Raw genomic sequence first — 71,206 nt, 5'->3', positions numbered from 1 at the left:
CGAATCTGGGTTTGGCAGATGCCAGGAGAACGCTACCTGCCCCAATGCATAGCTGTCACGACTTCGGCCGAGGCTGCCTTCCCTCCTTGTTCGGGCAGGCTTCGGCGTTCGTCGTCACCAGCTTACTAACCACTACCGCCCCAATCATCATCACCTTTGTCTTGTCTTGTCAATCACACACACCTGGTTCTAATCCTCTCATTAGTCCGTGTATAAGTGTTCCCTCTGCCCCCTTGTCCTTGTGGGTGATTGTTATTTGTGAGAGTAGTGTAGCTACGCGTACATTTTGTTGCCAGGGTAGATGTTCCCCTGTGCCTATGTATTATTGGATTCTACCGTTACCGTGTATTTGCCAGGGATGAGAGTTTCCCCTGTGCCTGTTTCGTTGATCGCTATTTGAGCGCATTTGTGTGTCCACGAAGGAATAAACTCTGTATTCGGTGATTACCCTCCTGCACCTGACTCCTTCCATCACACTCACCACAATAGCGCCAACTGTAAAGTTTGGTGGAGGAGGAATAATGGTCTGGGGCTGTTTTTCATGGTTCGGGCTAGGCCCCATAGTTCCAGTGAAGGGAAATCTTAATGCTACAGCATACAATGACATTCTAGACGATTCTGTGCTTCCAACGTTGAGGCAACAGTTTGGCAAAGGCCCTTTCCTGTTTCAGCATGACAATGCCCCAGTGCACAAAGCGAGGTCCATACAGAAATGGTTTGTCGAGATCGGTGTGAAAGAACTTGACTGGCCTGCACAGAGCCCTGACCTCAACCCCATCGAACACCTTTGGGATGAATTGGAACACCGACTGCAAGCCAGGCCTAATTGCCCAACATCAGTGCCCGACCTCACTAATGCTCTTGTGGCTGAATGGAAGAAAGTCCCCGCAGCAATGTTCCAACATCTAGTGGAAAGCTTTCCCAGAGGAGTGGAGGCTGTTATAATAGTAAAGGGGGGACCAACTCCATATTAATGCCCATGATTTTGGAATGAGACGTTCACCGAGCAGGTGTCCACATACTTTTGGTCATGTAGTGTGTATATGGTGATAGACATAGTTCAGAGGGAGAACTGCACATACTGCAAGTCGAGTGGTATGATCTCCCTCCCTCTCTCTTTCTCTCTCTCTCTCTCTCTCTCTCCTATAAAAGTGTAAAGTATGAGGCGGCAAACAGAGGAAATGTGTTGTGGAGGGCTAACAATACTCCTGAGGTGGGGTGTTGTGTGGAGAAACGGTCTGGAGACATTATGGTTAGTACACACAGACAAGAGGAAACATTAGAGAGTTTTTTCCCTCCACAGATGTTGGAAAATAAATATATACTGTTTTAGTCGATGACAGTCTTTCAGTGAGAGAGAGATTCTTGAATAAAAAGGTGTATTCACAAACTGAGAGATAAACAATACTGGATTTTTTTTTTGTGGTTTTATTTACATTCATTTCAGTCATCATTTATATGTCTGAAATCTGAATTATAAAAGCTTTTTTCTAAATTGTTAAGCTCTATTTATTGCTGAGGTGTCTTTACCAGTTTATTTTAAACTGCCTCACTTCTCTTCAAATTATGTAAGCTATCTAGGTACCTGATAAATTAATTTCAGTCCATTTCAATGGTTATAGTTTTATCTTTTGAAATTCTCACCTATTTCCTCTGAGCTCAGAAGCACAGTGACTGCTCCTCTTCAGCAGGAGAGGAGAGGAGCTGTCATAACATTTTCTGATGTCCTCTTGGCTCACAGCCCAGGTTTATTCAGGCTGGTACTGCACTTTAGACAGACACATTCATGCTCACAGACAGACAGCCAGACAGATTGGCAGACCTACACATCATCAAGCACATAGACAGACAGACACACAAAAAATATATACCTACATACCAACACACACACACACACACACACACGCATGCATGTGCCCTGGATATATTCTCAACATGGGAGTAGAGCACAATGCACTCGTAATAACTGTTTTTACAGAGAACTATTCTATACTCATATGTACACTGAGTGTATAAACAATTAGGAACACCTGCTCATTCCATGACATAGACTGACCAGGTGAATCCAGGTGAAAGCTATGATCCCTAATTGATGTCACCTTTTAAATCCACTTCATTCCGTGTAGATGAAGGGGAGGAGACAGGTTAAAGAAGGATTTTTAAGACAATTGAGACATGGATTGTGTATGTGTGCCTTTCAGAGGGTGAATGCGCAAGACAAAATATTTAAGTGCCTTTGAACGGGGGATGGTAGTAGGTGCCAGGTTAACCGGTTTGAGTGTGTCAAGAACTGCAACGCTGCTGGGTTTTTCACACTCAACAGTTTCCCGTGTGTATCAAGAATGGTCCACCACCCAAAGGACATTCAGCCATCTTGACACAACCGTGGGAAGCATTGGAGTCAACATGGGCCAGCATCCCTGTTGAACGCTTTCGACACCTTGCAGAGTCCATGCCCCGACGAATTGAGGCTGTTCTGAAGGCAAAAGGGGGTGCAACTCAATAATAGGAAGGTGTTCCTAATGTTTTGTACACTCAGTGTATCTCCATGTCACTTTCCAAATATACTTTGGCTATATTCCCACAGCTTTAAAATGCTTTAATTTTTTTATTATGCGCTCACAGAGTTGACTAACTAAAACATCTACTTTTTAATTATTTGTAAAATAACTAGAGGGCACAAGGCAGAACTATTTATGAGCTAATCAAAAGGAAGCCCAGTGTTTTCTCAGATGCTTACAGGAAGTCCCTGGCTTCCACATTCCCACACTACCGTCCATGCCTATGTTTAGACAGGTACAGAGCAGGGGTATGGGCCCTTTGAGGTGAAAGTAACCATGATACACTTTCATTTAGTTGGCTATCCCCCTCCTCTCACATTGCACTCTCAACAGGCTCAGCCCATGACCTTTAACCTCTGAATCCTGGGGGTCAGCCCCATTCCAGGGGCCATTCCAAATTCCAAAGGCTGTACAATGGGCTGGTATGGGGAGGACAGAGACCAGTGACACTGACAGAGTGCAGGATCCCGCCCACAGGGGTCCCCAAGCTGTGCCTGAGTGGCGTTCTGGTTGTGTGCCGAGTGCTAATGTTACATCCCCTTCTGGAATCTGAGGCGTGAGGGTGTGTTCCCAACTACACTGCACCCCTTTGTGTTCTCTCATCAGCCCCACAGGGCAGATGCAACAGCTGAGGAGAAAGGAGGACCACCACCAGCTAGGTCTAGGGGCGTAGCCCTTTCCTTCAGTCAAATGACCAAATTGTTATATTTCAGTGTTCTGTGATGTATATAAAGTGTAATATTGGGATGCAAACTCAAAATTGAATACATTTCAACTCCACTGAAAACACTGCTACTGCTCTCTCCTCGTCTGACCATGTGTTCTCGCATACCCCGAGAGCATCTGGTCAGCGGGGTGGTGGCACAGGAATCCTCATCTCTCCCAGGTGGACATTCTTTATTTTTCCCCTGACCCATTTGTCTATCTCCTCATTTGAATTCCATGCTGTCACAGTCACTAGCCCATTTAAGCTTAACATCCTTGTCATTTATCGCCCTCCAGGTTCCCTTGGAGAGTTCATCAATGAGCTTGATGCCTTGATACGTTCCTTTCCTGAGGATGGCTCACCCCTCACAGTTCTAGGGGACTTCAACCTCCCTACGTCTACCTTTGACTCATTTCTCTCTGCCTCCTTCTTTCCACTCCTCTCCTCTTTTGACCTCACCCTCTCACCGTCCCCCCCCCTACTCACAAGGCAGGCAATACGCTTGACCTCATCTTTACTAGATGATGTTCTTCTACTAATCTCACTGCAACTCCCCTCCATGTCTCCGACCACTACTTTGTATCCTTTTCTCTCTCGCTCTCCTCCAACACTACTCACTCTGCCCCTACTCAGATGGTAATGCGCCGTCGCAACCTTCGCTCTCTCTCTCCCGCTACTCTCTCCTCTTCCATCCTATCATCTCTTCCCTCTGCTCAATCCTTCTCCCTCCAATCTCCTGATTCTGCCTCCTCAACCCTCCTCTCCTCCCTTTCTGCATCCTTTGACTCTCTATGTCCCCTATCCTCCCGGCCGGCTCGGTCCTCCCCTCCAGCTCCAAGGCTTGATGACTCATTGCGAGCTCACAGAACAGGGCTCCGGGCAGCCGAGCGGAAATGGAGGAAAACTAGACTCCCTGCGGACCTGGCATCTTTTCACTCCCTCCTCTCTACATTTTCTTCATCTGTTTCTGCTGCTAAGGCCACTTTCTACCACTCTAAATTCCAAGCATCTGCCTCTAACCCTAGGAAGCTCTTTGCCACCTTCTCCTCCCTGCTGAATCCTCCTCCCTCTCTGTGAATGACTTCGTCAACCATTTTGAAAAGAAGGTTGACGACATCCGATCCTCGTTTGTTAAGTCAAATGACACTGCTGGTCCTGCTCACACTGCCCTACCCTATGCTTTGACTTCTTTCTCCCCTCTCTCTCCAGATAAATTCTTGCGACTTGTGACGGCCGGCCGCCCAACAACCTGCCCGCTTGACCCTATCCCCTCCTCTCTTCTCCAGACCATCTCCGGTGACCTTCTCCCTTACCTCACCTCGCTGATCAACTCATCCTTGACCGCTGGCTATGTCCCTTCCGTCTTCAAGAGAGCGAGAGTTGCACCCCTTCTCAAAAAACCAACACTCGATCCCTCTGATGTCAACAACTACAGACCAGTATCCTTTCTTTCTTTTCTCTCCAAAACTCTTGAGCGTGCCGTCTTTAGCCAACTCTCTTGCTATCTCTCTCAGAATGACCTTCTTGATCTAAACCAGTCAGGTTTCAAGACTGGTCATTCAACTGAGACTGCTCTTCTCTCTGTCACGGAGGCTCTCCGCACTGCTAAAGCTAACTCTCTCTCCTCTGCTCTTGTCCTTCTAGACCTGTCTGCTGCCTTTGATACTGTGAACCATCAGATCCTCCTCTCCACCTTCTCCGAGCTGGGCATCTCCGGCACGGCTCACTCTTGGATTGCATCCTACCTGACCGGTCGCTCCTACCAAGTGGCGTGGCGAGAAGCTGTCTCCGCACCACGTGCTCTCACCACTGGTGTCCCCCAGGGCTCAGTTCTAGGCCCTCTACTATTCTCGCTATACACCAAGTCACTTGGCTCTGTCATATCCTCACATGGCCTCTCCTATCATTGCTACGCAGACGACACACAACTAATCTTCTCCTTTCCCCCTTCTGATAACCAGGTGGCGAATCGCATCTCTGCATGTCTGGCAGACATATCAGTGTGGATGACGGATCACCACCTCAAGCTGAAGCTTGGCAAGACGGAGCTGCTCTTCCTCCCGGGGAAGGACTGCCCGTTCCATGATCTCGCCATCACGGTTGACAACTCCGTTGTGTCCTCCTCCCAGAGTGCGAAGAGCCTTGGCATGACCCTGGACAACACCCTGTCGTTCTCCGCTAACATCAAGGCGGTGACCCGATCCTGTAGGTTCATGCTCTACAACATTCGGAGAGTACGACCCTGCCTTATACAGGAAGCGGCACAGGTCCTAATCCAGGCACTTGTCATCTCCCGTCTGGATTACTGCAACTCGCTGTTGGCTGGGCTCCCTGCCTGTGCCATTAAATCCCCTACAACTCATCCAGAATGCCGCAGCCCATCTGGTGTTCAACCTTCCCAAGTTCTCTCACGTCACCCCGCTCCTCCGCACACTCCACTGGTTTCCAGTTGAAGCTCGCATCTGCTACAAGACCATGGTGCTTGCCTACGGAGCTGTGAGGGGAACGGCACCTCCGTACCTTCAGGCTCTGATCAGTCCCTACACCCAAACGAGGGCATTGCGTTCATCCACCTCTGGCCTGCTGGCTCCCCTACCTCTGCGGAAGCACAGTTCCCGCTCAGCCCAGTCAAAACTGTTCGCTGCTCTGGCACCCCAATGGTGGAACAAGCTCCCTCACGACGCCAGGACAGCGGAGTCACTCACCACCTTCCGGAGACATTTGAAACCCCACCTCTTTAAGGAATACCTGGGATAGGATAAAGTAATCATTCTACGCCCCCCCCCCCCTTATAGCCACCCCACCCCCCAAAAAAATATAAAATAAAAATAAAAAAACATTGTAAAGTGGTTATCCCACTGGCTATAAGGTGAATGCACCAATTTGTAAGTCACTCTGGATAAGAGCGTCTGCTAAATGACGTAAATGTAAATGTAAACTCTATATCTGACATGGTACATGTGTCTTCTTTTTTGTAAGCCCATAACCATGTGTGTGAGGTGTATACTTTTGTTTGAAAGTAGATTTGTTTAAGACTACCAAGAAACACTCTGATTTAGCCCACTGCAGTAATTGAAGGGCTCACTCTTTCTATTAATTAAATTATATCCATGCACTATTTATATTCACTAATTCACAACTGACTATGGAAAAACATTGATCCAATAAATACATACTAAGAAAAAGTGCTTTATGATTGCTGCCTGGGGTGGACTGGTATGGTGAAAAATGTATGCACTCACTAACTGTAAGTCGCTCTGGATAAGAGCGTCTGCTAAATGACTAAAATTTAAAAATGTAAATGTTTTGCATGGTCATCATTACACCATTGGCACATCCAGACGAGCAGTGTTTCTCGGTATGGGAGACCAACAGATCCACTGCTAACAAGTTGACTTGACTAGAGTTACTTGACAAGAGATGAGGATCTCAATAGCAATCATTAAACCACAACAAAACCCATGACAATGCTTTCAATCTATTTTATGCTTCACTATTGACCTGAAATACTGTATGACTCCTCACAAATATGCCACAATGTCATGGCATGCGACCACTCTCCCCTCCCAGCCGTGCCTGCTTGACCTGGTATGCAGCTAGCTGTCCTACGATGACAGTGCACATTCAGGCCTCACTGTGACCTTGCCTCGCTGGGGGACATCTAAACTTTAAAGGGCTCAGGACAGCTGTGTGTGAGTGTGTGTGGTGTTTGTTGTACATTTCCCTGCCCACTTACTAGCTCTCTCATTTCTCTGGGACTAAGGGACTTGAGGACGTCTTCCCATCCAGCACTGCCAGATAGCCACAGCGCACTACTAGCCTGTATCACTATTTTACCCTTAGCCACCATGGGGGCCTACATTGCCAAGATGCTGCCTCCCACTGTCAGTAGCCTGGTCTTCCTGACTGCAGCCAGTGTAGCCACCAAGAGAGGCTTCCACATTGAGGACATGGTCTACTTCTTCACCGTGGTAAGAACCATGACAAGACACTGAGATGTTGACGACGCGCATTAGTGTATTACTGACACTGCTTGTGAGTGGGACTGAGTGTGTGTAACATACTTGTAAGTGATTGTGCAGACAAATTCAAAGAAGTTATGATTATCATTTTAATACTGAAGAAAATGCATTGTACAGTCATTTGTGTCATTTATTAGGGGCGCATGTTTACAACCTAAAGTGTGGGTCTACCTTTACGTTGTGTACAACCTGAGCCCTAGGACCATACGTCAGGACTACCGGGCATGATGACACCCTGCTGCCCCCAGTCCGCCTGGCCTTGCTGCTATTCCAGTTTCAACTGTTCTGCCTGCGGCTACGAAACCCCTACCTGTCCCAGACCTGCTGTTTTCAACTCTAAATGATCGGCTATGAAAAGCCAACTGAGAGACCTGAGCCCTAGGACCATACGTCGGGACTACCGGCCGTGGTGACTCCTTGCTATCCCCAGTCCGCCTGGCCTTGCTGCTATTCCAGTTTAAACTGTTCTGCCTGCGGTTATGGAACCCCTACCTGTCCCAGACCTGCTGTTTTAAACTCTAATGATCAGCTATGAAAAGCCAACTGAGATTTATTCCTGATTATTATTTGACCATGCTTGTCACTTATGAACATTTTTGAACATCTTGGCATGGTTCTGTTATAATCTCCACCCGGCACAGCCAGAAGAGGACTGGCCACCCCTCATAGCCTGGTTCCTCTCTAGGTTTCTTCCTAGGTTTTGCCTTTCTAGGGAGTTTTTCCTAGCCACCGTGCTTCTACACCTGCATTACTAGCTGTTTGGGGTTTTAGGCTGGGTTTCTGTACAGCACTTCGAGATATTAGCTGATGTAAGAAGGGCTATATAAAATAAAATTGATTGATTGATTGATTGTTTCTATCACTGCTAACCTACCTACCTATTTGTTGATGGCACTGTGTCCTGTCAGAACTGAAATTAACAGAAATGAAGTTACTGTGTATCTGTTTAACCCTAGATTGACCATGACGTACCTAGATTTACCATGACGTACCTAGATTTACCATGACGTACCTAGATTTACCATGACGTACCTAGATTTACCATGACGTACCTAGATTTACCATGATATACCTAGATTTACCATGACGTACCTAGATTTACCATGATATACCTAGATTTACCATGATGTACCTAGATTTACCATGATATACCTAGATTTACCATGACGTACCTAGATTTACCATGACGTACCTAGATTTACCATGATATACCTAGATTTACCATGCGTGTGACGGGCCAGGCCTCTCCATCATATGTTTCATGAAGTATGAGATCCTGGAGTACTTCAGCGTGTACGGAACAGCCATCTCTATCTGGGTCACACTGATAACTGAGTGTAAACAGCATTGTATCGTGACACTGTAATGGCCCATCCTCAGGGTGTGTTGTTAAGTGGGCTAAAACTATTTTCAGAGAACAAGTGAGCTCTGCATGCAGTATCACTGAACAGTTATTTGGAAGCATGTGCTGTGTCTGTCTCTCATGCTCTCCTGTACACACATGCACATTTTAATCTCTGTCTTACACACACACATGAACACTTGCATGCATGTGCGGACACACACACATTCACACCCTCTCTCTCTATATTTTTATATTAGCTTTAGGGGATTTTGATGAGCCAAAGTTCTACTCTGACCATGTTTGGAGTGTTGACCTGTGCTCTGAGGATCTACCAGGACCGCTGGGGCTATGGGATCTACTCTGGACCAATAGGATCAGCAGTATTCATAATCACTGTCAAATGGGTGTGTGAGGACAACTTACAATATGGCTATGACAAACACTGATAACAATATGCCCTAAAATTGTCATGTTTACAGTAATTTGATAGATATCTCATAATCTTGTTAATGTGAAATATATACCAAAGTTCATGCTTGGTTTTTTAGGTATTGCCTAGCAGAATTGCATTGATTATCTCATCTCTTCGACTGAACCTATGTTGTTCTAAACGGATCCTGTGGACTGTATCATATTTCAGTTACAGAAAATGAGAAAAGAGCATATACACCCAACAGGTGGGACCTGGATGCTGCTTCGGTGCCCTGGCTCTGATGCTCCGCTTCTTCTTTCAGGTATCATCACAACGCAATCTCCCTAATTCCCCTTGCCATTCACAATGAAGGCAATACTAAATGTCAAACCTTGTTGAGATGTGTTCGGCTTGCACAAGTGGTAACACATTGACATCAAAAAGTATATATTTTTTTGAATGATTGATTTCAATTCGTTTTGCAGGAGTGGTAACATGCCTATGTCCACAGTTTCTACCACCTGTCTATGGCTGTGTCCTTCATGCTGCTGCTACCCAAGAAGAACCGCTATGCAGGGACAGACAGCAACCCTGACGAGCTCGGCTGCTACACCCTCCTCTGCTGTGTATGACACCCTTTTTATCTCAACAATGCACAGGGTTTCAGTGCTGTAAACATGTTGCAGGAAGCACAGAACAAGTTAATTTCAGCTTGTTCAATGAGTAGTTTAATTGTGCCTATACTGTAACTTAGATCGGGTCTCTCCAACCCTGTTCCTGGAGAGCTACCGTCCTGTAGGTTTTTGCTCCAACCCTAATCTAGCGCATCTGACTCTAATAATTAGCTGGTTGATAAGCTGAATCAGGTGAATTACAACTGAGGTTGGATTTAAAACCTACAGGAGTGTAGCTCTCCAGGAACAGGGTTGGACAGCCCTGACTTAGATAATCATTCACAGTGACTTCAATAGTGCTTTTACCGAAGCTGCCATGTCTACAGTTGAACAAACATACTTGCTAAATTGCTAGTCAGATAGAATGTGCTGTAAGCTCCTATAGTCACATTTGCTTCTAAACTCAGCACTAAAAAATATTACTTGTCTCTCCAACACTTCTCTAACTCAAGTGATTTACAAACTGGGCCCCAGGAACCCCAAGAGGTGCACGTCTTGGTTTTTGCTCTAGCACTACACAGCTGATTCAAATAACTGATCATTAAGCTTTGATTATTTGAAACAGCTGTGTAGTGCTAGGGCAAAAACTAAAATGTTCACCTCTTGGGGTCCCCAGGACCAAGTTTGGGAAACACTTCTCTAACTTTTCTCACTCTGTCATTTACTATCAGACGCCCTTTCCTGCTTCTACGAAGGAGAAGAAGGACAAGAAGAAGACCCCGTCTCAGACAATTTGGACCATTCCCACTGAACGGCCTTGGACACTGGCCTGCAGCTCACCGACTCTTCCTCTGTACAACCCACCAAGTACACCTGTTAAGAAAGCACTGGACATCAACACTACACCTGTTAAGAAAGGACTGGACAACAGCACAGAGACTGTTAAGAGGGCACTGGATTTCAGCAGCACTAAACCTGTTCACAAAGGACTGGACATCAGCAAGCTCAAAGAACAGAATGGCTGGAAGTGGCCCCACAAGACAGATAAACTTTTATAAGTCAATTGGTCTTGGTGATGTCCAGAGAGAGAGAGCAAATAGAGAAATATGTCATACAATTAAGGGTTACAGGGACACAGACATCATCCGAAAAGGTCAAGCCCTGTGCTGTGCCCTCAAGGACCTGAAGAGTATGGCTGTCTCTTCTGCCTTTACAGAAAACAGGAGATCAGCCCTCTACTTCAAAACACGGGGAGACTGACAGGGAGAGGGTTCCTGAGGCAAGCCAGTAAAACTGACTGGAAAATGTGTGAGTAGCACAAACAGACAGACATTTTATCTCTCCAAGATGAATAAATTGTCTTTCAAACATTTCTCAGGAGGACATTTTGTCTGCTCCTCTCTCTCTGAGAAAAGAGCTATGCAGTTAAATTCGGTTATGAAAATTACAAGATTGTAAAAGCACATTTTACTCGCTTTATATATCCCCTAGGTGCCAAACATGTCATCTGGTGCATCAGACTTTTGAGTGCAGCGGAATCCGGTCCAGTCACTAGGCTGTAAACCAACTGCAGTGCTTTGGAATGTTTAGAATGTTTTTGAGGCAGCAGGTATTTATTCCAGTAAAGTGAGTGACCAAGCAACTTTGACTTTATTTATTAATTTGCAGCCTCATTCTCTTTAACCATTTAGATTATGAACTATACTTTATACAATGCTTATTTATTTCAATGGGAAGGTTTTTATTTAACCGTGATGTTTCACTATCATGTATGTAAATATTTTTTAAATAAATATTTGAAAATAAAATGTTGATGCTTCATTTGATCTGATTCTGCATCCTTGTTTTAGCTATGGATTTGAGCAGAGACACCTCATGTGAATGGAAAATAACTACCTGAATCAGTAATTTTGTATCACCATTGAGACAAACCATGACTGGCACATAATTGAAGCAGCACTAATCCACTTAAAGCCCTACACATCATAAAACTGCAAGACTCCTACATTTCCCTTTCATCACGACATAGTGGCGTGCGTTAGCTGCACGTCACCTGCTCCGAACACTAACCAAAGATTACAAACGTGTTCTGCATGTCTTAGACAAAACAGTCTCCAGCCAAACGTGAATGAAACTCCTCCGGTTCACCATTAATTTTTTGACAGGGGGCCAAGCCACCAGCTCCTGCGCCTAGAGAAAGGTGTTTTTGTCTGGGGTAGAACCTGGCGGCCACTGGGATCTCCTGGCTGCATTTCCCATTCCTGACAGGACAGTAACCTGAAACTTTTATTACACGGGTGTGAAACCCTTTTCAGCTCCTTTACGACCACCGTCTGTCCCAGACCACATTGTTCAGGGGCTGCAGCCCACACACACTGTCTGAGGGAGCTGAACCAAGCACCATCCCCACTGAGACAATACGCTGTAAGGCGGCGGCCGACCACGCTCTCCAAATGGAGCGACTGAATGTCAACACCACATCTGATGATTGACATCAGTCTGGGCATGGGCCCCCGTGGTCGTCTGCACCAACATTGGACAGACACCATTGAGAGGATTTGGGTGGTACCCGGCGTACTGTGTATGAACTTACTTTTATACTACTTTCTCCGCTATTCCACACTGCTTGTGACTATGCCACTGCTCTCAATAAATTATTATACCGGCAAGGGGAGCTTGAGTAGACTTGGTACTGTACACTCATTCTGGTCACAAATGAATCCAAATGAAGTATTGTATGTTCAGTAATTGAAATAGCTGGTATGGATGGAGTGCATGTGTTCAGCTACTGCTGGGGGGTTTTCTACAGGGTTGAGTGTCACAACTCCTTTCTCCTCATCAGATGTTACTACAGTGCAGGGAGGGTCAGCTGCTTCTCTCTCTCCTGTCTCCACCATGTACAGTATGCTACAATCCCTGCTAAAATACCCAACTATTACACACTGTAAACCACTTTATTGCCACGCATCAAATATTTTAACTCTCGATCTATTTACAGTATCAGTATGAATTCAATCTATACACTTGTCTGGATAAATATTTTTTAATTTGGCAAAACATCCTTTTCAGACAAATTTCCAACACTAAACAATCTGTTAAAAATAAAGATTTACTGTATACTGTTTAAAAAATTGCCCATCAGACAATGGCATTACCATTCAACTATATTCTCAAGCTTTTAGAACCGACACAATAGAGCTACAGTACAGTATCTCCATCCTTTCTATCTGTCATATCATTGAACTGCCTTCATCTAACTGGCCCACCTATTTCCTTTTGTCACACGCCCTTCACGTCTCCATATGCCTGTTCATCATATCTATGGACATAAACAATACAACAAAAATCCCATATCAAAATCGTTGTGCCCTGACAATCTAGATTAATGGATCAATTAAATCCAAACAGGTGAGGTGGAAATAAGGAAAACTGTGCCTCTACTGACACCTGTTGGATTACGAACAATATGGTACCATGACAACCTCTACATTACAATGGCCACACTCAAGCCCAGAGTGCTGAAGAGCAACAGTGGACCAACAGTTCCACCATGTCAACCTAACAGTAGTAAACGCCATAGTGTTGCTGCTCATTTGGAATTCACTCCAAACCCCCCAAACTTCCTCCAGTGGTACGGTCTGTTCTTAGAGCCCAGTGCAGACTGCTCCTGTTCCACTGTGCGGGCGGGGGCCAGATGGGGCCCGTCATACTGCAGAGGCTGCCGCCATTCGAGGGCCAATCGCACTGCTCGCTTCACCTGGCACAGCCAACACAGGAAGTGCACCTTTGATCAGTATGAGAGATGCTCTCAACGGGTGGAAGATCCAACTAAAATAAATACTGATCAATGGTGAATGTGAGTGGAAAGCATGAGCTGAGTGTTTTATATGATTTGGTGAATAAGAGGTGTGGAAAAGAGAGTTTGAAGGGCTTTATTGAGTGGTCTCATTAGATGAGGGTAGATTAGTTTGTCTGTCCCAGTGTCTGGATGTCTTCCTGGTCTCGTACCTGCTGGCTGATGCTGACAATCTGCTGGTACACGTCCTGCGGGGCCACACAGGCTTTAGGAGGCTCCGCCCCCTGGTCAAACTGGTCCTCTGAGGATTGGCAGTCATACTGGCTGTCTGCATCATGTGACAGGGTTATCTTGTCAAGCCCACTGCACATTCTGGGGAAACAGGTTATGGAAATCTGTAATTAGCTTCCACCACAGTTAGTTTGTACACTTTGGGACTGGTGAACACACCCATATTTAGCCTATGAAAGGACTACAAAGCACTTCCAATTGAGACTCTCCATTGAACAAGCTTCTTTGTAGTCCATGAGAAGGCTTCATCTGGACCTGTGCAACTGCCCTTTAAACCAAATATGTCAAAAACATTAAAGTACTTGAGGTGTGCTTAATTTAGCTTGGATTCTGCACTTTGGGAACTATTCCACTGGTTCTATTGTACCTGGCACACTAAACCAAGTGAAGATTAAATATTTGACATATATCTTTCTGACTCAGGTCTGACCAGTTTTAGCAGTAACAGGGAGGGGTTGCAGACACACAGTGCTAGCCTAACCTTAGCACGGAGGATGCAGATTGTTTGCAGGCCTGGATGCTGTCCATCAGCTGGGCTTTGACCGTCCTGGCCGTTTCACTGGACAGAACCTCTGACACGGAGCAGCCTGGGAACAGACTCAGCAGCAGAGGGACCACCTACACACACACACAGACAGACAGACAGAGGGACAGATTTACTACAGCAGTCAGTTCTGCACCGTGGGAGTTCCGCACCACTTTATGAAACATTTATTACATAAAATGAAACGTGGGTTAAAAGAAAGAATCAAGCGTTCATGTATTTATAAAAAAACATGTTTGGTTTTCCCCCCAATCTGCATAGGAAACAAGTGGTGAGAGCTTTGTACTTGCATAACTCAGGCCCTTTGGTATTCCTGACAAAGTCACATTAAGCCCTAGCCATAAAAGCTCAGAAAATCTGGTCCATAGTTTTTGTACAGACCGAGGTTAGTTTTATGGATAGAGTGGATGAGACATATAGGCGTTGAGGGTCTTGCCTGATCATTAGTGGGGTCCAGGACGAGGGTACTGATGGCATCCTGCTTGGCCCCCTCCACGTTGGGCAGTTTACTGTGGGCTTTGGCTCGGTTCTCATAGTACCGGCTAACGCCAGGGTTGTAATTGATGGCCTCAGAGAACTTGTCAGCTGCCTCCTGGTACTTCCTGTGGTGAAGACAAGAAACAGTGCTGTGGATGACAGACTGAGACTCACCGGTCCTGGTAGCAGTTTGTTCCCAGGGTGTTGTGGATGAGACTCACCGGTCCTGGTAGCAGTTTGTTCCCAGGGTGTTGTGGATGACAGCGAGGCGGATCCAGATGAACTGGTCATCAGGAGTAATCTCCTCCGCCTGCTGGTAGTCAGCCAGGGCAAACTCCCACTCGTCCTGCTTGAAGAAACAGTCTGCACAAACCACAACAACCTTTATAATATCAGAGGTGATGTCTACTGTCTACTCAGATGCACTCATTCCTAAAACTGGATGTAATGGATGTAGGAATAGCCGCGGGAAGTAGGGGTGCTGATAAATCTGAAAAAAAGAAAAAAATCCACAAAATTTGTGTACTGGCCCTTTATTACTCCTGTATGAGTGGACAAAAATTGTCGTCAGCAGCGTGGGGAGAAAAACATTCTCAGCACCCCCACCCTAAATATCTTCCCACGGCCATGGACATAGGTACTGACTTTATGCATGAATGTATTCAAGGTGTATGAGATATGAAATCACATCACCAGTCACTTTAAACACATTCTCTTTTGATCTCAGAGACTCCTGCCCACCGTCTATATTCACACAATATTGTTATTTCACAGGGCCAGACTTCAATTGCACTTTTTTCAAGAGGGAGCCCACAACCTTCCTCACCTAATTTCACCTTAGCCAAACTCACCTCCTTCGCCTCCACTTCCTCCCACCCCCTCAGACATACCTCACTTCCCTCATCTTCCCCTCATCTCCCCTCCACTCCTTTCCCCTCCCCTCCTCTCCCCTCCCCTCCTATCACCTCCTCTGTTGATATAGAGGCCACTCTCCTCCTTCTGCTCCTCGATGGCCTTGTTGAGCAGCATGACTGCCTCTTTGTAGAAGCTACGGGAGAAGCACTGCACGGCAAAGTCGTTGTAGGTGAGCACCAGCTGGACCTGGGCCTCCTCCTGCACGGCCCTCCAGTCTTCCTGGGTGTGTCCGCTCAGCTCCGACCCCTGGTCTCCCTCGTCTCCAGCCTCACTCAGCTCCACAGCCAGGACCAAGTCCTCAATGGCAGCAGTAAAGTCTTTCAGCCTGCGGTACAGAATACCCCTATAGTGCAAAATACTACATTTTAGTGTATAATAGACAGTATGTATCCTCATTTACTATAGATTGGTAGAGAAGCTTATCCTAACAAGTACATGTAGATGTATATCTCTTCAGTGGTAGCGGAGAATGGTCTGGTAAAATGGGGTCAGGCATGTATCAGATAAACCACAGGCCTAATCAACACCCTTGCTTGCTGTATCAGAACCTGATAAAATACTCTGCCATCAATACCTGAAGAGGTAGTGCTGCCCAGTCTCAGGGCAATGCTCCAGGGCCATGTTGATCTTGGTCAGGGCCTCTGTGAGCTCCCCTGCCAGGGCCCTGCTGACTGCCTGCTGCCTGGCCCTCTCACTGGCCTCCTCTAGCTGGTCCAGCAGGGCACCTGCCTCTGGGCACGACGGACTGAGGGCCAAAGCTGACCTCAGATCATGGTAGCACATTTTTACCTGTATAGAGAATGGTGCTGTTATTACATTAGAATGCATGTAAATGAGACTTTTGATCATTTATATAGATAGGCACTAGAAGGCGATGTCAGAGCAGATAAAAGTGGCAATGACGTCACACGTGTTGAGCAAGTTCATAAGCTATTTGTCCCTAGGGTTACAACTACAAATCGCCACACCTTTGTTATTTCTAGCATGGTATTGTCAGATATTGCCCAGTGTTAACACAGAGGTAACGGAGTGTGAGAGTGTACTGCTGACCTGGTTGAGCTGTTTGTGGAGCCGTGCTCTGAGGGTGAACAGATCTGCGGTCTGAGAGTCTGCCTCCAGCCAGTTGCTGACCAGCCTCAGACAGTCAGTATAGCGGCCCAGGGCCGTCAGACATGCCAGGCTACAACAGCAACAAAGGGGGACACTTCAGTAGTTCACACTTTAAATCTTAGGTGAATAGCACCATCGCCTGGCTGTAAAAGGAGTCTGTCTGTCTGTAGAGACGGCTGAGGTTAAAGGATCGCACATGACCTCCTTACGCCGCGTCCACACAGGTTATTGCCGTACGGTACATTTTACGTAGACTTCACAATCCATGTGCCGCATCACAACTAAACGAATCACACCACACATTAGCAACTTCTTCTGTGGTTTACTAATGGTACCGCACGGCAAAGCAGGTTTTAAAAATCCAACACATGCGACACACTGCACGCAGTGCCATGCACCGCAACCTAGTCCCGCAGATGAGTCGCAGCGGTGCAGATTGCCTCCCAATGAAATGAATGGACATCTGCCGGAATGGATACAGTTTGACGTAACCGGTATGCACGAGGCGTTAGGCAGATAACATATGGATACAGCCAAAGAAAGTGTTTGTAAATAGTGGAAACAGTAACACGTCTATTCATTTTTATGCACATAGCTCTCCATGTGAATACCTCGTATTTCACACTGACCTCCTCATGTGATATGACCTGCAGCTAGGCTTTAGCTCAGCAGCCTTGGCAAACGACTCCAGAGCATCCAGGAACATGCCCTTATCATACAAACATTGGCCCTGTGGAGCGGACAATATTTGATATATTACAAACTGTTTTCAAGTGAAAGCAAGAGGTATTTCATTAGTGCTGGATGCTTGCTTGACTGTGTAGGAATGATCATCCTGTCTGAATCTGAGACTATTCTAAGAAGATCACACAGCAGGCCGCTTTGGGGGACAGCCTCCCTTCCCACTCTCACCTGTAGGTAATAGATGAATGCCAGGCGTGTGTGTAAGGTCTTAGCCTGAGGCTCCAGGAGGCAGGCATGTCTGTAGCTGACAGCTGCAGACTGGAAGTCACATAACTGTAAATAGGCCTCCGCCTGGCTCACATAGAGCTGGGTCTGGAAGTCAGGACACATATGACAACTTAAGACAATTATTTCAGACAAATAATCAATCTCACTCCCGTCTGTTCTACTTCCAACAGCAGTTACTGAAGATTTTCAGAATGATTTGGTACTGATGTCAATTTATGTGGTTCTGTACCTGTTTCGGCTGAAGATTGATGGCTTTGGCGAAGCATGTCACAGCCTTTGAAAATTGGGACTCTGCCATTGCCTCTTCTCCATTCTCATAGCTGCAAATTGATAAATCTAGGTGAGAGTGACCATTTTACATTTACGTCATTTAGCAGACGCTCTTATCCAGAGCGACTTACAGTTAGTGAGTGCATACATTTTTCATACTGGCCCCCCGTGAGAAACGAACCCACAACCCTGGCGTTGCAAGCGCCATGTTCTACCAACCGAGCTACAGGAGGCCTATGGCAACTCATCTTCAGAGATCCTATAGACATGTGTGATCAAAGTAATACATTGTCAAAGAAGCTGCATCAACCTGTTGCCATGTCAAACTCACTGTTCGATGGCTTTGTTTGTTATAACGTTAATGAGATCAGACCGGTCCCCTCTCCGGCATTCAGATGATAGGAAGATGCTGCTGGACCCAAAGAGGCGGCAGATGGCCTGTTTACGCCGCGCCTCCACGAGCACTTTATCCGATACAGCAGTGGGGAAGAAATCCCTGTCGTCGTCGACCTGTTGGTCCATCTTCAGAGCAGGAACAGCCATGCCTTATATTATGCAGCTAACGTTACCTAGCCATTTGTTGGCATTCATAGCTAGCTAGGTAATGTAGGGGATAGCAAAATTGGCTACTTTATAATTCTAACGTACCAAAGTATTTGCATATAACTGGCTAGCTAGCTACTTAGCTATTAGTGCGAAAAGTTTCTGCACAGCTGTTTTTCTCTCTTTGCTTTCAGTGTTGATAGCGCCATGTAACCAAGGCAACGAACGAGACGTGGGGATATACCATGCCCATTCTGTCTGGCTGTCTGATTAATCACAAGCATTTGTCGCATAAATAATACATTTACATTTTAGTAGACGCGCTAGAGCGAGTGAGTACATACATTTTTCATACTGGCCCCCCGTGGGAATCGAACCCACAACCCTGGCGTTGCAAACGCCATGCTCTACCAACTGAGCTACACGGGGCAACAATTTCAATTGTAATGTTTTGAAAACTCTTTCAACCTTTAACTTGAGTGGAAAAGGAGAAGCGATTTGTTTTACTCGGCCCAAAATCGGTCCATGAAAATAGGCACACGAAGTGAGGAATTTTTGTATGGAGGTCAAGGAGAGAGTGGGCTGATTCGATTATGCTGAGCCGCGGGACACGCCCGTGACGTGCAAAAGCAGGGAGGGCGTCGCGACCTTCTCAAATCGAACAGTAATCTGCGCCGCTCGGTCATGTTGTCAACAAGGCACCATGTGCACCGTCCAGAAACATACAACATCTATTTTCCATAAAACATATGTGTGAATTTTCAAACTAGTTTTAATTGAGAAGATAACGCGTTTTTTTTATCAAAGGCAATCATGTGAAAACAGAATCCTTATCATTACTCCTCGTGCTTAATTACGTCACTTTGTTTTGAGCCGATTTCGCCATGGGCTTTGAACGGGGCACCTGGCTAACGCACGGGAGGCAGCCCGGTTCCAAAACGAATACAATCAACTTCACCCGGGTCAGATTAATCGAATCCCCTTACAGTGAATTTGGTAAACAACCGTTTGTATTGCTAATGTCCTACTTGAGGTGTATGTGATCGAATAGAAATTTCGTAATAGTTAGGTTGTTACAAATGCATTGATAAAAGTGGACGCACGTGGCAACTAAAAAACGTTTAAAAACGAAATGAGAGGTGTCCCTGTTGTCATAGAGATAGATAGAGGATATAATCCGTTTTAGCCTTGACCTTGCCATTGAGGGCTTCCACCATTTTAAAGTAGTTAACTAGGTGGGATTCCTATGAGTTGAGAGCAATCCACCAATGAAGAAGAAGAACATTTACTATGGAGATTGCCTCAATGGCGCTGTCCATGCTTTTACCGACTGCTATAATGGCACAGATTCAAATATGAGTCCTCTATCTATCCTTATGGCCTGTTGTTCACACGCGTATCTGCCCTCTCATTGGCTAGATGGGTCCCACCTGATCTCGCCTCGCCTGCCTTCCATCTTTGAGCACATGTATTTCCATTGTTAGAGCGGTCACTTGACCGAAGATATTTAAAACTAGCCCAAGATAATTCATCTGTGTCGTTTACAGTGGGCGCAAATGAAGCATGGTGGGCAAAGCCATGAACGAGCTAGCGATATTCTATTGGCGCGTTGTAGCATGTATTTGCGTATTTCCGTTAGGGAACGCCTTCTCTGTGAAATGAAGTAAGGAACGCCCAACAGCTGCAACTTTTATTTTGAAAAACGAAACCGGAAATAGCAAATTTTTGCTAGCATGGGCATCAGCTGATTCTATGAAAACATATGACCAGATTTGACAATGCGCTGTTCGGTCGGTAAATTGACAACATTGAAACGGATATATTGCTTTAAAAATTGTAATATAATTATGATTTTCGTTCTTTCCTGATAAATGTATTCTTGAATTAAGGGGTTGTATTCTCATGCGCGGTGGTAGTTTTCCCTTCGCGAGATTTTTTTGTACAGGCTTGCTAAATTAGCTGTCGCTGGCTCTGCATGTCCAGCATTCATGGTTGTCAAGTGACTGCGAACAGGACAAACCATGATTGAAATCCAAAATGAGTCAAGACGATTGCTTGATACAGAAGATGGAGAAGAAGAGACAGGAGTGAGGTCGGATCAGGACGCATATCTTGAGTAAGTTTGTTATTGATTATGTTAGAAACATGTCTGCAATAAAAGTTTTAACCCAATATCTTTGGAGGCCCGATACCACCTAGCATGATGCTGTTCTTTACTAAAAACATGGTCTCGTTTTGTTGGGTTGGTGAAGTCTTGCATGTAATGTTATTGTTACAATAGATGCTGATTTGTAACCCCACCTGTTCTATCTTTCAACAGCAAGGTGAAGAATGAAAAGCTGTTCCTGGCCTCTTTTGCAGCTGTCCTTGGTCCCCTAAGTTTTGGGTTCGTATTGGGGTACAGTTCCCCTGCCATCCCTGAACTAAGCACAATCACTGACCTAAGATTACGACTAGACGATGACGAGGCTTCGTGGTTTGGGGTGAGATAACTTTCTTGTCATGAGGCCCAGAATTTTTTTTTCTGTCATAACCCTACCAGGATAAGCTTTGAATCCTGCTATAACGAGGACTCAGCGTTTTTCTTGGTCAGGCCACGCCACTCTGTTAGGGGCTAACTCAGGGCCCTAATCATTCCTGAGTGGATGAAAATTGACATTAGCCACTTAATTGACCGTTTTTTTTTTTTTTTTCTGTTTTGTAGTCTATCGTGACGATAGGAGCTGCTATAGGAGGTCTACTCGGCGGTTGGATGGTGGACAAGATCGGGAGGAAGCTGAGTCTTATGTTCTGCTCCATACCTTATATCTTTGGTTTTACTATCATCATTGCTGCTCAGAATGTCTGGATGCTGTATCTTGGGAGGGTACTCACAGGACTGGCAAGTGGGGTTACTTCACTTGTGGTGCCAGTAAGTACTATGGAATGTCTACTCCTATGCTATCTGCTTAAGTTTAAGGTCAGAGAGAGTTACAATTGACCAAGATGCATGACGATAAGTGTACTATGTGAATGCCTGCATTCTAATTAGCTTATTTCCTCATATATTCCTATTTTACATAGCACCTCACATGTTTAATTATTTCTAGTGATATGCCATGCTGCATACTCTTCCTGTGTGAAAATCGTTTTTCACTTTTCTCTAGCTGTACATCTCAGAGATTGCCCATGAGCGTGTCCGTGGGACACTGGGCTCTTGTGTTCAGCTCATGGTGGTCACGGGAATCATGGGAGCATATATAGCAGGTATGCCACAGTAGGTGTCCGTTTGTTAGCAGTATTTGGATGTTATGACTTTATGGTTTTGAATCTCATGAGAAACTCTCTGACATTTTTCATATTGTATCTGGTCAGCAGACAGGATTTCTGACCATGTCACTAAGGATTTCTCAGTGTTATACAACTTTATGACAGAGGTTACAACAGTAGTCATACGGGTAGAGGTTAATGTTTTAATGATGTAGTGCAAGGTTTTTCCAATCCCAAACGGTATTGGCAACCAAACCTTGATAATCACGTCATGTCATGTGATCATCATCGCCAGGAATGATCAAGATTCCACCCTGCTTACTGAGAGAGCTCTCTCATTTGTGCCTTCCTCCCAAGCCACCGCTATGCCTAATCTAGTTACCGACATGCCATGCTTGTTTCTCCAGATACTTTCCTCAATAGACAGTACTATTGCAGGCGTGGTAGGCTGTTTTGTCTCATTAGTGTCTTATGCTTAGAAGGAATGGTCTTTGGCTGAGGAATGTTGTGAGGCAGAGGCTTTTCATTATCCCATTGTCTGTATATGCTCTTCTAATTTTGCATTTCTTTCAATTTAGTGAACAGGGGTGATGGATACTAATAATCAACATTCTAGATTTTCATTGTTCATGTTCTGGTGTTACATACAGTGAGGGGAAAAAAGTATTTGATCCCCTGCTGATTTTGTATGTTTGCCCACTGACAAAGAAATGATCAGTCTATAATTTTAATGGTAGGTTTATTTGAACAGTGAGAGACAGAATAACAACAAAAAAATCCAGAAAAACACATGTCAAAAATGTTATAAATTGATTTGCATTTTAATGAGGGAAATAATTATTTGACCCCCTCTCAATCAGAAAGTTTCTGGCTCCCAGGTGTCTTTTATACAGGTAATGAGCTGAGATTAGGAGCAAACTCTTAAAGGGAGTGCTCCTTATCTCAGTTTGTTACCTGTATAAAAGACACCAGTCCACACAAGCAATCAATCAATCAGATTCCAAACTCTCCACCATGGCCTAGACCAAAGAGCTCTCCAAGGATGTCAGGGACAAGATTGTAGACCTACACAAGGCTGGAATGGGCTACAAAACCATCGCCAAGCAGCTTGGTGAGAAGGTGACAACAGTTGGTGCGGTTATTCGCAAATGGAAGAAACACAAAATAACTGTCAATCTCCCTCGGCCTGGGGCTCCATGCAAGATCTCACCTCGTGGAGTTGCAATGATCATGAGAACGGTGAGGAATCAGCCCAGAACTACACGGGAGGATCTTGTCAATGATCTGAAGGCAGCTGGGATAATAGTCACCAAGAAAACAATTGGTAACACACTACGCCGTGAAGGACTGAAATCCTGCAGCGCCTGCAAGGTCCCCCTGCTCAAGAAAGCACATATACAGGCCCATCTGAAGTTTGCCAATGAACATCTGAATGATTCAGAGGAGAACTGGGTGAAAGTGTTGTGGTCAGATGAGACCAAAATGGAGCTCTTTGGCCATCAACTCAACTCGCCGTGTTTGGAGGAGGAGGAATGCTGCCTATGACCCCAAGAACACCATCCCCACCGTCAAACATGGAGGTGGAAACATTATGCTTTGGGGGTGTTTTTCTGCTAAGGGGACAGGACAACTTCACCGCATCAAAGGGACGATGGACGGGGCCATGTACCATCAAATATTGGGTGAGAACCTCCTTCCGTAAGCCAGGGCATTGAAAATGGATCGTGGATGGGTTTTCCAGCATGACAATGACCCAAAACACACGGCCAAGGCAACAAATTAGTGGCTCTAGAATAAGCACATTAAGGTCCTGGAGTGGCCTAGCCAGTCTCCAGACCTTAATCCCATAGAAAATCTGTGCAGGGAGCTGAAGGTTCGAGTTGGCAAACGTCAGCCTCGAAACCTTAATGACTTGGAGAAGATCTGCAAAGAGGAGTGGGACAAAATCCCTCCTGAGATGTGTGCAAACCTGGTGGCCAACTACAAGAAACGTCTGACCTCTGTGATTGCCAACAAGGGTTTTGCCACCAAGTACTAAGTCATGTTTCGCAGAGGGGTCAAATACTTATTTCCCTCATTAAAATGCAAATCAATTTAACATTTTTGACATGCGTTTTTCTGGATTTTTTTATTGTTATTCTGTCTCTCACTGTTCAAATAACCTACCATTACAATTATAGACTGATAATTTCTTTGTCAGTGGGCAAACTTACAAAATCAGCAGGGGATCAAATACTTTTTTCCCTCACTGTAATATCAACAACACCGCTGTCTGTGGAATCCAGAACGTCATTTGTGGTTCATTTTCACTCTGAATGATCCTACTAGGGTCATCCCGCTACTGTCCTCTCACATTCCCTACTCTACTATGTCTGCCTCTGCTTCCCAGGGATGTTTCTGGACTGGCGCTGGCTTGCAATCTGCTGCTCCATCCCCCCGACCGTGATGATGGTGTTCATGTGTTTCATGCCCGAGACCCCCAGGTTCCTGCTGTCTCAGGGTAAACGGAGGGAAGCCGAGGAGGCACTGCGCTTTCTGAGGGGACCAGACGCCCCTGCAGAGTGGGAGTGTGCCCGCATCGAGGACACTTCTGACGACCAGGTGAGCTTTGTGTATTCGCTAGTAATCATGAGGTATAAGACTTGCTTTGAAAAAGGTATTATGCAATTGCACAATATAAGGGACAAAGGTATGGATTGTGAAATATTGATCAGATGGGGAGAGAGAGTCACCTCTGTGTTGCACTTAACCAAATCAATAAGAACATGAGGAACAATCCAAAACTTTTAACCGCAGGAACTCTTGTCTTTACTTGCACGGATATGTGTCTGAGTGAGTATATCAGCCCCACTACTATAGGGAAGCAGAGCCGAGATAAACTTGGCAGCGCTGAGAAACGATTGTCCGCCACGCTGTGGATTTAGTCTGAGGAGAATCGGGAACAAAGAAGCATGCTAACACATCTGACTCATGTTAATGGAAATAAGAGGGTGTGGTGACTGTGTGCTTGGTGTTAAAACCAGGGAGGTAGTTTGGGGATGGCTGATCTTAAGGACCCTGGAGTATACAAGCCCCTTGGAGTGGGCATCATGTTGATGCTCTTCCAGCAGCTCACCGGTATCAACGCCATCATGTTCTATGCTGAGACTATCTTCGAGGAAGCCCATTTTAAGGTAAGAATTGTTAAGTGTTATTTGAGGTATTTTGGCTGCTGGAATGAGCAATTCCTTATTTATTATTGTATTTTTTTACAATTCCAATTGTTTTAATACACTGAACACAAATATAAAAGTAACATGCAACAATTTCAAATATTTTACTGAGTTACAGTTCATATAGGAAATCAGTCTATTGAAATAAATAAATTAGAACTGGGACATTTTCAGCTTCCAGGAATTGTGCACAGATCCTTGCGACATGGGGCTGTGCATTATCATGCTGAAACACGAGGTGATGGCTGCGGAACAATGGCATGACAATGGGCCTCAGGATCTCTCGTCATTGTATTTTTGTGCATTAAAATTGTCATTGACAAAATGCAATTATGTTCGTTGTCCGTAGCTTATACCTGTCCATACCATAACCCCACTGCCACCATGGGGCATTCTGTTCACAACGTTGACATCAGCAAACCGCTTGCCCACACGATGCCATACACGCGGTCTGCCATCTGCCCGGTACAGTTGAAACCGGGATTAATCCGTGAAGAGCACACTCTTCAGCGTGCAGTGGCCATCGAAGGTGAGCATTTGCCCGCTGAAGTAGGTTACGACGCCGAACTGCAGTCAGGTCAAGACCCTGGTGAGGACGACGAGCACGCAGATGAGCTTCCCTGAGCCGGTTTCTGATAGTTTGTGCAGAAATTATTTGGTTGTGCAAACCCACAGTTTCATCAGCTGTCCGGGTGGCTGGTCTCAGATGATCCCGCAGGTGAAGTAGCCGGATGTGGAGGTCCTGGGCTGGCATGGTTACACATGGTCTGTGGTTGTGAGGCCGGTTGGACGTACTGCCAAATTCTCTAAAATGACGTTGGAGGCAGCTTATGGTAAAGAAATTAACATTTAATTATCTGGCAACAGCTCTGGTGGACATTCCTGCAGTCAGCATGCCAATTTCACACTCCCTCAAAACTTGAGACATCTGTGGCATTGTGTTGTGACAAAACTGCACATTTTAGAGTGGCCTTTTATTGTCCCCAGCACAAGGTGCACCTGTGTAATGATCATGCAGTTTAATCAGCTTCTTGGTATGCCATGCCTGTCAGGTGGATGGATTATCTTGGCAAAGGAGAAATGCTCACTAACAGGGATGTAAACAAATTTGTGCACAAAATTTGAGAGAAATCAGCTTTTTGTGCATAAGAAATATTTCTGGGATCTTTTATTTCAGCTCATGAAACGTGGGACCAACACTTTACATGTTGCGTTTTATATTTTTGATCAGTGTAGATTTATTGGTTCGATTAATTTTTGTCTTATCTCATTACTATTCATAAGCTGTAATATGATTATCTAAATAATATAGATACTATGAATATTGACATGCCAGTCGGGTTAAATTTATTAAAATGGCAGATGGTGATTTTGTTTTTCAGAACAGCAACGTTGCTACTGTGGTAGTAGCAGCAACCCAGGTAGTGTTCACTGCAGTAGCAGCATTGGTCATGGACCGCGCTGGAAGAAAGCTTCTCCTCATCCTCTCAGGTGCATATGTCTCACAAGCGCATGTGTCTGTCTGTTTGTGTAATATCAGATACTTAACTTTCTTCCTCTACTGTCTCGTTTGCTGTATTGTAGATTGCTCTCTGTTACTCTTTTTTTGTATCAGCATTAGCACAGTACACAATCCAAATCTCCCAAGACACCAACAATTTAAAAAAAGGAAAAAAAAGAAAAAGTAGATTGTGCTGATTTATGGGCGCATTGAACAATGTCACGTGCCGTAGTTTAAAAACTGTGGATAGTTCTAAAACAATGACGTCATATCTGTACTCTTCCATCTTTATGCACATTCACCATTGTGAAAATAAATACATTTATCTCTCTCTTCCTCCCTCCCTTTATATATCAAGGAGTTTCTATGTGCCTAAGCACTGCTGCCTTTGGTGTCTACTTCAATTTGTCCAGTGAAACCCATGGTAACCACCATGGTAACTCCTCAGGACTTGGCCTAGTAGAGAGTCCCCTATCAGATGACCATGTGGCTGAGCTGTCCTGGCTCGCACTGGCCAGCATGGGCTTCTTCATCACAGGTGAGCTCCACACTCTCTTTAGTCTAGAAAACGGACTATTGTTGCCCAGCGAACTGTCCTGACTAGATTAACAAACGTTTGAAAAGAATTGTCGGCAATTCGGAAAGTAGTTCAGACCCCTTCCCTTTATCCACATTTTGTTACGTTACAGCCTTATTCTAAAATTGATTAAAAACATTTTTTTCTCATCAATCTACACACAATACCCCATAATGACAAAGTGAAAAATGTTTTTAAAAATGTTTGCAAATGTATTACATTTAAAAACAGAACTACTTTATTTACATAAGTATTCAGACCCATTGCTATGCGACTTGAAATTGGGCTCAGGTGCATCCTGTTTCCATTGATCATCCTTGAGATGTTTCTCCACCTGCAGTAAATCCAATTAATTGGATATGATTTGATGACGCAAACTCAATCGCACACAACACTGCCCTTTCCCACCTGGACAAAAGGAACACCTATGTGAGAATGCTGTTCATTGACTACAGCTCAGCGTTCAACATCATAGTGCCCACAAAGCTCATCACTAAGCTAAGGACTTCCTGACGGGCTGCCCCCAGGTGGTAAGGGTAGGCAACAACACATCTGCCACGCTGAACCTCAACACGGGGGCCCTTCAGGTGTGTGTGCTTAGTCCCCTCCTGTACTCCCTGTTCACCCACGACTGCGTGGCCAAGCACGACCCCAACACCATCATTAAGTTTGCTGACGACACAACAGTGGTAGGCCTGATCACAGACAACGATGAGACAGCCTATAGGGAGGAGATCAGAGACCTGGCAGTGTGGTGCCAGGACAACAACCTCTCCCTCAATGTGAGCAAGACAAAGGAGCTGATCGTGGACTACAGGAAAAGGAGGGCCGAACACGCTCGCATTCACATCAACAGGGCTGTAGTGGAGTGGGTCGAGAGTTTCAAGTTCCTTGGTGTCCACATCACCAACAAACTACCATGGTCTAAACACACCAAGACAGTCGTGAAGAGGGCATGACAATACCTTTTCCCCCTCAGGAGACTGAAAAGATTTGGCATGGGTCCCCAGATCCTCAAAGTTCTACACCTGCACCATCGAGAGCATCCTGACCGGTTGCATCACCGCCTGGTATGGCAACTGCTCTGCATCATACCGTAAGGCGGTACAGAGGGTAGTGCGTCCTGCCCAGTACATCACTGGGGCCTAGCTTCCTGCCATCCAGGACCTATATACTAGGAAGGCCAAAAAAATGGTCAAAGACTCCAGTCACCCAAGTCATAGACTGTTCTCTCTGCTACCGCGCGGCAAGCGGTACCGGAGCGCCAAGTCTAGGTCCAAAAGGCTCCTTAACAGCTTCTACCCCCAAGCCATAAGACTGCTGAACAATTAATCAAATGGCTACCCGGACTATTTACATTGACCCCCTTTGTTTTTACACTGCTGCTACTCGCTGTTTTATTAATTATGCATAGTTACTTTACTCCTACCTACATGTACAAATTACCTTGACTAACCTGTACCCCCCGCACATTGACTTGGTACCGGTACCCCCCTGTATATAGCCTCGTTATTGTTATTTTATTGTGTTACTTATTTTTTTTATTAACTCTATTTCTTGAACTGCATTGTTGGTTAAGGGCTTGTAAGTAAGCATTTCACGGTAAGGTCTACACCTGTTGTATTCGGCGCATGTGACAAATAAAATGTGATTTGATTTTGAAAGGCACACACCTGTCTATATAAGGTCCCACAGTTGACCGTGCATGTCAGAGCAAAGTCCAAGCCATGAGGTTGAAGGAATTGTCCGTAGAGCTCCGAGACAGGATTGTGTCGAGGCACATATCTGTGGAAGGGTACCAAAACAATTCTGCAGTATTGAAGGTCCCCAAGAACACAGTGGCCTCCATCATTCTTAAATGGAAGAAGTTTGGAAGAGCTGGCCGCCCGGCCAAACTGAGCAATTGGGGAAGAAGAACCTTGGTCAGGGAGGTGACCAAGAACCCGATGGTCACCCTGACAGAGCTCCAGAGTTCCACTGTGGAGATGGGAGAGCCTTCCAGAAGGACAACCATCTCTGCAGCACTCCACCAATCAGGCCTTTATGGTAGAGTGGCCAGACGGAAGCCACTCCTCAATAAAAGGCACATGACAGCCTGCTTGGAGTTTGCAAAAAGGCACCTAAAGGAACAAGATTCTCTGGTCTGATGAAACCAAGATTCAACTATTTGGCCTGAATGCCAAGTGTCACATCTGGAGGAAACCTGGCACCTTCCCTACGGTGAAGCATGGTGGTGGCAGCATCATGCTGTGGGGATGTTTTCCTTGATGAAAACCTGCACCTGCTCCAGAGCGCTCAGGACCTCAGACTGGGGCGAAGGTACACCTTCCAACAGGACAACGACCCTAAGCACACAGCCAAGACCAACGCAGGAGTGGTTTCGGGACAAGTCTCTGAATGTCCTTGAGTGGCCCAGCCAGAGCCTGGACTTGAACCCGATCAAACATCTCTGGAGAGACCTGAAAATAGCTGTGCAGCGACACTGCCCATCTAACCTGACAGCTTGAGAGGATCTGCAGAGAAGAATGGGAGAAACTCCCCAAATACAGGTGTGCCAAGCTTGTAGCGTCATACCCAAGAAGCCTTGAGGCTGTAATCGCTGCCAAAGGTGCTTCAACAAAGTACTGAGTAAAGGGTCTGAATACTTATGTAAATGTGATTTTTCTGTTTTTTTATTTGCAAACATTTCTAAAAACCTGTTTTTACGTTGTAATTGTGGGGTATTGTGTGTAGATTGAAGGGGGGAAACTATTTAATCCATTTTAGAATAAGGCTGTAACAAAATGTGTAAAAAGTCAAGGGGTCTGAATACTTTCTGAATGTTTTAGTTAGAGTATAGTGGGTTTAGTCACCTATAAGTTATTCCATGTGTTTTGAGCTTAATTTAGAAATTACTATTAACCATATACCCATTTATATTTTAAGTTCAGATCTGACATTTTGCCTAGTGTGAAATATGTTTTCTCATCGTCATACCTTGTTGTCCATTCAGGTTTTTCTCTTGGTTGGGGTCCCATCCCCTGGCTGGTGATGTCCGAGATCTTTCCTTCGCGAGTAAAGGGGTTTGCCAGCTCTGTTTGTGTCCTCACCAACTGGGGCTCTGCCTTCATCATCACCAAGACCTTCCAGGACCTGATGGTGAGCTGGTGCTGATTTGGGGCATCCTGTGTGGCAGACGTGGGGGATAAAGGGATGTTGAGCGGGCAGATAGAGGGCTTGGCAGGAAGTCATTTTGCAGTTATGGTTTGCCTGTTCTTAGCCTAGCAGAGACAAAAATGTCTATATGCAAACTTCAACATAATGTTTTATTACAGATACACAAACATTGCTATGTAGACAGATAGACACTAAACACCGAACAAGGTAGTTTACTCTGCAGTTCAGGTGCAGTGTCCATGTCAAGACAAAACACAGTTTAGAGGATCAGCTAAGATGTCTGAGGTAATACTGGTAACTAAGGATGAATTTGGGAATTGTAATAACAATCCATGAAAAAATGTATTTCAGGACCTTCTGACCAGTGCTGGGACCTTCTGGCTGTTTTCTGGGTGTTGTGCGCTCAACATAGTCTTCACCATCATCTTCGTCCCGGAGACCAAAGGCAAAACTCTGGAGCAGATCCAGGCACGATTCAAAGGGACTCCAGAACAATTAAGCTACAATAGACAAACTTAACGCCAACCCCAAATATAACATCAACAAGGACAGAACTACAGTTTCAGGCGTCTCATGATACTATTTGGTCGATAGTTCTCTGGGTAGTCCTATCTGGATGGTCCTTTAAAATGAGATAATCTATCACTTTCTATTACTTGAAAAGGTATAAATGGTTGTGGCTGACTTATGCCTGTTATGCGCTACTCTCAGACTTAGTAGTGGGCACTGCAGTCTGAGCCTTTGGCCTTTTGGGCATCCTGAATTAATGCTGGACCTCTTAAGCCCCCTTTAATGGTACTTGTACACATTTTTTCACAGGTGTAATTCAGTTCACACATCACACTTGAAGATTCACTAAATATGTGTGCACCGGAGATATTTGTCAATTTTACTTACAATGCTTGCATTTCATTATGTTTATGTATTTGTATTTTTTTTACAGTACAAGAACAGTTTACAACATTTTCAAAAGTGAGAGAACAATTAAGGTTATGTGCATAGAAGTAAGAATTTGGCCCATAATGATAATTAGATTGATAATTTAATTGACTGATTTAATGTTCGCTTTGTACAATCAAATCAAATGTTATTTGCCACATGCGCTGAATACAAGAGGTGTAGACATTACCGTGAAATGCTTACTTACAGCCCTTAACCACAAATGTCCTGTTGGAATTATTTGTCATGTTTTTCTTCTAAATTAACTGAATGTTTTTACTAAAACATTTTAGAAAGGTGGAGAAAAGTATGTAATTTTGTTAAGAATGGCTGAGTGTGAATACACATATGAAGTATCAATGCACACTAATATAAAGTGGTATACTATTACTGGTGCCAAAACATTGAAACGGAATGTGCTACAGTAGTGAATGGTCATAATATCATGTTAATAAAAGAGACTCCTCTATATCATTCATACTAGCACTGTAAATTTTTTCCATAGACATTCTATGTGTTTTTTATTCTGAATGGTTCTAGGGGTTATGAGGTCTGTTCAGTGGGCACTCTTAACTGTATGGAAGCCTAGCGGTTAGATAAGCGAGCCAGCAACCGGAGGGTTTCCAGTTCAAAACCCAGGTCTGACGGGAAAAATCTGTCGGGAAGTGAGCTGGCAACCAAAGGTTTGCTGGGATCAAATCCTAGATGCCATTTCCTGCTGTTGTGCCCTTGAGCACAACAACTGCTCCACGGGCGCCCAGTGTGCAGCCCCCTCCTCCAATCTGTATGTGTGTCTGTCGGAGGGGTTGGGATAAAAGCAGAAGTCAAATTTTGGTTGGACCTTGTGTACAATTGACGAATAAAGTGATTTTAATATTTTAATAAGAAGACTGCATGAAATCACTATTGCAAAGAAATGAGTGTGAGTGACTAACCCTTGATAGACATTTCTCAACCTTTTGGTGGGTCTTCTTTTGATCGCCTACACCTGCAATTATCTGCCTTATTTCCCATCATTTTACATTTGTATAAACTTGTAAGGGCTTTTGTTGACTTCTGCACTTTTAATATCATTAACATTTTCTGAGATTATACAGTATGTCGTCTATCATGTTTTAAAGCCTTTCAGCTTTGAATGGAAATGTCAGCTTCTTTGTTGTTCCCTGGCCTCTATCATGTTAGGAATGTGTCTCCATTATGTTAAGCATGTTATATCACCTCTGTTAAAAGATTTGGGTAGATGCAGCATTACAATGTGGAAGTTACATTCTAAGGTTTATTTAAAATATCAAATCTTGTTTTTTTGTTGTTGGACAATATGGTATGTTTCAGTATTCACATGTGATACTGTGCTCTAATTACACATCACTACTATATCCATTGCTGAAAAGTGAGTATGCATTACCTACAGGGTACAGGAATGTGCAATTACCTAATTGGTGGCTGGTGAATGTGAAGGCGGCATTAGGAACATTTCCAAGTACTTAGAGGAAGATATAAAGGTCCACATCCAGGAGACCTCCCACTCTAATCTATTTTATTCTACTTGCTTGGTCTCACAACAGGGTCTGTGTTATTTCTCTCTTTATTTGTTCATCATGTTTTTAGTGGTGACCGTATTCAGCGTGATGCTATGGACTCAGTGTCTCAATGCTGATATTCATCCACAAAAGGACTTTGATCTACAAAGGGTGAGAACAATGATATGATATTTGTCAATGTGCTGTGGTAGGCAGTTTTTTCTGATAAAAGCACTGTGGTTTTTGACCTTTTATTAAATGTTTTACTCTTTGTTAAATGCCTGATTTAGACACATTTTTTATCCTCTGAAATCTGATTAACTAAATGTATCTATGGTATAACCGTAGTATATGGAAAACCTTGTTTGAAACAGAAAAGTTTCTGAATTGAAAAACAAACAGTAGCGAGGTCAAAGAACAGCAGTGGAATTTCAACTTTGTGTTGTTGTTTGTTTAGACCATTACATAAGATTGGTATTTTTTGTGTGTTTTGAATCCTGTTTTGTGAACATTTATTGTAACATGTACCCTGAAATATTATTTTTAAACAATTGCTAATATTTGTTCTTAATTTTAAACAATGCTGTTGTCCTCTCATCACTATATGTTTGAAAACAATTGTGTTGTTGAATTGTGTTATTACTATCCTTGATGAATTTTGATGTAAGGATTTTATTTCCCTATTTAATAATGTCGTAGGGAATAATGTACTGTCTTTATTAAAATTCTTACAGTGATTTGCTCAGTTTTCAGGACAGTGGTATCGTGTTGGCCTGGCCTATGACTCGCCAGAATTTGTGCCATGGAGAAGTTATGTGCAGGTCTCCAATGGGAATTTAACCTCTGATATGGATGGCAATGCCAACCTAACCGTATGGGGGACAGGGTATTTACCCTCTTTTGTCTTTTAAATGAGATCTACACTCCAACAAATAAAAACAATTTTAGTTATTAGGAACATTACACATATCAATCAATAAGTAAACACAGGGATAAACTGACTTTATAATAACTTTCAGTAATAGGCCATTGTAAATGCTTATCAATGTTTATAAATGCTTAAATACTCAAGTAATAAAAGTACACACTATTTATAATATGTGTATTCATACTTATTAATACATGTTATAAAGACTTGCAGCACACATAAACCCATAACCCCTTTCTCAATTTGTTGTTGTCAGGTTAAAAGGTTGCATGTGCCGTGTGTACTATTACCAGAAGACTGACCTCCCAGGCCAGTTCACCTACTTTAGTGACCGTAAGTTAAGCTTCCTGCCTCGAGCTGGTTAGAGGAGATGGTGTGAGGGAGGAGACACAGTAAAGCATGGGGTAAATGTAGAAATAGACATGCTGATGTTGACACTGCAGTGGAAGGGGGAGTACAGACATGCGTTTCTTATGTATGTTAGATTCTAACCCTAACCCTTCCGATAATCCATTTGTGTTTCGATGTATGATGAAGGTTGCTGATCCACTATTATCTGTGCTATTTTTGTTGCTGTGCGGTTTCATTTGTCTCTTTGTGGTATCATGTCCTGAGCCTGTAAAGATACAAACAATTTCAAACCATAAAGTATTCTAACTAACAAATTACCTCATTGACAGGCCATCAGATATTGAAGGACATCACTGTGGTGGAGAGCAATTACACTGAATATAGTCTGGTGGTGAAATACAAGAAGATTGTGAAAGACTTCTCCCAGGTGTCTCTTTATGGTAACAATAATTGACATACAGTTTTCTCTTTCATGTGGATCCCCCTACTCCTACAGCTCTTCTAGTCATTATAAAATAAAATAAATGTTTTTCTCACTCTGTTCTTTTTTAAGGTCGCTCACCAACGCTGAGAGAAGAATTGGTGGAGAGATTTAGAAACTATTCTCTGTCTCTGGGCTTCTCTGCAGAGTCCATTCTGACCCCATCGTTCGTAGGTAAAAATATGACTGATCAAACACAGCACAAACTGTCTGATGAAAGTAACATTGGACTTGGACTGGTGCCATTGAACTGTATATAAACTTTGGTCCAGTTTCTAATCATTACTAAATGTGTTACATGTTATGCTTTAACATTTCACCTTTTGTTGTTTTCATGTTTTCATTCTACTACTTATACAGATCCCTGCTCTGATTGCGGACATTAAGTGAGTAGAAATTACATTAAATGAGACTAACATTTCTATTGCAAGGGGGTTTTCTGAGCATTTCTATGTGCTGGTTTTTATATAATACAATCTGCTCACTTTCTAAGGACCTGACAGCAAACATTGGTTAAAGAACTCCACACCATCATACTGGACCAAGATATCCTGAGTCTTCTATTTCGCTCTCTGCTTTACATACATGTATGGAACAATAACACTATTGAATACACAGAGAACTGTTGCCATACTCTATAATTGGTCTGAGTTACATTTTACTCATATACTTCACTGCATAACCTACTCCAGTCTCTTTGGTTGTACATGAAGAATCTGTTTAAAAACCAGAGGTTATGATTGTTAATACAAAAAACATTGTATTTAATATGGGATAGTGAGTTGAAATGTCTTGAAGGTTGACATTGGAAGCTATCAATATAACCCTATTACCTGAGGGAAAACAGAGGCCTGCTTAACATTTTTGCTGAACCACTCAACATCGCTTTTCATCATTAAACCTTTCTATTTAAATCTCAGGTTTTCTGTAAACAAAGGTACACAATTTATACTGTATACACAGGTCCAGAAATCAACAATAAACAAGATTTTGAATAGAATATAATTACTTAATTTTTCCAGTGAGGGAACTTCTTGCCTGGTAAAAACAAAAAAAAGTAACTTGTGTATTTGTCTAATTGTACTTGAGCAGATCTGCCCCACATTTTACCAAACCATTTCAGCTCCCTCTAGTGGGTCTTAAAGAAGCCATTTAATAATGTTGTCAGTGTTCATTCAATGTCAGTATAGCCCATGATTTTAGTTTAGTAAGAAATGTCTCCCATAATAGATCCATAGACACTGTGCGAAAAAGAGTGGACCTGTAGAAGGGAAACAACTTGGTTCTGGGGCTTGAACCAATAAATCCATACTTATACCAAGTGCACTACTGGGCTAATACACTTATAACACTTATAACAACACAAAAAAGGGTCTTGCTTCCAACAAGGCCAGAGTGACTGTGATGACACTCATGTTGCACTTTCCACCAAATTATGGGGAACAGCTGGGAATGGGATCAGGGTTTGAACAGTTAATCTGAGGTTATAGAGCATGACCATGAGTTTACACTATAAAGGTCTAGACTCCAGACAACTTGGTTGATGCTAGATGTCAGAGGCCAGTAACTGTACACTGCGAAACTCAATTAGGCCATTTAGCTATCCCTTTATATCCTGAACTAAACAATTACAATGTTAGTCAGTGGATAACACAGTAATATTGGCCACAGAACGCCAATACCAACAAAACTGTTTTATTAAAATATTTGTCAGTTAGAAAAATGTTGGTTCCTTCCCATGGGTATCAATTCCATTGAATGAACATTTTGGAAAATATGTTCCAACATTAGGCCAGCCTAAGAAAAAAACAGAATAGAATAGAAAATTGAAATAGATATAGAAAAAGAAACATAATTGAATGCTAAGGGTTTATAATCGAAACAATGTAAAACCATATAGCTAGTCTTCAAAGCAGGGCAAATAACTGACACACAGACAAGAGATGGCCTTCACTCAACATATCGTCCTCTCTGGCTAGTTTAGTTTAAAGCGACAATTGGCTGGTGTTACTGTTATACAGATCAGCATAAGGTACTGGTAGCTAGAACTTACATAATATTGCTAGTTGACTTGCTGAGATAGCTATTAACGTTACCGTATTCTTATTTTGCTGATATTAACTAAATTGTAGTTTAGAAACTGTTTTCGACATAACGTTGTCTTTATAGAAGAGGTTGATAGCGTTGTGGGAGCTTGACAACAAGTTGTGCCTGCTTTTGAAAACTTAGCCTGTTAGGTAGCTAGCTAGCTAGTTAGCTAGCCGGGGGTGGGCACTGGGGATCAGACTCGGAGTTGACCAGCTGGCTTACTAACCACATACTACGAGCCAGCTAGCTAACGGTACTGTAACAAGGCAGGTTAACTAGATAGTTATATTCGCTAGCTAACTGTTAAGGCTAGATATATCGTTTCTGGTAAACTGTGTGTTACTGGTAGATGTACATGGAATCGACAGATAGTTAGCCTGACTAGACAAGAACATAACATTTTTGCTTAACGTTAGTCCTCGCTAATTCAACGGTCGCATATAGCCCATTTAAGTGTGGCTTTTTTGTTTCGTGAAGGGGAAGAATGGAGAGAGATAATATTTTGAGATACATTGATACATGAATTTTCATCTGGACAAAGATTGAGTTACAAGAATTGGATTGGACCTGGCCGGCGTTGACAAGCAAGCTGTAAGCTCGCCCTGCTAGCTAGCTAAGTGGGCTAACGGTAGCTGACTGGCGTCAACAACCGAGTAAGTTCTATAACGCCTTACGCTAACGCAAGACTTGTAACGCTACTAGCTATAAAAATGTCACGTAACCAGCTGTAACTTCACATAGTATGGATTTTTTTTCTGAAGTTGTAGGTGCAGCCCGTAAGATTGAGACAGACTCGAGCTAGAAACCTAAATTAAGCTAGCTGACTAACGTTGTTGCGATAAAGAAAGTCGAAGCGAATGTTGTCACCATATTCAAGTTGAATTGCAAAACAACATTTGTTCCACTAGCTATATATCATAAGAAAATTAGCTAATTTGTGATTACAATATCATACACTTGCTAGTAGCTAGCAATCAAGGCCCAGAGTTTGTGTAGTTAGCTAGCTGACGTCAACAGGTTACTTAGCTACTAGCAAACGCGCTATCTAAGTTAACGTTAGCTAGCTAGCTAATTGTTTAGCTAACATTAGCCAACTAACTAAGCTTGCAAGCAAGTGTCAGGCACACATCTCATTTGGTTTTACGTAGAATGTGTTTTCTGTTTGAATTGTATGGTTGTCAACAGTTTACACGTTTTCAGTGCTGATGATGTAAAGGTTATTGCTCCCATTTCTACCGGAAGTGGGGCATAACCCTTGCGAGATAACTAGCTAGCTACCTAGTAAAGTATAAACTTCGTTTTTTTTTACATTTAGTCATGAATATATATATGGACACCTTGAGTCACTCACACATTATTTGCAGTGTCGGCCTGGGTGGTGTCTCTTGGTCACCCACACTGCCACAGCCTACAAATTCACTCAAACATAAATTGCACTAAAACTGAACGCAATATTAATTCAATTCCGTTTCCAATCAGGAAATACAAGTTACATTTATGAATTCAATCATTACATTTATGCATTACAAATTCGAAGTATTGAATTGAAATATATTTAATTCAAATACAGTTTCTGTTGGCACTGAACTCGCTCAATACAGCACCCTGTCACCATGAAGATCCAAGAGACCATGAGTCAATGACATTACCTATTCTGCATGTACTCATGCAGAATAGGTACTCATAAGGATTTGCCCATGTCTTGAAAATCTAATTGACAGTTATTTAAACTTCCCTCTTGCTCACATTACATGCACTCACTTTGCTGTGTGGCAAACATTTGCTCCTTGAGTATGTGTCTGTGATGGGCTGTAGCCAGTTCAGATTGCTTCCAAGCCAGCACAGTTATACTGTGGAAAGTTTTAATATTGTGTAAAATAATGATAAGGCCTGCATCTTCACAGCAATTACTCCAAAGCTGCTAACAAAGGTTTTTCTTTGTTGAGTTGCTAAGTAATAGTCTTATACAAACTCTTGATGGTGTTGTACACCAGTCTTCTGTGATTTTGATTCAGCCCCATTATAAGGTCTTGTGCTCCTCTCTGTAATCATATTACAAGCTTTTGCCCAAAGGCAGCTTTTGACATTTACTTCTTCCGATCAGAAGTTTTTCATCTCGGCTCAAAACTTTGCCAAAGGCTGAACTCCTGCTTTGGTCAAAGTGTTTGTGTTAATTGAGTAGGGCAGTCCTATCATGAGCTGCTCATCTCCGGGCCCACAGGCAGTGTCAGGAGGTTGTGTGTGTGAACTCCGGTGGTATGGGTGAAGGATTTACAGTAGTCAATAGACCAAAACATCCCGTCATCAACGGAAGAAGGCGCTCCTCTGCTCTAAGGCATCTTTGTTTCAAGGTTATATGTTTGTTTGTTATGAAACCCCTCTCTTGCCTGCCGGGCAGTTGAAAAGTTATGTGTGCTAGCCTGTTGCGCTTCTATGCTGAATTTCTTTGACTGCCACTACTATCTGTCATTGAGAGGATTGGTGGGATCTTGATTGCAGACAGTTGTAGCTCGCGCTGACAGTGGCCCCCTCTGCAGACATTTGTTTAATGGTTTCCCTGCTAAGCTCATCACAACATGAGATGCTCCGCAGTATGGTGGAACAGCACTGGGCTGTGCTGCTTTCAAAATGCTTTAACTAACCCGTCTTGCATTGTCTGACAAAAAAACAACTAATCACCTTCCCTTTTCTTCTTCTTTCCCCATCTGCTGTTCAATGCAGGCAGCTGATTGCGGATGGCCGGTGTCTCTGTGTTGGACATGGAGACGCCTTCATGCCCTCCGGTCCCTGTGCACCAGAACGGGACTGCTCCCCGGGAGCCTCGGGGGTCCAGGCCAGTCACTGCCCCGGTGCTGCGTGTCCACCTCTACCACAGCAGCCTGGCTGGGGTAGACTCCACCCCCCTCAGCTACCCACCGGGGGACTATGTAGTCGAGCAACTGTGTGTCAATGCAGCCAAGGAGTGCAGTGAGTACCAGTCACATTTTTTCAAAACAGCATGAGAAGGGTCATGAGTTTGTCCTGACTTAGTGACCTGGCCAAGAAGAACTCTGGACCCTAGTTATAGACTTGTAACTTTAATAACTTAAAAACAATAGTTTTTCCTGGTTAGATCTTGTGGGTTTGGCATGAGGTGTCCTTTCTGCACCAAAATGCATCGTTGCATTTCCTATGAAAAGGGATAGAGGGAATTGGGTTTGAATGGTATTTTGGTACAGTATTTTATTAGGATCCCCATTAGCTGCTGCTAAAGCAGTAGCTGACATGCTCATTGAGTTAATGTACTCCGTACTAGCTCAGACATAGGGGACTAAACACAGAGGTTATGGTCTGGGTTGATTGCAAAAATAAACTCTATTCAACACTTTGTTCCAGCCTGTCTACCTTTATGTACTGTTGCCAAGGACACGTAAAAGTATAATAACTAAGGTCGAGTGAGTTCTGACATAAGCTGCACTCCCAATGGTCAATAAAAATCTCAGAGAGGAGAAACTAAACCTGCATGTTTTTAAATGCCCACAAGGGATTTATTGACAAGCAAAACATGAGGGACATTTTAAAGGACAATTCGACCACTTTTCAACCTCATTTTCAGTGTGCTGGAGATAAGTGTCTACATACAGTATATTAAAACTGCGCATTTCTACGTAAAAAACAACAACATTTAATCCTACCCTGGGATGTCACAGAGAAGCATATTTTGAAGACCTTTCTTCTTATCTTTTTAACCACAGATCATAGAAACATGGCATTTTCACATATGTAGACACTGGTTTGGTGCAGGAGATAATGAATATGAGGTAGAAACATTGCAGAATTGGCCTTTAAGCAAACGGCAACGGGTACTTACAGCTCAAATACAATGGCTCAAATACAGGTCTTGTGTTTCATGACCTTTTGGTGAACCTGTAGGTAGAACATTTTATTATCTTGACATTCAAATCACTTTTCAGGCTTTTTAGTAAGACTCAAGACACAGTGCATTATCTGGTCTGCTAAAGTTGATGATAAATACAATATTTTTGTGTGGTTGTGACATTAATCATGTTTTCTTCCACAGTTTTTATGCGAGTAAAGTCATACCTTAAGTTTAAAAAAAATCACGACAGCTGTGATGAAAACAGGACGTTTCGGGTACAATTATATAAATGCAGACAGATAATTTGTTCGTTCGACATGGTCAGATCTTTTTGTGTCGGTGAAATTAATTATGCGAGAAATGGCGGTGGAAACCATCATAATAACCATCATATCAAAGTAAGCTTGGAGTCACGCGATGACATGTTGTGTAGTCCTCCCACTACGTCTCGGGATTGGAAACCATGCAGTTTATTAGGCTATATAAATTATGATTAACTTCACAGGGTGTTGAAAGTTCACGGTGATGAGCGTGACGCTCCTTTCCAATAAATATCAAGTGTCTTATTCTGGTGACATGATGATCGATGCTTGACTGCCGTTTGACAAATAAAATATTGTCACTTTTATCCATAATAATCTCATCATGTAGACTAGCCTACCCAGTACCTGCACAGCCTACCCGCGCTGTGTCTGCGAGCTGTTTGCTGGAGCACACGTGCCAAGACCAGAGTAGGCACATTTGCTATTTAATGTAACTGTTTTTGTGACTAAACAATGGGTAGAGTTGAAAATGCGATGGAAACACATTGAACGTTAGATTTTTATTTGGTACTTGAAAACGAAAGCAAAAAATTAAATTTTGTGTGCACTACGTCATCACCAATGTTCCCTCTAAACTGCGCACGCACCCCGAGACTGCCCGCGCAGAAATATTAGCCCACAGATAGAAGCACGTGATTGAACTTCACTGAACTTTCTAGAGCAGTGGTCACCAACCGGTCGATTGCAATCGCCTGGTTGATCTCCAATGCATTCCTAGTCAATCGCCAAACATTTCTGTAAAAAACCCAACGATAAAGCCTTGTGTTCCTATTTTTTATTTATTATTCTCGGGCTGTTGGGGAGTCTCCCACATGCCTTTTGGCGAATACCAAACGTGTTTGCTTATTTTTTTCTTTAAGCAATGGCTTTTGTTGGCCACTCTTCCGTAAAGCCCAGCTCTGTGGCGTGTAGGCTTAAAGTGGTCCTATGGACAGATACTCCAATCTCTGCTGTAGAGCTTTGCAGCTCCTTCAGGGTTATCTTTGGTCTCTTTGTTGCCTCTCTGATTAATGCCCTCCTTGCCTGGTCTGTGAGTTTTGGTGGGCAGTCCTCTCTTGGCAGGTTTGTTGTGGTGCCATATTCTTTCCATGTTTTAATAATGGATTTAATGGTGCTCCGTAGGATGTTCAACGTTTTGGATATTTTTTTATAACCCAACCCTGATCTGTACTTCTCCACAACTTTGTCCCTGACCTGTTTGGAGCGCTCCTTGGTCTTCATAGTGCCGCTTGCTTGGTGGTGCCCCTTGCTTAGTGGTGTTGCAGACTCTGGGGCCTTTCAGAACAGGTGTATATATACTGAGATCATATGACAGATCATGTGACACTTAGATTGCACACAGGTGGACTTTATTTAACTAATTATGTGACTTCTGAAGGTAATTGGTTGCACCAGATCTTATTTAGGGGCTTCATAGCAAAGGAGGTGAATACATATGCGCGCACCACTTTTCCATTATTTATTTGTTTGAATTATTTGAAACAAGTTATTTTTTAATTTCACTTCACCAATTTTGACTATTTAGTGTATGTCCATTACATGAAATCCAAATAAAAATCTATTTAAATTACTGGTTGTAATGCAACAAAATAGGAAAAACACCAAGGGGGATGAATACTTTTGCAAGGCACTGTATAAAGACAGTTCTGCAGTGAACGCTATCTCATGCTGTATCCCCTGTCTCCACTCTGCTTTAGGTGTGTCGCCTCTGTACTGCAGCTTGTTTGGGCTCTTCAGAGAGAGTGACGGCATGTGGTTCTCCCCGAACCATGTCTTCCAGCTAGATGAATCTGCCAATGAGGATGTGGTCTTCAGAATAAGGTATGTGCAGTGTTTTCTGTGCTCATGATTTCTTCATTCTTGTTTGCTAGATCTCACTCTCTCTAATTATACACTATTCATTCTCTCTCTCTCTCTCTCTCTCTCTCTCTCTCTCTCTCTCTCTCTCTCTCTCTCTCTCTCTCTCTCTCTCTCTCTCTCTCTCTCTCTCTCTCTCTCTCTCTCTCTCTCTCTCTCTCTCTCTCTCTCTCTCTCTCTCTCTCTCTCTCTCTCTCTCTCTCTCTCTCTCTCTCTCTCTCTCTCTCTCTCTCTCTCTCTCTCTCTCTCTCTCTCTCTCTCTCTCTCTCTCTCTCTCTCTCTCTCTCTCTCTCTCTCTCTCTCTCTCTCTCTCTCTCTCTCTCTCTCTCTCTCTCTCTCTCTCTCTCTCTCTCTCTCTCTCTCTCTCTCTCAGGTACTATTTCCCTGGCTGGTACAGCAGTGGGGCTTCGAGGGCATATCGGTATGGAGTCACCAAGGGCTCAGAGAGTCCTGTCCTTGATGACTTTGTCATGGCATACCTCTTTGCCCAGGTAAGAGTCAGTCTGTAACATGCGGAACCTAGCAAACTAGAAAATTGTCTCACTCTTCACTGTGATGATGTTTATCCATTGCTGCACATGTGGCCTTCTTCCTTCAACAATGCTGTGAAAAAGCAAAGGCGGTTGATTGGCTGACATTTACTGTAGCCAAGCTGTCTCTGAGATAAGAAAATTGACTAGCTATATCCTTGAGGAACTGTCAGTATCGCTGTCAGACTGTTGTACTATATGTATGTACAGTGCATTCGGAAAGTATTCAGATCCCTTCAGTTTTTCCACATTTTGTTACGTTACAGCCTTATTCTAAAATGAATTACATATTTGTTTCCCCTCACCAGTCTACACAGAATACCCCATAATGACAAAGTGAAAACAGGATTTTAGAAATGATTGCCAATTTATTAAAAATAAAAAACAGAAATAGCTTATTTACATAAGTATTCAGACCCTTTGCTATGAGACTCGAAATTGAGCTCAGGTGCATTCTGTTTCCATTGATCATCCTTTAGATGTTTCTACAACTTGATTGGAGTCCAACTGTGGTAAATTCAATTGATTGGACATGATTTGGAAAGGCACACACCTTTTTTTCTATATAAGGTCCCACAGTTGACAGTGCATGTCAGAGCAAAAACCAAGCCATGAGGTCGAAGGAATTGTCCGTAGAGCTCAGAGACAGGATTGTGTCGAAGGCACAGATCTGGGGAAGGGTACCAAAAAATGTCTGCAGCATTGAAGGTCCCCAAGCGCACAGTGGCCTCTATCATTCTTAAATGGAAGAAGTTTGGAACCATCAAGACTCTTCCTAGAGCTGGCTGCCCGGCCAAACTGAGCAATCGGGGTAGAAGGGCCTTGATCAGGGAAGTGGGATGGTCACTCTGTCAGAGTTCCTCTGAGGAGATGGGAGAACCTTCCAGAAGGACAACCATCTCTGCAGCACTCCACCAATCAGGCCTTTATGGTAGAATGGCCAAACGGAAGCCACTCCTCAGTAAAAGGCACATGACAGCCCGCTTGGAGTTTTCCAAAAGGCGCCTAAAGGACTCTCAGGGTCTGAATACTTATGTAAATGTAATATTTATATATATATATATATATATATATATATATATATATATATACAGTGGGGAAAAAAAGTATTTAGTCAGCCACCAATTGTGCAAGTTCTCCCACTTAAAAAGATGAGAGAGGCCTGTAATTTTCATCATAGGTAAACGTCAACTATGACAGACAAAATGAGAAAAAAAAATCCAGAAAATCACATTGTAGGATTTTTTATGAATTTATTGGCATATGATGGTGGAAAATAAGTATTTGGTCAATGACAAAAGTTTCTCAATACTTTGTTATATACCCTTTGTTGGCAATGACACAGGTCAAACGTTTTCTGTAAGTCTTCACAAGGTTTTCACACACTGTTGCTGGTATTTTGGCCCATTCCTCCATGCAGATCTCCTCTAGAGCACTGATGTTTTGGGGCTATCGCTGGGCAACACAGACTTTCAACTCCCTCCAAAGATTTTCTATGGGGTTGAGATCTGGAGACTGGCTAGGCCACTCCAGGACCTTGAAATGCTTCTTACGAAGCCACTCCTTCGTTGCCCGGGCGGTGTGTTTGGGATCATTGTCATGCTGAAAGACCCAGCCACGTTTCATCTTCAATGCCCTTGCTGATGGAAGGAGGGTTTCACTCAAAATCTCACGATACATGGCCCCATTCATTCTTTCCTTTACACGGATCAGTCGTCCTGGTCCCTTTGCAGAAAAACAGCCCCAAAGCATGATGTTTCCAACCCCATGCTTCACAGTAGGTATGGTGTTCTTTGGATGCAACTCAGCATTCTTTGTCCTCCAAACATGACGAGTTGAGTTTTTACCAAAAAGTTATATTTTGGTTTCATCTGACCATATGACATTCTCCCAACCCTCTTCTGGATCATCCAAATGCACTTCAGACGGGCCTGGACATGTACTGGCTTAAGCAGGGGGACACGTCTCGCACTGCAGGATTTGAGTCCCTGGCGGCGTAGTGTGTTACTGATGGTAGGCTTTGTTACTTTGGTCCCAGCTCTCTGCAGGTCATTCACTAGGTCCCCCTGTGTGGTTCTGGGATTTTTGCTCACCGTTCTTGTGATCATTTTGACCCCACGGGGTGAGATCTTGCGTGGAGCCCCAGATCGAGGGAGATTATCAGTGGTCTTGTATGTCTTCCATTTCCTAATAATTGCTCCCACAGTTGATTTCTTCAAACCAAGCTGCTTACCTATTGCAGATTCAGTCTTCCCAGCCTGGTGCAGGTCTACAATTTTGTTTTTGGTGTACTTTGACAGCTCTTTGGTCTTGGCCATTGTGGAGTTTGGAGTGTGACTGTTTGAGATTGTGGACAGGTGTATTTTATACTGATAACAAGTTCAAACAGGTGCCATTAATACAGGTAACGAGTGGAGGACAGAGGAGCCTCTTAAAGAACAAGTTACAGGTCTGTGAGAGCCAGAAATCTTGCTTGTTTGTAGGTGACCAAATACTTATTTTCCACCATAATTTGCAAATAAATTCATAAAAACTCCTACAATGGGATTTTCTGGATTTTCTTTTTTCAATTTGTCTGTCATAGTTGACGTGTACCTATGATGAAAATTACAGGCCTCTCTCATCTTTTTAAGTGGGAGAACTTGCACAATTGGTGGCTGACTAAATACTTTTTTTCCCCACTGTATATATATATATATATATATATATATATACATTTGCAAAAATGTATATAAACCTGTTTTTGCTTTGGTATTGTGTGTAGATTGATGAAGGGGAAAAAAAATATTTTAATCCATTTTAGAATAAGGCTGTAACGTAACAAAATGTGGAAAAAGTCAAGGGGGTCTGAATACTTTCCAAATGCACTATATGTATCGAGTCATCAGCCATGGAATGTGAGCTCCTTCCAACTGCGTTGATAAGGGCCCCCTATTAGGGAAGTTGCATGATAAATGAAGAATTTTAACACCCGCCTGACAGTGCTGATGGGCGATGCATGTTTTGCCATCAATATTTTTGTTTGGGATGTTTACAGTTGAATGACGTCTACAGGGTATGGTTTAGCGCTGATTCAAACGTATCTTTATTACGGAAGTAGAGAGGGAGAATCTTTTAATCGCTGATGACACAGATTTACTGTAATGTACAGTGGCTTGCGAAAGTATTCATTTTTGGCATTTTTCCTATTTTGTTGCCTTACAACCTGGAATTAAAATTGATTTTTGGGGGGTTTGTATCATTTGATTTACACAACATGCCTACCACTTTGAAGATGCAAAATATTTTTTTGGGTGAAACAAACAACAAATAAGACACAAAAACAGAACTTGAGCGTGCATAACTATTCACCCCCCCCCCCCCCCCCCAAAGTCAATAGCCACCTTTTGCAGCAATTACAGCTGAAAGTCTCTTGGAGTATGTCTCTATAAGCTTGGCACATCTAGCAACTGGGATATTTGCCCCACAGCATGATGCTGCCACCACCATGCTTCACTGTGGGGATGGTGTTCTCGGGGTGATGAGAGGTGTTGGATTTGTGCCAGACATAGCGTTTTCCTTGATGGCCCAAAAGCTCAATTTTAGTCTAATCTGACCAGAGTACGTTCTTCCATATATTTGGGGAGTCTCCCACATGCCTTTTGGCGAACACCAAACGTGTTTGCTTATTTTTTTCTTTAAGCAATGGCTTTTTTTTGGCCACTCTTCCGTAAAGCCTGACCTGTTTTGAGAGCTCCTTGGTCTTCATAGTGCAGCTTGCTTGGTGGTGCCCTTGCTTAGTGGTGTTGCAGACTCTGGGGCCTTTCAGAACAGGTGTATATACAGTTGATGTTGGAAGTTTACATAAACAGGTTGGAGTCATTAAAACTAGTTTTTCAACCACTCCACACATTTCTTGTTAACAAACTATAGTTTTGGCAAGTCGGTTAGGACATCTACTTTGTGCATGACACAAGTAATTTTTCCAACAATTGTTTACAGACAGATTATTTCACTTATAATTCACTGTATCACAATTCCAGTGGGTCAGAAGTTTACATACACTAAGTTGACTGTGCCTTTTAAACAGCTTGGAAAATTCCAGAAAATGGGTCATGGCTTTAGAAGCTTCTGATAGGCTAATTGACATAATTTGAGTCAATTGGAGGTGTACCTGTGGATGTATTTCAAGGCCTACCTTCAAACTCACTGCCTCTTTACTTGACATCATGGAAAAATCAAAAGAAATCAGCCAAGACCTCAGAAAAAAAAATTATAGACCTCCATAAGTCTGGTTCATCCTTGGGAGCAATTTCCAAACGCCTGAAGTTACCACGTTCATCTGTACAAACAATAGTAAGCAAGTATAAACACCATGGGACCACGCAGCCGTCATACCGCTCAGGAAGGAGATGCGTTCTGTCTCCTAGAGATGAACGTACTTTGGTGCGAAAAGTGCAAATCAATCCCAGAGCAACAGCAAAGGACCTTGTGAAGATGCTGGAGGATACAGGTACAAAAGTATCTATATCCACAGTAAAACGAGTCCTATATCGACATAACCTGAAAGGCCGTTCAACAAGGAAGAAGCCACTGCTCCAAAACCGCCATAAAAAAGCCAGACTACGGTTTGCAACTGCACATTGGGACAAAGATCGTACTTTTTGGAGAAATGTCCTCTGGTCTGATAAAACAAAAATATAACATAATGACCATCGTTATGTTTGGAGGAAAAAGGGGGTAGCTTGCAAGCCGAAGAACACCATCCCAACCGTGAAGCACGGGGTGGCAACATCATGCTGTGGGGGTGCTTTGCTGCAGGGGGGACTTGTGCACTTCACAAAATAGATGGCATCATGAGGAAGGAAAATTATGTGGATATATTGAAGCAACACCTCAAGACATCAGTCAGGAAGTAAAAACTTGGTCGCAAATGGGTCTTCCAAATTGACAATGACCCCAAGCATACTTACAAAGTTGTGCCAAAATGGCTTAAGGACAACAAAGTCAAGGTATTGGAGTGGCCATCACAAAGCCCTGACCTCAATCCTATAGAACATTTGTGGGCAGAACTGAAAAAGCGTGTGCGAGCAAGGAGGCCTACAAACCTGACTCAGTTACACCAGCTCTGTCAGGAGGAATGGGCCAAAATTCACCCAACTTATTGTGGGAAGCTTGTGGAAGGCTACCTGAAACGTTTGACCCAAGTTAAACAATTTATTTTCATTTCACTTCACCAATTTGGACAATTTTGTGTATGTCCATTACATGAAATCCAAATAAAAATCAATTTAAATTACAGGTTGTAATGCAACAAAATAGGAAAAACGCCAAGGGGGATGAATACTTTTGCAAGGCACTGTATAGCTCTGTCTTTTCTTATTACAGACCATTTAAAAATGACCACATACACTCAAAACATTCATTATCTATTAAGCCACAATTTGATAAATCTTTTATTTTTAAGAGGATATAACATTGAGATAAACCGACTAAAACCTTAAGTTTGCCAAGCTAATTTTAGGTCGGGTCAAATCAAATTAGATTGAAGATTCTCCAATGCAACTTCCCATGTGCATAGATAGAAAAGAGGGGAGGTGAATCCAGTTGAGTTGAGACTGCGATATGACTGGGGCTGAACTGTCAGGATTATATGGGTTTATACCCTGGAAATCTGCTTCAGTGACACGGTGCTCTGGGGCCTAATTTATAACCGTTGGGTAAATGTAACACTAATTATCTGCGTGCGGCATTTCTAAAAAGACTGCGCACGCACAAAAATATTGAGGTTTATAAAATTGCCACACACCATACACACGCATGTTTCCCGCTATAAATTACCCCTATCAAAAAACTGTGCGTGCGTGAAGGAGCATTATACAGTGGGGAAAAAAAGTATTTAGTCAGCCACCAATTGTGCAAGTTCTCCCACTTAAAAAGATGAGAGAGGCCTGTAATTTTCATCATAGGTACAAGTCAACTATGACAGACAAAATGAGAATTTATTTTCCAGAAAATCACATTGTAGGATTTTTTATGAATTTATTTGCAAATGATGGTGGAAAATAAGTATTTGGTCAATAACAATAATTACTCAATACTTTGTTATATACCCTTTGTTGGCAATGACACAGGTCAAACGTTTTCTGTAAGTCTTCACAAGGTTTTCACACACTGTTGCTGGTATTTTGGCCCATTCCTCCATGCAGATCTCCTCTAGAGCAGTGATGTTTTGGGGCTATCGCTGGGCAACACGGACTTTCAACTCCCTCCAAAGATTTTCTATGGGGTTGAGATCTGGAGACTGGCTAGGCCACTCCAGGACCTTGAAATGCTTCTTACGAAGCCACTCCTTCGTTGCCCGGGCAGTGTGTTTGGGATCATTGTCATGCTGAAAGACCCAGCCACGTTTCATCTTCAATGCCCTTGCTGATGGAAGGAGGTTTTCACTCAAAATCTCACGATACATGGCCCCATTCATTCTTTCCTTTACACGGATCAGTCGTCCTGGTCCCTTTGCAGAAAAACAGCCCCAAAGCATGATGTTTCCACCCCCATGCTTCACAGTAGGTATGGTGTTCTTTGGATGCAACTCAGCATTCTTTGTCCTCCAAACACGACGAGTTGAGTTTTTACCAAAAAGTTATATTTTGGTTTCATCTGACCATATGACATTCTCCCAATCCTCTTCTGGATCATCCAAATGCACTCTAGCAATCTTCAGACGGGCCTGGACATGTACTTGCTTAAGCAGGGGGACACGTCTTGCACTGCAGGATTTGAGTCCCTGGCGGCGTAGTGTGTTACTGATGGTAGGCTTTGTTACTTTGGTCCCAGCTCTCTGCAGGTCATTCACTAGGTCCCCCCGTGTGGTTCTGGGATTTTTGCTCACCGTTCTTGTGATCATTTTGACCCCACGTGGTGAGATCTTGCGTGGAGCCCCAGATCGAGGGAGATTATCAGTGTTCTTGTATGTCTTCCATTTCCTAATAATTGCTCCCACAGTTGATTTCTTCAAACCAAGCTGCTTACCTATTGCAGATTCAGTCTTCCCAGCCTGGTGCAGGTCTACAATTTTGTTTCTGGTGTCCTTTGACAGCTCTTTGGTCTTGGCCATAGTGGAGTTTGCAGTGTGACTGTTTGAGGTTGTGGACAGGTGTCTTTTATACTGATAACAAGTTCAAACAGGTGCCATTAATACAGGTAACAAGTGGAGGACAGAGGAGCCTCTTAAAGAAGTTACAGGTCTGTGAGAGCCAGAAATCTTGCTTGTTTGTAGGTGACCAAATACTTATTTTCCACCATAATTTGCAAATAAATTAATTAAAAATCCTACAATGTGATTTTCTGGAGAAAAAAATTCTCAATTTGTCTGTCATAGTTGACGTGTACCTATGATGAAAATTACAGGCCTCTCTCATCTTTTTAAGTGGGAGAACTTGCACAATTGGTGGCTGACTAAATACTTTTTTCCCCCACTGTAACTCTGACTGAAAAATGCCCATCATTCACCTTTTATGGTGACAATAACGCCCTTATTTGCTGTATACTTTGGAAGTATTGCAATTAGGCCAAAACAGTAAAGGAAATAATAATATAATATGCCATTTAGCAGACGCTTTTATCCAAAGCGACTTACAGTCGTGTGCATACATTTTAACGTATAGGTGGTCCCGGGGATCGAACCCACTACCCTGGCGTTACAAGCACCATGCTCTACCAATTGAGCTACAGAGGACCACTAGAAATAGCCTAGTAACTTGAGCAAATGTATTTTGCAGGTGTTAGCAGAATGTTTTCTTTTGCAGTGACATTTGCTGTATCTGACTGTTTCTGAAAGACAAAAACAATTGCAAATTATTGTGGACCTGTAAACAGATTGTTTGATTTTAATAATGTTTTGCATTCACTTTTTTTCCTCAACCTAAATATGCTGCACTGCCCACGAGTTCTGAAACATTGTCTACTCTGGAAAAAAATGTAAACTACAGTAGGCCTACTTACAGTGGCAGCCTACACACTTCAATGAAGCAAATCTACTGTCTATCAACTGTAAATTGACCTGTTCAATTCTACTGTATGTTTTAAACCATGATGCATAGAGCAAAAACTTGAAATTATAATGGCCTATCTAATAAGCCCAATTAAATGAGATGTGCATGGTAATTTGTTTTATGGCTACTTATTAACTCATGGACAGAAAAGGTGAGGAATTTATTCTGCAATGGTTATGATATATCTATTAGGTTTATAAATCAAATATTGTACACGAGAAATGTGATATTACAGTATTCAGATGTATCCTACAAACGTCAATAAAAAAAAAGTTGAACGGTCTATTCTACTGTTAACCTGCGAATAGCTTATCTATTTACTACTGTGAAGTGGCTCCAATTAAATGATAGATGGGACGAATGGTAGCCTATCCTATCTGGTTGTAGGCCTATAGGCTATTTCGCAAGTAGCCTATGAAACCATCCCAGTCAGAAAAGGTGAGGAACTTATTCTGCAATGATCATGAAAATGAAATAAATAACAGGAAATATATGCCTATTTCTAATTATTTTAGAAGGCACAGATAAAATTGGCTTGAATCGATTTTCGCTCTTCTCACTAATGGCAAATGATTGCATCTTTCTATTATATTTAGGTACCTGTTTTTTTGTTATGAATAAATCATCATATATTCCCAATTGTCTCAAGGCTAATACTAGGCTACTGTGCGTACGCATGGTCTAAAGTTTGCGGGAGGATAAACACATTCTCACGTCTCCAACTTTTGCGTGAAATCTGGGGCATGCACGTTTTGTGGCATATTTTGTGTGTACGCAACGTTTATAAATGAGGCCCCTGGGCCTGTAGAAATATAAGCTATTTCTATGACTGGAGAATAGCCAGTCATAGATTTGTTGCGAAGCTTGGGTCAAGCAGACACTAAAATCAAACACATGATAGAGAACAATCTTACAGACTACCGTATTGTTGTGTATTTTATTGTGTATATGAATGTGTAGTTTAATGTGTTTATTGTATTTTGATGTGTATTGTGGTGCTACACAGGGCTCATCTGGAAAAGAGACCTTGGTCTCAGCATTGACTCGATGTCAAAATAAAGGTTAAATAAAAAATCTATCATCTGGCCTTTTATAGCATTATATTGTATAATTACAATATATTAACCAGCCCACCTCTGTGTTTAGTGGAGGAGTGACTTTGTGAATGGCTGGGTGAAGATCGCCAGCACACATGAGACTCAGGAGGAGTGCCTTGGCATGGCTGTATTGGACATGATGAGGATAGCCAAGGAAAGACAAATGTCTCCGCTGGATATCTACAATTCCATAAGGTGCAGAGGAAAGATAAATACATGTCCAGTGGTTTTAACCTGGTAGTACTGGCTGACTGGGTGTCAGTTGTAGCTAGAGACAAATGTCTCTGCTGGATATCTACAACAATGCAATAAGATAGAGACAAACAGGCAGTCAGTTCTTATTATTATCTCATACTTAAGACAATACTATAAGTAGTATGGCCAACAGAATGACTTGAAATGGTAATGTAAATTATTTATGTTCTATTGTGTTGTCCTAGTATCTTGGTATTCTTCAGGTACCTATTATACTAACCTATTCCATATGGCTTGACTTATCCTATTCTTCCCCCCTCTTACCTCAGCTACAAGTCCTTCTTGCCCAAGGACATGAGGGCTCACATCCAGGACTACAGCTTCGTGACCCGGAAGAGGATCCGCTACCGCTTCAAGAAGTTCATCCAGCAGTTCAGCCAGTGCCGGGCCACGGCACGTGACCTGAAGCTCAAATACCTCATCAACATGGAGTCTCTGGAGCAGGCCTTCTACACTGAGCGCTTCCAGGTCAGGGAACCCTCGGCAGGGCAGGTCACCATCATCGTGACGGCAGATCATGGCATCCAGTGGTGCAGAGACGGGCACAAAGACTCTGAGCAGGTACTCACAACAGTCCAGGTTGTTCATGTTCACTTGTCTAAGGTGAATTTACTGAAATTTCATAATTATCAGACTCACCACTGACTATATTTCCCTGAAAGTGAAAGGATCAAGTACTGTAAATTAGTACACTATAGTTTGAGTGGAATCTCGTACTTAGTGGGAACATGAACAGGATGTTTTACTCCTGTTTCCCTCAAATAGCCTATGAAAGAATTTCATACAGTAATCACAGTGATATAGCTAGCTAGCTAGCTACAAAATGTATCCAATATTATTTAGATGTTTTCATGCTGTTGTCAGGCGGGTTTTACTGTGAAGTTGAATTTAGGGTGGTAATGTCATGCTATTTTGTAGCTTTGGCCTGGCCGTTTTATTCTTTCCTAATCCACGGTTAGAGGTGTTAATGTATAATTGAGTAATTAATGGGTTTATGAGCTGTTACAGTAGGTCAACAGTGGCTTACATTGCTAATGGAATCTAATGCCAATGGATTACTTCAGATTAGTCTGTGTTGTTTAACAATTTAAAATGTTCAAAGACTTAATTTTCTCCAGTGAAGATAGCAAAAGCAAATACTGTACTTGGCTCATTGCTGGCTTAGAACTAATCGTGTCATAACATGTTCTGCTTCTTGGCACTAAAGGTTATTCAATCAACACTTTTGGCTCTGTTTTAGAAGAATGATATCCTCTAGATTGAGTCAAATGACGTCTTGTTTTCCCACCTTTGTCCGAGCAGGACTTGCAGACCTACTGTGATTTCCCAGATGTTACTGACATCAGTATTAAACAGGCCAATAAGGAAGGCTCGATGGAGAGTCGAGTGGTTACCATCAATAAACAAGACGGCAAGACACTGGTAAGACTGACGTCAGCCTCTCACCTCCACAAGCCTTTCTTAATATTCACATTGAAACAACCACAGTATTGAAACCTCATTCTATCAACCCCAGTTTTTGTTGGATTGGATAATTATCTTGACAATTGTATTCTCATCCTTTTTGCACTGTCTCAGGAGCTGGAGTTCAATTGCCTATCTGAGGCTCTGTCCTTTATATCGCTGATCGATGGCTACTATCGTTTGACGACAGATGCACACCACTACCTCTGCAAAGAAGTGGCACCCCCTGCACTGGTGGAGGCCATTACCAGCCACTGTCATGGTCCCATTTCGTAAGTGAAGTTTGGAAACCTACCCTTATAGAGCACTGTGCATCATCGGATTTGTGAATCAATAACTTGCAGAGATACAATCTGTTCTTCTCCACAGAATGGATTTTGCAATTAATAGACTACAGAAATCTGGGAACAAGCGGGGTCTGTACATCCTGCGATGCAGCCCTAAGGACTTTAACAAGTACTTTTTGACCTTCACCGTGGGGGTATGTACTGTATTTAAGTTATCATTTTAGTACATAACGGATTAAAAAATGAATTAATGAATTTTGCCATATTGGAAAACCTTTGTGTAGAATATAAGCGGTTTGAAACATATTTGACTATCATGTCCCTGGAACACTGATTTGATTATAATTTCTTGCTCTTGTGCTTTCCTTTAGGTATACGATGGCATTGAGTACAAGCACTGCCAGATCACTAAGGCTGCTAATGGAGAGTTCAATCTGAGTGGAACCAAAAGGAACTTCAGCAACCTCCAGGAATTGCTGAGCTGCTACCAGAAGGAGACTGTGTGCTCTGATGGCATAATTTTCCAGTTCAGCAAGTGTTGCCCACCCAAATCCAAAGGTTACTGAGTTTAAAGACTCACTCACTCAATTTTTCCTGATGAAAAACAATATCCCAAGTATAAATACAGTAATGTACGCACACTTAAGTGTAAGAATATATGTTTTGAGCAAAATATTGTTTTTCTAGGATAACTGCAAACTTCAAGGAGTAGGCCATTCAAGGAGTTAGTCTGATGAGATGTCATCGGCCTCCCCCTTGCTTGCCCACTTGTGCCATGTCATGTCATACATAGACCACCTATTGAGATGTGCCTTCTGTTAGTAAATCGGGTGATAAATTAGTTGAAAAGGAGACTGGAGTGCCACCTTAAGTCTTGATTTATTGCCTCTAAATCGGCAGAGAAGATCTTTGACATGTTGAGGCATTGCTCCGCTTAAACTCAATATACTGGTTAAGGCTGATTATATGGTCCTCTTGTTTTTCTTTGACAGACAAGTCCAGTTTACTGGTGTGCAGGAGTAACAAGGGCTCAGACGTGCCGCTCTCCCCCTCCCTACAGAGACGCAACATCAGCCAAATGGTGTTCCACAAAATCAGGAAAGAGGACCTGGAATATGTAAGCATTTCACGTTCAACACAGACACAGTCTTATTTTCATTCATACAGCAAAATTGTAGATGTCATCATCTCACTGTTTAGTATAGTTTTGGATAACCAGCATGCAGTGTGTTTCTTATCAATGAAAGACTCAGGAATCCGTCCTCTTATTGTTTTTAAACTAGCAGCTGTAACATTGTCTTGTTTGTGTGTTTTTCAGACTGAGAGTCAAGGCCAAGGGACATTCACAAAGATCTTCAAAGGGGTCCGCAAGGAGCTGGGAGACTACGGGGAGATGCACCAAACTGACGTCATCATGAAAGTCCTGGACAAGGCCCACAGGAACTACTCAGAGGTAAGAAACTAAGATTATATACACATATCAGACATTAAACCGTTTTCCTGAGTTGATTAGCTAAAAGTAAAGTAGTTAATCCTTCTATCTACAAAGAAAGTAAGAGCAGGTGACTAATTGCCTGTGTTAATGTCTATCAGGACTATTGTCTTAAATCAGTCATTGTCTATGGTGGATTATTATGAATGATGACGGTGTTTATTAATGATGATTATCTCTCTCCTTCTCTACAGTCTTTCTTTGAGGCGGCCAGCATGATGAGCCAGCTATCCCACAAGCACCTGGTGCTGAACTACGGCGTGTGTGTGTGCGGGGAGGAGAGTGAGTCAATCAGTCACCTTATTGTCCCAGTTGGGAAATGTATACAACAGATAAAGAAAGTGAATGAGTGTGTCCCTCCATCCATACTACCAGCCTGCGTTATAAGCTTAGGTTATTATCCTTTAATGTCCACAACCCTGCTGTGACTGCTGATACTCTGACCCGGTGTAATAATCTGTGTAACCTGAAGAAGAGACCAGAGCAGAGTGAAGGTGGGCTATTCTTAGGGGGATTACAATACCGAGCTGTTTCAACAAAACCCTCTTACCTGACAATTCTTAATCTGCCAGCCTCAGTTCGCTATGAGTGTTCGTCTGCTACCTTTAGATTGGCCCTTGTTGTCTCTGGTATGTAATGTACTGCTGCATGTGACTGGAGGACTGGATTCGATGAAAGCTGATATAGCAATATTTATGCTTTATTGCAAAAAGGTTCATAAATAGTGGCATTCGATTAATCCTTCGGGACATTGTGTTGTGTTTTGACCACTGTTAACTCTTACAGATATCATGGTGCAGGAGTATGTGAAGTTTGGCTCCCTGGACACATACCTGAAGAAGAACAGAAACTCAATCAACATCTTGTGGAAGCTTGAAGTGGCCAAGCAGCTTGCCTGGGCCATGCACTTTCTGGTAAGGCTGAACCCAACCTGTCGTACAGAAATGGCTACTCATTGATAAAGGGACTCTACGGATACTTATACATTCTCAGCATTACAAGCCACAGACCGCACCAGTCCATCAGTGCCTGCAGGACGTTTGTAAATGTTTAGTTAGTTGGTGTGATGCACATCCCCTCCTGACTGTCCCATTCCCTCCTGACTGCCCCCCCCCCTCCTGACTGTCCCCTCCCCTCCTGACTGTCCCATCCCCTCCTGACTGTCCCCTCCCCTCCTGACTGTCCCCTCCTCTCCTGACTGTCCCCTCCCCTCCTGACTGTCCCCTCCCCTCCTGACTGTCCCCTCCACTCCTGACTGCCCCCTCCCCTCCTGACTGTTCCCTCCCCTCACTCCCGCAGGAGGAAAAGAACCTTGCTCACGGGAACGTCTGTGCCAAGAATGTCCTGCTGATCCGGGAAGAGGACCGGAAAACTGGGAATCCCCCCTTCATCAAGTTGAGTGACCCTGGTGTCAGCATCACTGTCCTGCCCAAAGATAGTGAGTTCCCTCCCTCTTCCTCTGATACACAGGTGTTACCACTAGGCTGCCAGAAGGGGGCAACGTTTATCCATCAAAACTCAGTTGTGTGCACGAAGTTCCCCCAGCTATGACCTGAGCCACACCTCCAGAAATCATTGAATACCTCACAGTTTTTACAACCTTTCACATTTTAAAATATTACAATATAGATATTATATTCAAAACATATTGTACTATTTCAGAGTTATGATTATTGAACACTAAATGTTGTGTGAATTGATTATCTATTAATGACATATTGTGGTCTGGCCCAGTTTTGGTTGAGCGAATCCCCTGGGTGCCTCCTGAATGTATTGAGGATCCTACCAACCTGAGCCTTGCAGCAGACAAGTGGAGCTTTGGCACAACGCTGTGGGAGATCTGCAGTGGAGGGGAGAAACCACTGGCAACACTGGACAACTCTAAGGTAAGGATCACATCAGCTATACCAGTAGGTTTTGTTTTAGAAATATCTAGCAATATGTTTACACTAATGCAATTTGAAATGCAGTCCTACAACAAAGAATCTCAAACTAACATACCTCTGATTCTTTGGTGCAGAAAAACCTATTTTACGAGGACCGCCACCAGCTGCCTGCTCCTAAGTGGACTGAGCTTGCTAACCTGATCACCAGCTGCATGGACTATGAGCCCACGTTCAGACCCTCTTTCAGGGTCATCATCAGGGACCTCAACAGCCTGTTCACGCCTGGTCAGTGCATTGCTACAGTCATTGCAGAGTAAAACTGGGTCTTACTGATGGGTCGTAGGGTCTCTCCATTGAATTGATTGTCTCAAGGAGGTCATGATTATTATAATTGGCACACATCTTGTTGTTATAGGAAGAGGAAATGATGGGTATGCTGGTGGCCATATTACCAGCCTATATTATATCCAGGCTGTTACTGGTGTTTGTTTTTTAGGTGGGCCAAGTGCTGCTAGGGACTTAAAAGAGATGGGGAGAATCCAAGCAGACATGGAACAAATACAAGTCTCTGCAAAAATACTCTCATTCCTGAAAATGTCAGTGTGATTTGACATTGTGCTGTTTTTGCCCACAGAATATGAGCTGATTGTGGAGAGTGACCTCCTGCCAAACAGAACAGCAGCGTCAGCGTGGGTCACTGGGGCGTTTGAGAACCAGGATCCAGCTCAGTTTGAGGAGAGACACCTCATCTTCCTACAGCAGTTAGGCAAGGTAAGGAACCACACTATCACAGCCAATGATGGCCACAAGCTAAGGAATCACACTCACTATCATGAACAATGATGACCACAGATGACCATTCATGGTCTTTGAACAACACACACTGTTCTCGTTTGTAGATGTGGATGTTTCTGATTCCGGCTCAAAGCGTTTCATCAAGTAATCAGCTGATTTTAATGTGATCTCTTCTGCCCTACTTAATCATGTTGGTTTCTTCCATCAGGGTAACTTTGGCAGTGTGGAGATGTGCCGGTACGACCCACTCCAGGACAACACTGGGGAGGTCGTGGCTGTGAAGAAGCTTCAGCACAGCACGGCAGAGCACATGCGGGACTTTGAGCGGGAGATCGAGATCCTCAAGTCTCTTCAGCATGAGAACATCGTCAAATACAAAGGAGTGTGCTACAGTGCAGGTACAGTGTGACGTGTGATTGGCTTGATTCCTCGCCTCCTCTCCTCCTTTCCAAAAAGGTCAAATTGAAATTCCTCTCCTTCTCCACTAGTGCGTCATCAGGCAAATTAAGTTTACAGAGGAGGAATCCCAAAATACGTACGTAAAGTGGTAAGGTACATCCATATATAGATCTATACATGGATAAGTAGCATACCATTTTTAAATATGCATGATTTTCTCCTCCGAGGAAACAACAGCTGATTCAAAGGGGGTGTGGTGGATTTCAAAACAGTTCCGCAATAGGATACACCTGAGTATCTTCGGCCGGAGGAGGCAATCGAGAAGAGGTGCAAACTCCTCAGTTGACTTAACAAATCACTCTCCTATATATGGCCACAACTTATCGGTTTCCGAGTCACGGAGGAGAGGAGGACGGAGGAGTCGAGAAGAGGACCTTTTTTTCTCCAATTGAGAATCTCCCCATGTTTAAAGACTAATACCAATTTAAAGGGATACTTTGGGATTTTGGTAATGATGTGCTTTATCTACTTCCCCAGAGTCAGATTAACTCGTTGATACCATTTTTATGTCTCTGTCCAGTATGAAGGAAGTTAGAGGTACGGTAGTTGTGCTAGCCAATGCTAACTAGCATTAGCGCAATGACTGGAAGTCTATGGGTATCTATACTGAACAAAAATATAAACACAACATGCAACAATTTCAATGATATTACTGAGTTACAGTAAATAATAAAGAAATAAATTCATTAGGCATGACTGGGCAGGGGCGCAGCCATGGGTGGGCCTGGGAAGGCCCACCCACTGGGGAGCCAGGCCCAGTCAATCAGAATGTTTTTTTCCCCACAAAAGGGCTTTATTACAGACAGAAATACTCAGTTTCATCTGCTGTCCTGGTGGCTGGTCTCAGACAATCCCGCAGGTGAAGAAGCCGGATGTGGAGGTCCTGGGCTGGCGTGGTTACACGTGGTCTGCGGTTGTGAGGCCGCTTGGACATACTGCCAAATTCTCTAAAATGACGTTGGAGGCAGCTTATGGTAGAGAAATAAACATTACATTCTCTGGCAATATCTCCGGTGGACATTCCTGCAGTCAGCATGCCAATTTCACACTCCCTCAAAACTTGAGACATCTGTGGCATTGTGTTGTGACAAAACTGCACATTTTAGAGTGGCCTTTTATTGTCCCCAGCACAAGGTGCACCTGTGTAATGATCATGCTGTTTAATCAGCTTCTTGATATGCCTCACCTGTCAGGTGGATGGATTATCTTGGCAAAGGAGAAATGCTCACTAACAGGGATGTAAACGAATTTGTGCACAAAATTGGAGAGAAATACGCTTTTTGTGCGTATGGAACATTTCTGGGATCTTTTATTTCAGCTCATGAAACATGGGACCAGCACTTTACATGTTGCGTTTATATTTTTGTTCAGTGTACTAGCATGCTAGCAGATACCCATAGACTTCCAGCCATTGAGCTAATGCCTCATTGCCAAAATCCCAAAGTATCCCTTTAAGGCTCAAGTTTTAATGTCACATGCAGTGACAAGTACAGTGAAATGCCTTTCTTGCAAACTCAAAACCCAACAATGCAATAATCAATAACAATGTAATACTAGAAAAAAGCACACGAGGAATAAGAAATATGAAATACACAATAAAGTAAGTATGCATACTATACTGTATACAATAAATATTTAAAAAGTCAGTTCTTATACCATATTTACATGTGCAGGGATACTGGAGTGATGGAGGTAGGTATGTATAGGGGTAAGGTGACTAGGTTACAGGATACAGTGGGGAAAAAAAGTATTTAGTCAGCCACCAATTGTGCAAGTTCTCCCACTTAAAAAGATGAGAGAGGCCTGTAATTTTCATCATAGGTACACGTCAACTATGACAGACAAAATGAGGAAAAAAAATCCAGAAAATCACATTGTAGGATTTTTTATTAATTCATTTGCAAATTATGGTGGAAAATAAGTCTTTGGTCAATAACAAAAGTTTCTCAATACTTTGTTATATACCCTTTGTTGGCAATGACACAGGTCAAACGTTTTCTGTAAGTCTTCACAAGGTTTTCACACACTGTTACTGGTATTTTGGCCCATTCCTCCATGCAGATCTCCTCTAGAGCAGTGATGTTTTGGGGCTGTCGCTGGGCAACACGGACTTTCAACTCCCTCCAAAGATTTTCTATGGGGTTGAGATCTGGAGACTGGCTAGGCCACTCCAGGACCTTGAAATGCTTCTTACGAAGCCACTCCTTCGTTGCCCGGGCGGTGTGTTTGGGATCATTGTCATGCTGAAAGACCCAGCCACGTTTCATCTTTAATGCCCTTGCTGATGGAAGGAGGTTTTCACTCAAGATCTCACGATACATGGCCCCATTCATTCTTTCCTTTACACGGATCAGTCGTCCTGGTCCCTTTCCAGAAAAACAGCCCCAAAGCATGATGTTTCCACCCCCATGCTTCACAGTAGGTATGGTGTTCTTTGGATGCAACTCAGCATTCTTTGTCCTCCAAACACGACGAGTTGAGTTTTTACCCAAAAGTTATATTTTGGTTTCATCTGACCATATGACATTCTCCCAATCCTCTTCTGGATCATCCAAATGCACTCTAGCAAACTTCAGACGGGCCTGGATATGTACTGGCTTAAGCAGGGGGACACGTCTGGCACTGCAGGATTTGAGTCCCTGGCGGCGTAGTGTGTGACTGATGGTAGGCTTTGTTACTTTGGTCCCAGCTCACTGCAGGTCATTCACTAGGTCCCCCCGTGTGGTTCTGGGATCTTTGCTCACCGTTCTTGTGATCATTTTGACCCCACGGGGTGAGATCTTGCGTGGAGCCCCAGATCGAGGGAGATTATCAGTGGTCTTGTATGTCTTCCATTTCCTAATAATTGCTCCCACAGTTGATTTCTTCAAACCAAGCTACTTACCTATTGCAGATTCAGTCTTCCCAGCCTGGTGCAGGTCTACAATTTTGTTTCTGGTGTCCTTTGACAGCTCTTTGGTCTTGGCCATAGTGGAGTTTGGAGTGTGACTGTTTGAGGTTGTGGACAGGTGTCTGTTATACTGATAACAAGTTCAAACAGGTGCCATTAATACAGGTAAGGAGTGGAGGACAGAGGAGCCTCTTAAAGAAGAAGTTACAGGTCTGTGAGAGCCAGAAATATTGCTTGTTTGTAGGTGACCAAATACTTATTTTCCACCATAATTTGCAAATAAATTCATAAAAAATCCTACAATGTGATTTTCTGGATTTCTTTTCTCAATTTGTCTGTCATAGTTGACGTGTACCTATGATGAAAATTACAGGCCTCTCTCATCTTTTTAAGTTGGAGAACTTGCACAATTGGTGGCTGACTAAATACTTTTTTTCCCCACTGTATAAGATAAACAGAGTAGCAGCAGCTTGAATGTGAGTGGGTGTGCGGGTGTGTAGAGTCAGTATAAATGTATGATCATATTATGTGTGTGTGAGAAATGATGGAGTGAGTGTTTGTGTGTGTGTTCGAGTGACAGTGTGTGAGTGTGTAGGGCTCTGTGAGTGTGAAAAAGAACACTGAAATAAAAGGTCAATAAAGATACAAGGTAAACTCAGTCTGTGTAACTATTTTGTTAGCTATTTATCAGTCGTATTTCTTGGGGAAAGAAGCTGTTCAAGAGGCTGTTGATGTCAGACTTACTTAGATGCACCGGTACCTCTTGCCATGCGGCAGCAGAGAAAATAGTCTATGGCTTGGGTGGTTGGGGTCTTTGACGATTTTGTTGCACACCGCCTGATATAATAGTCTCCCGAGTGGCGCAGTGGTCTAAGGCAGTGCTAGCTGTGCCACTAGAGATCCTGGTTCGTATCCAGGCTCTGTCGTAGCCGGCCGCGACCGGGAGACCCATTGGGCGGCGCATAATTGGCCCTGCGTCGTCCAGGGTAGGGGAGGGAATGGCCGGCAGGGATGTAGCTCACTTGATAGAGCATGGCATTTGCAATGCCAGGGTTGTGGGTTCAATTCCCACGGGGGGCCAGTATAAAAAATAAAATAATGTATGCACTCACTAATTGTAAGTCGCTCTGGATAAGAGCGTCTGCTAAATTACTAAAATGTAAATGTAAATATAAAGGTCCTGGATGGCAGGGAGCTCGGTCCCAGTGATGTACTGGGCTGTCCGCACAACCCTCTGTAGCACCATGCATTCCAGGGCGGTGCTATTGCCATACCCAGCAGTGATGCAGCCAGTCAATTTGCTCTCAATGGTACAGCTGTAGAACCTTTTCAGGATTTGAGGGCCCATGCCAAAATTGTTCAACCTCCTGAGGGGGAAGAGGCACTGTCGTGCCTTCTTCACGTCTGCGTGTGTGTTTGGACCATTTGAAGTCTTTAGGGATTTGGACACCGAGGAACTTGAAGCGCTTGACCTGCTCCACTACCGCCCCGTCGATGTAGATGGGGGCGTGCTCGCTCCCCCTTTCCTGTGGTCCATGATCAGCTCCTTGGTCTTGCTGACGTTGAGGGAGAGGTTGTTGCTCCGGCACCACACTGCCAGGTCACTGACCACCTCCCTGTAGGCTGATTCATCGTCGGCTGGGATCAGGCCTACCACCGTCGTGTCGTCAGCGGACTTGATAATGGTGTTAGAGTCATGCGTGGCCACACAGTCGTGGGTGAACAGGGAGTACAGGAGAGGACTAAGCACACGCCCCTGTGTTAAGGGTCAGCGTGGTGGAGGTGATGTTGCCTACCCTCACCACCTGGGGTCGGCCCGTTAGGAAGTCCAGGATCCAGTAACCTGTTTGCTTATAAGTCCAGGATCCAATCATTAGTAACCTGTTTGCTTATAAAAAGATAAGTCTAGAATACTATTGACGTGTGAACTCTGAGTCAGCAGGAAAGTTGTCAGTGTTTGTATGTTCTCTGAAAGTCACAGAAGGTGAATAGTAGTTGACCTGTAACTCCAATATATCCTTTTAATTCAGTCAGAAGACAAGACAAGTTCAGCTAGTTATTCGTAGAATCCTAAATCAGTGCAGAGGTGAATGTTTCTCTATTTGTTTGTTGTCCTGTTCTGCAGGCCGGAGAAACCTGCGACTGATCATGGAATACCTGCCCTATGGGAGTCTGAGAGATTACCTCATCAAGAATAAGCAGAGAATAGACCACATGAAACTGGTGCATTATACCGCTCAGATATGCAAGGTACTGATAGTGACCAGATATGAAAGTAACATTAACCTTTGATTATAATTGTTTTACTCTTCCATATCCAGATATCTACCCTTAGCTGATGCCTGATGTTGATACCATATGGTGATAGTTCATAGCATTCTAATAAACACTAATACAGACTGAAACCTAGTGGTAAGTAAAGGTAAAGCATTTCTGAACGTTTTTGTCTTTGTTCTTTTGTGTGTGCAGGGTATGGAGTACCTGGCAACCAAGCGCTACATCCACAGAGATCTGGCAACCCGGAACATCCTGGTAGAGAGTGAGCTGAGGGTGAAGATAGGGGACTTTGGCCTGAGCAAGGTCCTGCCCCAGGACAAGGAGTACTATATGGTCAAGGAGCCTGGAGAGAGCCCTATCTTCTGGTTAGACACCTTTAGCAGTCCCTCCAGGATTTGGCTGTCTTTTTTAGCAAAATTAACAATTCCCCGCTTATTATCCGAGTGCTTGCAAATTGTATCAATCACCGCATTATTTCTGCATAAAACAGTCAAATCACTGCAATGTTACAGCATAAAACTGTCTGATCACCGCATTACAAAAATAGGGCTTGCAATGTTATGTAATCACAAAAGTTTACCGCATACAATGGTTCAATCAAGCCACAAGCCAACCAACTTTTGCCCCGCTAGCGCATTTTTGCAATAAATTGGACAGAAATCATTGAATATTGCAAAATGTCAAAATTGCAGCTGCAAAATCAAGCATTTTTGCCTGCAACAATCCTGGAAGGGACTGTTTTAGTCTGTCACTGGCAGAAAGAACAGTTTTTATTTTTGTAGTGACCGATTATATTTCTTGATGTGAACTTACATAATTGTTTAAAGTAGGTTTAGGCGGTTTACTGTATTTTACTTTATAATGGTATTGAGGCATTTCCTCCGCCATTTCTCGCACAATTAATTTTACAGATACAAAAAAAAAACATGTAGAATGAACTAATTATCTGCCAGCATTTGTAAAATTGTACCAAAACGTCCTGTTTCCATCAAAGCTTTGTGATGTTTTTTTTATACAGTATGCCTTTACTCGCATAAAAACTGCGGATGGAAACGTGGTTACAGAAGAAAATAAGGGAAAGAGGCTTTTTGATGAAATAGACAAGGACAAAACAAACACGGCACAGTGTGGAAATGATAGCAAACGAGTGCAGGAAATACAGAAATGGATGGAAATGCTGAAAATTATTTTGGGTTGAAGTTGACTAAACAGTTTAAAACACGTGTCAAACTCATTCCATGGAGGGCCGAGTGTCTGCAGGTTTTAGCTCCTCCTACATGATAAATGAATTAGGGTCACTGATTAGTTAGGAACTCCCCTCACCTGTTTGTCTAGGTCTTAATTGGACACAAATTGAAAGGAGAAACCAAAAACCAGCAGACACTTGGCCCTCCATGGATGAGTTTGACACCCCTGTTTTTAAAACAATCAGAATAGAGAAAGCCCCATTAAAACCACTTAGAATTTGTGTTGCCACCCTAGGGTCATGCACTACTCAAAGCTTATTTATTCGAAAACATACAACTGTCAAATACCATCATACCGTCAAGAATGTGGAAAATATTGTGATATGATACTGTATTTTGGCCATATCGCCCAGCCCTAGTTTAGAGTTCTATGAACTGTGTTAGATTTGTGCTTTAGGTTTCCTATGCGGTGTAACTGGAATTCCTAGTCATCCTTTTTTGGAGAGAAAAATAAGAGAGATATTTGGACACTTTTTTTGTGTTGTTGTGCAGGTATGCCCCAGAGTCTCTGATGGAGAGCAAGTTCTCTGTGGCTTCTGACATCTGGAGCTTTGGCGTAGTGCTCTATGAACTGTTCACCCACAGCGACAAGAACTGCAGCCCTCCTGCAGTAAGTTCATCTGTCTCTATCTCTCTGTCTTCCTTCTCTGATTTTTTTTCTTCTCAAGTATAGCTAATATGTTGTCTCATGAAATACTTGCTACTTGCATACACGGCCAAGCCTACTGACCTCAGGCAAAGATGGTATATAATACAGCATATGGCCCCATGGTGTCAAGGGGAACATCAGGGTAATTTTAACAGGCTACGTTAAGATCACATAGCCTGTTAAAACAAGCAGTATTTTGGAACATTCCCCAGATTCTACTCTAGTCTATGATGCCCAAAAGCTAGAAAGGGCCAGAAAAATAAGAATAAGTTGCTCACACAGTATACACATGCTATGTATCAAGGTTGGAGCTACAGTGCCTTCAGAAAGTATTCACACCCTTTTACTTTTTCCATATTTTGTTGTGTTACAGCCTGAATTAAAAATAAAAAAATAGATTTTGTGTCATTGATCTACACACAATACCCCATAATGTCAAAGTGGAATTGTGTTTGTACAACATTTTAGAAATTCATAAAAAATGAAAAGCTGTAAGTATGAAAAGCTGTAACTAAAAGTATTCAACCCCTTTGTTATGGCAAGCCTAAAGTTCAGGAGTAGAAATGTGCTTAACAAATCACATAATATGTTGCATGGACTCACTCTGTGTTCAATAATAGTGGTTAACATGAGTTTTGAATGACTACCCCATATTTGTACCCCACACATGCAATTATCTGTAAGGTCCCTCAATTGAGTAGTGAATTTCAAGCACAGATTCAACCACAAAGACCAGGGAGGTTTTTCAATGCCTCGCAAAGAAGGGCACCTATTGGTAGATGTGTAAAAAAAAAAAAAAAAAAAAAGCGGACGCTGAATTGCCCTTTGAGCATGGTGAAGTTATTAATTGGGCTTTGGGTGGTGTATCAATTCACCCAGTCACTACAAAGATACAGGCATCCTTCCTAACTCAGTTGCCGGAGAGGAAGGAAACTGCTCAGGGATTTCACCATGAGGCCAATGGTGATTTTAAAACAGTTACAGAATTTAATGGTTGTGATATGAGAAAAATTAGGATGGCTCAACAACATTTTGTTACTCCACAATACTAACTTAAATGACAGAGTGAAAAGAAGGAAGCCTGTACAGAATACAAATATTCCAAAACATCCATCCTGTTTGCAACAAGGCACTTAAGTAATACTGCAAAAAATGTGGCAACTCAATTATTTTTTTGTCCTGAATACAAGGTGTTATGTTAGGGGCAAATTCATCACTGAGTACCACTTCATATTTTCAAGCATGGTGGTGGCAGCATCATGTTATTGGTATGCTTGTCATGGCAAGGACTAGGGAGTTGTTTTGGATAGAAAGAATACAGCTAAGCATGGGCAAAATCCTTGAGGAAAACCTGGTTCAGTCTAATTAATTCCAACAGACACTGGGAGACAAATTCACCTTTCAGCAGGACAATAACCTAAAACACAAGGCCAAATCTACACTGGAGTTGCTTACCTAGACAACATTTAATGTTCCTGAGTGGCCAAGTTACAGTTTTGATTTAAATCGACTTGAAAATGGCTTTCTAGCAATGATTAACAACCAACTTGACAGAGCTTAAAGAATTGTAATATTGTACAATCCAGGTGTGCAAAGCTCTTAGAGACTTACCCAAAAAGACTCACAGCTGTAATTGCTGCCAAAGGTGTTTCTAACATGTATTGTCTCAGGGGGGTGAATACTTATCTAATCAAGATATGTGTTTTATTTTTCATAACTTTCTAATAAATATTAGCATTATTTTTCTCATTTTGGCATTAGAGTATTTTGTGTAGATCGTTGACCAAAAATTACAATTAAATCCATTTTAATCCTAATTTGTAACACAACAAAATAATAAAAAATTCAAGGGGTGTGAGTAATTTCTGAAGGCACTGTATGTTAAGGCACATTGTCACAGACTCTACTTGAGTTTACTTGTATACGCAAGAGCCTGCACATAGTGGAACGTATACTGTATGTGTGCAATAGAGATCTAAAAAAAACTGCATACAGTCTGTTGGGGAATGTCTCTATAACTTGGCACATCTAGCCACTGGGATCTTTGCCCATTCTTCAAGGAAAACTGCTCCAGCTCCTTCAAGTTGGATGGGTTCTGCTGGTGTACAGCAATCTTTAAGTCATACCACATATTCTCAATTGGATTGAGGTCTGGGCTTTGACTAGGCCATTCCAAGAGATTTAAATGTTTCCACTTAAACCACTTGAGTGTTGCTTTAGCAGTATGCTTAGGTTCATTGTCCTGCTGGAAGGTGAACCTCTGTCCCAGTCTCAAATCTCTGGATGACTGAAACAGGTTTCCCTCAAGAATTTCCCTGTATTTAGGGCCATCCATCATTCCTTCAATTCTGACCAGTTTCCTGGTCCCTGCAGATGAAAAACATTCTCGGGGTGATGAGAGGTGTTGGGTTTGCGCCAGACATTTTCCTTGATGGCCAAAAAGCTCAATTTTAGTCTAATCTGACCAGAGTACCTTCTTCCATATTTTTGGGGAGTCTCCCACATGCCTTTTGGCGAACACCAAACGTGTTTGCTTCTTTTTTTCTTTAAGCAATGGCTTTTTTCTGGCCACTCTTCCGTAAAGCCCAGCTCTGTGGCGTGTACGGCTTAAAGTGCTCCTATGGATAGATACTCCAATCTCCGCTGTGGAGATTTGCAGCTCCTTCAGGGTTATCTTTGGTCTCTTTGTTGCCTCTGATTAATGCCCTCCTTGCCTGGGCTGTGTTTTGGTGGGCGGCCCTCTCATGGCAGGTTTGTTGTGGTGCCATATTCTTTCCATTTTTTAATAATGGATTTAATGGTGCTCCGTGGGATGTTCAAAGTTTCGAATATTTTTTTATAACCCAACCCTGATCTGTACTTCTCCACAACTTTGTCCCTGACCTGTTTGGAGAGCTCCTTGGTCTTCATGGTGCCGCTTGCTTGGTGGTGCCCCTTGCTTAGTGGTGTTGCAGACTCTGGGGCCTTTCAGAACAGGTGTATATATACTGAGATCATGTGACACTTAGATTGCACACAGGTGGACTTTATTTAACTAATTATGTGACTTCTGAAGGTAATTGGTTGCACCAGATCTTATTTAGGGGCTTCATAGAAAAGGGGGTGAATACATATGCACGTACCACTTTTCCGTTATTTATTTTTTAGAATCTTTTAAACAAGTAATTTTTTTCATTTCACTTCACCAATTTGAACTATTTTGTGTATGTCCATTACATGAAATCCAAATAAAAATCAATTTAAATTACAGGTTGTAATGCAACAAAATAGGAAAAACGCCAAGGGGGATGAATACTTTTGCAAGGCACTGTACTTGTTTGATCATTTGTGGTTCACACCTGACCAACCATCCTTTCTCCACATCCTCAGATGTTTATGGGCATGATGGGTAATGACAAGCAGGGCCAGCTGATTGTCTATCATCTCACTGAGCTCCTCAAGTCAGGCAGCAGGCTGCCTCAACCTGTGGGCTGTCCCATGGAGGTAAGGGCTGGGTTCCGGTCGTTATGTCAATTTTTTATATTGCATTGTTCAGTCTTTATGGTGCATTTATCTTCCTTAATGATGCAGTGTCATAACATGTATAAAAGCGGGGTTGCGGTTTCCACAGTTAACACAGTAGTACCTTAACTGAGCAATGTGACTGAATGGTGCCATGTTTATGTTACAATCAGATTCCACTGAATACATACCATAGGAAGGCTACCAGTTGTGACCATCCTAAATAAACATGTTTTTGCTTCTCTCTCTTGTTCTCTCAGATGCATGAGATAATGCAGGAATGCTGGGACAAAGACCCATGCTTGCGGCCCTCCTTCAAGGAGCTGGCCCTGCGTGTCGACCTGTTCCGTGACAGCAAGGAGACGTAGACAAAGACCCTAAGTGCCCCTCTTCTAAGAGACTGTTTTTCTGCATTCATTTAGCTGCCATGTGGGTGTGTGTGTGTGTGAGCCCCCCCCCCCCCCCCCCAGCCCTGTCCTTCTGCATTGTGGCAATAGATTGGACTGAGAACAAGATTTTCTGCCAAGACACTATAGAGACACTTGTATCAAACAAGGTTTCATTTTTCTTGAGTGCGTGTGTTTTTCCCCCTTCTACACATCTTTGTTTTCTAAGCTAGCAGGGCTAGCCTTCACCTTTCTGTCCCCCCCCGTCTGAAAAATGAAAGTATGCTGGACTGATGGAACGGAATGTTTGTTATTTTTATTTGTGTTGTTTTTTGTATGTATATACATATATTTGTGTACATATGTCAAGAGGATTTTATAATTTTTATAAAATGAAATGAATACACTGCAGTCTATATTTGAAATGTTCGACAAGAAGTCAGTGTAAATGAAATACATTTAGAGATTTAAAAATCCAACATTGTTTTTTTGTTTTTTTCCATTGTGAAGCAGGTGGTGTAAGATTAAAATATATATCAATGACTTATGAAAAAGGGTTGTAGAATGTCTTTCAAAAACCCATTAGTGGGGTCAGTAACTTTTTCTGCTGGGCTTACAGTCAATAATATTATGTGCAAGGTCAGTATAGTTTATAGGACTCTTCTGATACTGTGTACACAGGCAGAACTCTGCCTGAGGGTAGTTCAACAGTAGTTGAGAGACTGACACTCATTCCTTCCATATCCCATGTCCATTCTAAAAATAACCCTTCACCCAAACAGGCCACTCATCATGTCACTCCTCAAATCACAAGACAAATCTCTTTCATTTTGATATGGTCACACTATCAGTATAATCTTAGTGTGACATGAGCTCTTCAATTTCACTAGTTGGGTTTGTCAGCTAACATTGAACTCTATCAGGACATTATGGTGCATAGTAGGCCTACACAATCCCTTTCAGAAATACTTGACACTACTTGATTTGCCTTTTTCAATTCCTAGAGCTACTTTATTTTTATTTTCATATTTGATAACTGCCAACCGTCATTGCGACATCTCATGCATTTTCTCCCTACGTCATCACAAAAAGGGAGTGTTACAAACTAGTGTATCAAATCCAGGGGTGACATCTGGTCAGTGAATAAAAGTTTACTGACGTTATCAAAGATTATGACAGATTCTTCTATTTGTTAAAATGTGTCTACATGCATTCCCCTCCATATGTATTTGGACATTGAAGCAATTTTTTTGGGGGGCTCTATACTCCAGCATTTTGGATTTGAGATCAAATGTTTCATATGAGGCGACAGTACAGAATGTCCGATTTTATTTGAGGG

General features: G+C 42.9%; 4 protein-coding genes and 1 pseudogene across 6 annotated transcripts; 4 read left to right on the top strand and 1 right to left on the bottom strand.

The window, feature by feature from the left end:
- Positions 1-7,115: 7,115 nt before the first annotated feature.
- On the top strand, positions 7,116-9,678 carry LOC311141487 (protein myomaker-like; annotated as a pseudogene). Its single transcript has 5 exons — positions 7,116-7,238; positions 8,506-8,626; positions 8,892-9,038; positions 9,275-9,368; positions 9,532-9,678. The product of its transcript is annotated as a protein myomaker-like (transcript).
- Positions 9,679-12,688: 3,010 nt separating this feature from the next.
- Positions 12,689-18,578, bottom strand: LOC311141380 (tetratricopeptide repeat protein 16-like; the record flags this gene model as incomplete). The annotated part of the gene is made up of 12 exons (XM_084176686.1): positions 12,689-13,417; positions 13,669-13,828; positions 14,229-14,365; positions 14,728-14,893; positions 14,990-15,131; positions 15,734-16,026; positions 16,258-16,472; positions 16,734-16,863; positions 17,423-17,523; positions 17,706-17,849; positions 17,995-18,085; positions 18,367-18,578. The coding sequence occupies 12 exons, from the start codon at positions 18,576-18,578 to the stop codon at positions 13,250-13,252; spliced, it is 1,959 nt and encodes a 652-aa protein (XP_084032812.1). The 3' UTR covers positions 12,689-13,249.
- A 1,460-nt stretch (positions 18,579-20,038) lies between these two features.
- Positions 20,039-31,688, top strand: slc2a8 (solute carrier family 2 member 8). Its single transcript, XM_084176687.1, has 10 exons — positions 20,039-20,694; positions 20,899-21,061; positions 21,283-21,489; positions 21,725-21,824; positions 24,217-24,428; positions 24,851-25,000; positions 26,422-26,530; positions 26,899-27,078; positions 30,110-30,255; positions 30,625-31,688. Exons 1-10 carry the CDS (start codon positions 20,600-20,602, stop codon positions 30,790-30,792), a joined length of 1,530 nt encoding a protein of 509 aa, XP_084032813.1. The 5' UTR covers positions 20,039-20,599; the 3' UTR covers positions 30,793-31,688.
- A 1,040-nt stretch (positions 31,689-32,728) lies between these two features.
- Positions 32,729-35,125, top strand: LOC311141363 (lipocalin-like). The gene is made up of 7 exons (XM_084176661.1): positions 32,729-32,903; positions 33,479-33,618; positions 33,917-33,993; positions 34,341-34,451; positions 34,565-34,666; positions 34,853-34,878; positions 34,986-35,125. The coding sequence occupies exons 1-6, from the start codon at positions 32,811-32,813 to the stop codon at positions 34,876-34,878; spliced, it is 549 nt and encodes a 182-aa protein (XP_084032787.1). The 5' UTR covers positions 32,729-32,810; the 3' UTR covers positions 34,986-35,125.
- A 1,358-nt stretch (positions 35,126-36,483) lies between these two features.
- On the top strand, positions 36,484-70,411 carry jak2b (Janus kinase 2b). 2 transcript variants are annotated; one of them, XM_084177177.1, is made up of 24 exons: positions 36,490-37,233; positions 39,302-39,547; positions 42,460-42,583; positions 42,993-43,110; positions 52,329-52,474; positions 52,804-53,095; positions 53,837-53,956; positions 54,113-54,270; positions 54,368-54,479; positions 54,657-54,843; positions 55,278-55,402; positions 55,604-55,738; positions 55,972-56,059; positions 56,564-56,691; positions 57,077-57,215; positions 57,512-57,663; positions 57,798-57,948; positions 58,298-58,434; positions 58,667-58,856; positions 63,933-64,057; positions 64,277-64,449; positions 65,824-65,941; positions 69,350-69,463; positions 69,742-70,411. In XM_084177177.1, the coding sequence occupies exons 2-24, from the start codon at positions 39,316-39,318 to the stop codon at positions 69,847-69,849; spliced, it is 3,372 nt and encodes a 1,123-aa protein (XP_084033303.1). In that variant the 5' UTR covers positions 36,490-37,233; positions 39,302-39,315; the 3' UTR covers positions 69,850-70,411. The 2 variants fall into 2 exon arrangements, with proteins under 2 accessions (XP_084033304.1, XP_084033303.1); XM_084177178.1 differs by lacking the exons at positions 63,933-64,057; positions 64,277-64,449; positions 65,824-65,941; positions 69,350-69,463; positions 69,742-70,411 and adding an exon at positions 58,947-60,652 and having other exon boundaries at positions 36,484-37,233.
- Positions 70,412-71,206: the final 795 nt, after the last annotated feature.

The sequence above is a fragment of the Coregonus lavaretus genome (assembly GCF_964263955.1).
Source record: "Coregonus lavaretus genome assembly, chromosome: 14".
NCBI classification, from domain to species: Eukaryota; Metazoa; Chordata; class Actinopteri; order Salmoniformes; family Salmonidae; genus Coregonus; species Coregonus lavaretus.
Note: the sequence above shows the minus strand (reverse complement) of the source record. Positions and strands in the feature narration are given on the sequence as shown.

What these genes read in the sequence shown, in the direction of transcription:
- slc2a8 (XM_084176687.1), top strand. Translation starts at nt 20,600, where the DNA reads ATGATTGAAATCCAAAATGAGTCAAGACGATTGCTTGATACAGAAGAT. An exon ending in GATCAGGACGCATATCTTGA is followed by an intron (nt 20,695 to 20,898) that starts GTAAGTTTGTTA and finishes ATCTTTCAACAG; the next exon opens with CAAGGTGAAGAATGAAAAGC. An exon ending in ACGAGGCTTCGTGGTTTGGG is followed by an intron (nt 21,062 to 21,282) that starts GTGAGATAACTT and finishes TCTGTTTTGTAG; the next exon opens with TCTATCGTGACGATAGGAGC.
- LOC311141363 (XM_084176661.1), top strand. Translation starts at nt 32,811, where the DNA reads ATGTTTTTAGTGGTGACCGTATTCAGCGTGATGCTATGGACTCAGTGT. An exon ending in CTCCCAGGTGTCTCTTTATG is followed by an intron (nt 34,452 to 34,564) that starts GTAACAATAATT and finishes TTCTTTTTTAAG; the next exon opens with GTCGCTCACCAACGCTGAGA. An exon ending in TCTGACCCCATCGTTCGTAG is followed by an intron (nt 34,667 to 34,852) that starts GTAAAAATATGA and finishes CTACTTATACAG; the next exon opens with ATCCCTGCTCTGATTGCGGA.
- jak2b (XM_084177177.1), top strand. Translation starts at nt 39,316, where the DNA reads ATGGCCGGTGTCTCTGTGTTGGACATGGAGACGCCTTCATGCCCTCCG. An exon ending in TGGCATACCTCTTTGCCCAG is followed by an intron (nt 43,111 to 52,328) that starts GTAAGAGTCAGT and finishes CTCTGTGTTTAG; the next exon opens with TGGAGGAGTGACTTTGTGAA. An exon ending in TTTTGACCTTCACCGTGGGG is followed by an intron (nt 54,480 to 54,656) that starts GTATGTACTGTA and finishes GCTTTCCTTTAG; the next exon opens with GTATACGATGGCATTGAGTA.